We start from the raw sequence: 72,089 nt of genomic DNA on the forward strand, positions 1-72,089 counted from the left end.
CTTGTCTTTATTACCAGAAAAGAACAGGTCCAGGATAGATAACTCCCTTTCATCCTCCATGGTGAAGACTGATGCAGCCCCTAATGATCAAGAAAACCCACCATTTTTTTTTTTTCAGTAAATGACGGCTAAAGAATGAACTGTCTATCTAGTTAGTACATTGGGGCCACAGTTTTCTTATGTAGCTTCTTTTAAATCCCTATTTAGGCTGCTAAATAAAAATGGCCTACTTTTCAGAGGTGCTGATCACCCACAGTTTCCATTGAAGTCATTGGGAACTGCCAGTGTTCAGCACTTCTGAAAATCAGTGCACTTTTCTTCAGGAACCAAAATTGAGATTTGGGCATCTAATATGCACCCAAGTTTGAAACGTTTGGCTTCTTGATCGTGACCATTTACTTTCTCAGTATTAAAAAGATTCTTCCCATGGTATTAAAAGAACCACACACACCATGCTGCAGAGAGTTTTTAAAGAAATGCACAGACCAAAACATGTAAAAGACTATTCTTCCTTTGATGCACGTTTACAGTTTTCATTGTCTCCACCTGCTTCCCTCATGCCCACTGAGGTATACCATATACTTTTATACATATACCATATACATTCCTTGGTATACCATACACTTTATATGGCTTCACTATGCTTTTCCTAATTTGGCTTCCTGTGTGTGTGAAATATTTTAAATCAGATTTCAACATGCTCTCCTTCCATTCTTTAGTAGTACACACCGGTTTTTTCATGCAGTTGAAAAACACATACTGTTATACTAAATGCAGGACGTTTTAAAATCCATGTTTACCACTAACTGAATTATACATGGGTGGCATAGCACATGTTTGGTTTTTCATCCTTATCTGTTACTTGATCATTCCTTTCAATCTGCGGTTAAAAAATGTGACTAACATGTTGTGTAGTATAAATAGACACTGCAGGTTCAGATCATTTATGCATGGTTTGAATTTTGATGAAATTTTATACTGCCCTCTGGGCTAAACACTTAACCTAAGTGATTGTCCCAATAATTTCATTGAATCAAACCTTTTGAGATGGAAGTTTTACCTTTCATTATCTCCTAAATTGTTTACTATAAAGCTTTCCAGGAATGTTAGGAAGCAAATAAAAAGTATACAGTTGCTGTTTATCAGTGGTTCTGTGAATCATTATCTTGTCATTATAAATGAACTGAAATAGAAATATAAAGTACTTTAGGTTAAAAGATTGTGCTTTCAATATATTGAAGTCCAACTTCATTTTTGTTTGCTTTTTGCCATGATAGTTGGAATTATATTAAATGCAAAGATATATTCCACTGCACAATATTTATGCTCTGGCAATACTAATAAAATTCTATTTAAAGATTCTATGCAGGATCAAGAAATGACAGGACTTCACACGGTTTTTCTCTTTGATGAATTTTTATGAGCAATAGGTTATCTTAATTTTCTAGTCAGCTGGGTTTTAGCTGGCCTAGTTTCATAGGATGTGTATTGCACCTGGTATTTTAGTTCCAAGTTCTGATTAAATTTAAAATTCAAGCAATACTAAAATTAATTAAATATATTTTGGGCCAAATTTTCAACCAGCCTCTAAATTTGCATGGGCAGAATTTGCACTCTCAACCATTTTGGCATGCAGATTGGACAGTTACATATGCATCTACCAATTTTGCATACGCAAATACAAATTTACACACATGTATGGATGTACATGCAATTTTGTGAACTCAGAATTAGTGGCCACTTCTGAATTTTCTTGTGGTATGTAAATATAGTCACTTCATTTAATTAACTGGTTACGTATCTGCTTCAATAAAGACATTTAAAAAAAAAAAACACCTTAGACTATATGCCAGGAACAATGTTTGAGACATTGTAAATATAAGCAATTAGCTAATTATGGTTTGTTTAAAAGAAAAAGTTTCTTGACCAAGCATTCACTGTTCCCTCTAAGCTGTGCGCATGTCCGTGCCTACACAGATCCTAAACCCCGTGCACATGGCGAAACACAAAAATTTGCACAGAAGCACAATAGTTTGCACGGAAGAAATTTTTTGTATGCAAGGCCTGTCAAAAACTTTCACAGAAGAAATTTTTTGCACACACGGCCTGTAAAAAATTAGAGGGAACATTGCAAGCATTCTGAAGAAGTCATGGAGCCAGATTGTTGATACATTAAATAAAGTGACACGCTTTTGCAGGGTGGAAACAGTTATATGATAGTTCATTACGATTAGCATGTTTTACAGCATATCATGCAAGATTTCATGGCAGGTGCAAAATCTACTGATGATGTCATTGCCATAAACACTATAATTAGGGCAGGTTTATAGACTGCAGCCATTGTGTGTCTAGTTTTTTCCATTCAAATACACTGTATTGGTCAAATTTCCCACTTGTGTAAGTGGGTATAACTATTTTGATTTATATGGAATTTATTTTTTACTGCCTTTAAAAACATCCTCGATAGGTAGCTTTATTGTTTTTGACACTTAAGAGCATAGAAAGTGTGGTTATGACCTGAATGCACTGACATTTTAAGTCTGACAGTAATCCAAGTAATTATCACTCATTTAGTTAATGGAAGGTATCTTTGCTTCCTGAGTGAGAGAACTAATTATAATAGTGTTGTTATCTTTTAACTGCAAAAGTGTTTGCTTTTTGTTTTCGTTTTGGTATTCTTTAAAGATTTTAATCATTCATAGCTGTGACAGGTTGTTAATCAAACTCCATCCACCACTTACTCTACCCTTTTTAAAGCCAAATTAAGTGTACAGATTAGAGATGGTTGGGAATGGTTTATTTTTTCACAGACATTTTTGACTTTTTGGCAAAAATTTGAAAACCAAATCTTTTGGCCAAAACTCAAAATGTTTTGATTATGAAATACCGCTACAATTCCTTGCATTCTGATTCTCCTCTGGTCAGACTATGTCTCCTGCGATACACTCTGAGCTCCCCTCTTGGTGAAGGGAGACAATTGCATCACAAGAGTCCCTGATCATGGTGCATCCTGAGGTATGTAGTCCAGCTGGCAAGCCCAGCACGTAGAGTAGACTGGGAACAAGGGGAAATTGAATTGCTGCAGACTGGGAACAAGAGGAAACTGAATTACAGCATCATAATTTCTGAATTTTTTTTTTCAGTTTTCAGATATTCATTTTTTGTTGCTGTTTTTTTCACAGAGAAGAACTTTTTGTTGCAAAAATTTTGTTTAGTCGAAAACCCAATTTTCCATTGAAAAGCTAGTTTTGATGAAAAAATGTATGGCCAGCCATAATGCAAATCTTTCAGAGGTGCTGAGCACCCACAATACCTATTTATTTAAATAAAACCATCATCTGAACACTCTACCGTTCACTCTTCAGGCAGGATTGCTCCAATTACCTGAACTTTGAGAATACATTTCCTTCTTGTGATATCCTTGGAGGCGTTGGGCAGTCTGGGACTCCACACACACTTTCCTAGAGACTTATGAGCTACTCCAAGTTCTTCCCACACAAAATAATTCCACCAACATGATTGAGATGCAATGTTACTTAACCCAAGCATTCAAAAAACATCACAAGTCAGGCCCCAAACAATCAGGAGATGGGCTTAAAAACTATGAGGTGGGCAAACGAAAATACAGTTTGGGTCCTTATTATTTGCCTTCTGGTTTCCAAGGCTTTGGTGTGCACTCCTTTCAGTCCTTTTTCTGGAGCCAAGAGGGCCAGAAACTTGCCTTTTCTAAAATAAAATAATGAATAAATAAATAAAATTGAGATTCTCATAAAATAATACGACATATCTGCTGGGGCTTAAGAGAAAACATCAAAGATCTCAATCCTTGCAATAAATTCACAAGAATTGGCAACTCTATTGGTGGAAAATCACCTCTCAGTTCAAGACCAATCTCCAACTAAACTCCATTCATTAGATAAGTTGTAAAAGATGCATTTGGAAGTTGGGGGCATGGTTGCTAGTCTGTTGCTGTAATGTGAAAAGCGCTATATATAAATGCAAGGTATTATTACTAATGTTCCTCAGCACACAGATAAAATTCCAAGCTCCAGAATAGCTTCCTTTTTCTTAAATTTTTACAGGGCTCATTCAAATATATACAATACCCCTTGTAAACCCATTTAATTGCCTCTTCCTCTGTCTGCCTGCCATGTAGCTGTTTCATCCACACCCTTTAATATATGATTAAAACTGTACATCCTTTACTATGCATTTGAAAACAAAATACTTTTATTAACATTTGGATTAAGTCCTGTAGAACACAAGCCTTCCATGGCAGGGAGACTCATAGACTCAGAAACTTTAAGACCAGCAGGGACCATCATGATCATCTAGTCACAGGCAACGGAACCTCACCCATCCGCTCCTGCAATAGGCCCATAACCTCTGGCTGAGTTCCTGAAGTCCTCAACTCTTGATTTAAAGATTTCAAGTAACAGAGAACCCCCCATTTACTCTAGTTCAAACCAGCAAATGACCTGTACCCCCCACTGCAGAGGAAGGCAAAATAAATAAATAAATAAAATAAAAAATCCAAACCTAGGGTTTCTGCCAATCTGAGGAAGAAATTCCTTCTTCACCCCAAATATGGCAATCAGATAACTCTCATCATGTGGATGAGACCCACCAGCCAGGGAGATGGACCCAATATGTCTTTTTTATGTCTAATTTCTATGATATTGTTACTTTAGTAGAAACAGGCCTAAGGCAAGGGATTTGGATCCGGTTTACTCCCCCCCCCCCGCAAAAAAAAAATCATTCAGGAGTATTCAGTTTCAGAGTTTGGGTTCATCCTGTTCTAAGGGAGGAACCAGGCATGAAGTTCAGATCCAGATCTGGGCCTGAATTCTGTGAGAGGACAAACTTCCCTTCTGGATCTGAAGCGGACCCTGGGAGTGTCCCCAAATATCTTCTAGTGTTTTTAAACAGTTGATCTAGATGCATCCATGAGTGCTCTTCAAGCAGGTTTGCTCATCTGGCCTTCTGGCTCATCTGGCCTCTCTTCTTTTGCCTTCTTGTGGTATTCTAGGAATATTTGTGCAGCTTGGGCCTCCACAACTTCTTCTTTCCTCGAAGCTTATTAGGTATTCCATTTTCTTCCCTCCGAAAATCCTTCACCACCATGACCAAGTTTGAGTACAGCATCTCAGCTTGAGGCCATTCCCCAAATGAACTTTTGGGCATCCTTGTAAAAGATACCTTTGGAACTTACATTACTCATTTGTAGCATGACTGCATTTTCCCCACTCAGTTTCCCCTACTCCTTGTCTAAAACTCCACATTTTATCAACAGGTAGTCTTAATCTTAGCAAATGCCTGTCTCCTTAACATGTAGATGGCTGAAAAGATAATACAGTGGAATAATAAAATGCAACCTAAGCCATCTATTGCTGTTCTACAAAGAGAAAAGGAAAGCAGCTGACTAGTCACGAAAAAGTAAAAATGATACTCTGCAACTAGATATTTTGAAGAGTCTGTTGCACATCTCAGATCTTTACATGTTCCCATGCAGCACATGATAAATAATATATTTGCTTCTAGACTTCTTTCTGAATTAACTCATCCAAGCCTCCCACATTCTTTCAGCTATAAAGGCTTGTGCTCTATCCAGGTCTGATTTAGTAGTTAAAGAAAGAATTAGACAGTGAGGAGACTTTACTTCTGTTCCCCACCCTGCCACTGGCTTACTTTGTGAACGTGGACAATTGCCTCAATTGCTCAGTGCCTCAGTCTCCTTATCTGTGAAATGGGGATAACAACACATTACTCACCCACCTTAGTAAAATGCCTTGAGATTCTTGGGTTAAAAGTACCATTATTGTTAGTTTTTCAAAGAAAACCAATGTAGCAAGTAAGGAGAGAAATACTTCTAACAAATACAGTAGATGCAACTCCTTTCATACATTAAAGTATGACATGGCAACAATTAGAACTATATTCTCCATTGCAGTGGTCGAAATTTCAACAAGAGCCTTTCACTTTACAGTCCTTTAATATACCTTTCTTCACCTTCCATGTTCCATGAGGGCATTTGCTCCCATATCAGGTTGCTCAGTCTTAGCATCAAAACCCACAGAAGGATTCTGGAATAGCAAGAGGCATTTCTTCAGCTTCTGCTGTCAGTAATGTGAAACAAGACGACTGAAAACAAGAAAGAATATTAGTAATTTGATTTAAGACAATTGGCACACCCGGGGTTAGAGGATATAATAAAACCACTATTGGGCATTATGGGTTAACTTTCCCGTGCATCCATGAGTGAAATGACTGAGCCATGTGGCTTAAGTTAATGTAATAAAGAAGTTTGTGTCCTAATTTCCTCATACCATGCTGAAAATGTGCACCTCCCTTTTGACAAATGAGCTTGTCAATGGATTAATTTGGATTATTGACAATAATTGCATGAATGACCCTAATCTTTCTGATCAAAGGACATTTATAGTAATTTTGTTTAATGTCAAATTATTAATGCCACATTATGAGAAAAAAGCATAAGAATTCAACATTTTCCATAACATCAGCTTTTTCTACCATTCTAAACTTGTTCTCGCACAATATCTGTGCATGTCCTCAAGATTATACAATTCCAGTTGCCTCAGATTCGACCTGGTGCCCAAAAAGAAGGACAAAACAAAACAAAAATGTAGGGCATGGTCTTTCTTCTGCCATGGGAACTCTGAAATCAGTTGACCTTCATTAAGTGCCTTTAACAACTCTTGTATGTAGTGATCTGAAGAAGAGCTCTGTGTGGCTTGAAACTTGTCTCACCAACAGAAGTTGGTCCAATAAAAGATATTATCTCACCCACTTTGCATCTTTTAACAGCTCTTGACATGTACAGTAAAAAGTTTCAAGATTCACAAACAGAAAGCCACCTAAATCACGGAGTGATTGTACTCCTCTTTTGTGTCTCAGCACTCAGTGTTGGAATTTACTGAGTGCCTCAAAATATGAGAAGAAAGTGCACAGCCCTTAGACAACTGTCTGTGTAAACTTTGCCTTCATACTTCAAACCCTTCAAGTGAAAACTATCAGAGTGTACCGAGGACAAGGAAAAAATATTAAAACTTTTATATACGATACATTTTACCATGATTCTTAACAGCCAGGCATTTAGCTAAAAGAAACTTGCCAAAATAATCTATATACAATTATTAACTATGAATTGCCTTCTTTGTATGATAAAAAGTGTATTAAAAGTAACAAAATGTGTTAATGCAAAGCCTGCACAGTTGAAAATCACAAAGAAGTCAGAACCTGTGAAAATTACGGTTTCCACAGCAATGTGAGGTCAGATGTTTTATATATTTTGTAAGTTTTATGCTATATATTTTAGGAGATAAAGAGAGACCTAAAAGCTATGTGTTGAACAAGAAAGACAGGAATAGAAAATACCACATGCCTGTGAGTTAACAGTGCTGTTGGAGCCTTGGTAGAGATTTTCAAAGTGGTCTAGGTGATTCATCCACACAACTCCTCTTAATTTTAATTGCAGTTGTGTTTCTAAATCCCCATAACTTCTTTGAAAAACCTCAGCCCTTCACTCTTGCATTGCCTCACTTTTTGTGTCTTTTGTCCTTAAAACATGCTCCCCCTGAACTCAGTACCAAGCTCCTATTGACTTCAGTGGGAATAGGATCAAGCTATTTAGCTATGCAACTTTTAACACTTCATTAACATGTTTAATGCTTTAGGTATCATTAAAAAAATAATAATCCAGGTAAATATTGAGCACAAACAGTGCAAAATCAGGGTCTGCTGGTCAAATATGCAAACTGAACAAAACTGTAACAATGTATCAATCTACCATTAAAACAAAGTGTGTGTCAATGTGAGCCTGTAAGGCCATAAAAAAATGAAATGTGAAACAATCAAGAGTGGTAAGGAAGCCTGATCCTAATGCCCATTGAAATGAACAGGAGCCTTTCTGTAGACATCGATGGGCTTTGGAGCAGGCTCAGAGAGAGGTGCAGTTGTGGAAGCCATGAGGAGAATTCCAGTAACATTGATATCAGAGCTAGGAGGTGGCTGAGAAAATGTAGTAGCATTCTTGAAGAGGCATGAGCTGAGGAGCGGTCCTAGTAGGGACCTGTGCAATGACATGGGTTGCTGAAGAGGAGGGAGCAGTTTCAGATTCACTATTGCTGTAGCAATGGTGTATTGGAGCCTGACAGGACTAGGGATAAGGATTCCACCCTCCCTTCACAACCCGATGTCCAGGTCAGGTGAGGTGAGTACAGCTATCCCCATTTGAAGGAGCATCTTAGGAGGGGGAGAAACTCCTTGGCCATTGATCTTTCTTGGTCTCTGAAATGGGAAAGTCACTTAACCTCATCCATGCCTTAGTTTCTCCAACTGTGTAGTGTCCTGCTGCCTCCTGCCCCCTCAGGAAAAGACTCCCTCATAAAGAAAAGGCTCTGGAAGAGGGGGGAGGCAGTGGGGAAAGGCTGAGCTAGAAAAGGCTTTCCTTGCAGTAGGAAAAGACTCCAGCAGCAGGAAAAGACTCTGCCAGCTCCCTATTGCTGGAGCATTTATGTTGCAAGGGGAAAGGCTCTGGCAGCAGGGAGGGAGTGGGGAGAGGCTCAGTGCTTCTTAGCTCTTTCCCAGCTACCTCCCCTCCGCCAGAGCCTTTCACTGACACGTGTAGCTATCCATCACAGTGTGGCCACAGCCTCCTTTTCGCTACGGCTACAGTACAGCCCCCAGCCAGCAGTGTGTATTGTAGATGTAGCCTTAGTCTCAAAATAGCAGAAATGGCCACTGCTACCTTGGGTGAAATCCTGGCTCCCGTCAGGTCAATGGCAAAAATCCCATAGATCTGGGTAGTATCTTCCCCAGCCCTGAGGAGGAGCTCTGTGTAGCTCAAAAGCTTGTGTGTCTCTCACCAACAGAAGTTGGTCCAATACAAGATATTACCTCACCCCCTTCTCTCTCTAATATCCTGGGACCAACATGGCTACATTTAAAAAAAAAAGTCACTTGGGTTTACAGTTGCTAGAGCTGGTCAGGAAAATGGTCAATTTTTCTGCTGAAAATTGTGATCTTGCAGAAAAAAATCAGTTCCCCAAAATTTTGATTCAGCTATGCCTCTGTGGCACGTCATGGAAGTTGTAGTTCAAGTGTCTAGTATTTGCTCATATACACACACAAAGAAAAAGTGAAAAAAAAAAAGTTTGCAGGATGAATGAAATAAACACCACCACAGTTTCTCAGATACGGTAGGGCAACAAAAAGCTTTTTGCTTTGCCCAGCTGCAGTTATTCAGTTTTCCAATGAACCTTCCACTTCAGAGGCTTCAGCCAAGGGATGTATGTTTGTTTGTTTGTTTGTTTATTTCTATATGGATGTACACATGACGCACACTCAGGATTGAATCTGCATGGGATGTTCCCTCTTTAGATGCAAACTTTTTTACAGATGGGTAGTTTAGCCAATCTCTTTCTCAGAATTACAGGAGCTAGTTAAATGACGTTTACCAATATTCCAAACTCCTTGTTTACCCTTGAGCAAAATTTTCTTTTAGCCAGAGTTGGCAAATGTAAAGTTCAGTAGCTATATTTAAGTATTTTGTGACATACAAGTGCTTTACTTCAGTTCCTGTTCCTGTTATTTCTGAGTCACATGCAGATTCCTAAAATCCTGCATGAGGAGCCTGATACAAAACCAATTGAAACCAATAAATTCTCATTAATTTCAATGGGCTATGAATCAGATAATAAAACTTGAGAGTATATTTGCATTTTTAAGTAATCTGTCCTTTCTATGCACCACCTTTCCACACCTGTAAGGTTGTCCCTTCATTAACCTTGCCATCTTTGACTGACAATTCCTAGCCCTTAATACTAATAACCATAGCAGGAACTTTATTAAACCTAGCTTCTTTGTATCTCTTGAGTTATGCTGTCTCTTTTCTGGAGGGGGCCAGGATGTCTCACTATCTAACTCTTCACAGTCAGGAAAGGCACAATCATTAGGGCTAGCTAAACCAGTCTTGCAAAAATGAGATCCAGCTTAAACCTTTGCCCAACTCTGAACCCTTACGATGTTTGCATACTTTCAGAAAAGGGATACTTTTATCACTGAGTGCAAACATGAATGTGGTTCACCCTTTTCCTTTCAGTGACCTGTCAGTGGGCCTCTGTCTCCTTTTCCTACTGCAAACCCTCCAATAAGCCGCAGCTGCTGCTCTGTCCCGTGAGCTTTCTGTACATGTCTTTTCCATCTTGATGTTGTTTTTCACTTCTGCTCTGCTAAAAAGGAATTTAAGCACAACTCATATTTAGGACATGCTTTAAGGATGCCACCCAATGTGACTTCCATGTCAAGTGTTAATATGAACTCTGTGTGGAAAGAGAAGAAGAGGATGACCTAAAGAAACATTACATAGAACAATAAAGAAGCCAAATCCATCAACATGACACTCAGTAGCCAGAACAGACCAGCACAAGACTGAAATAAATAGCAGAAACTGGTGGATGCCCTCTGCACCTGAAAGTGTGGGAGGAAAAAGAAGGGGAAACCAATATTTTTTCATATATATGAGGAAATACCCCCAAAGCACTACATAAACACAGCGCACAATTTTCTCTAGAACACATTAAACACATTCAACAGGTTTCGCTTTTTACATTTTCACTGTCACAAAATAATGTTTCCACAAGGAAGATGATGATGCATGCCTCACTTGAGCTTGTTTTCTGACATTGCTAGTGAGTTGGATATTACCTTCCAATGCTGTGCTGTAATAAGCAGCAGGTTTCAGGATCTTGTCACACTATACAAAGAGATTTGCTTTTCATTGTGAGCGTCCCCTTTGGGAGGGAAATATGAGATGAAGGAACATGTCACCAGATCAATACCTGACACCAACAAAAAGAGAAGCTTGCACTAGTCTTGCCGGGCCACAGATGCAATTATAGGCACTAGAGGAAAGAAGATGAATATTATAGAGAGATTGCATATAAATCTCCAATCCCCTATGCAGCCAGTGATCAGATATTTATTTCAGAGGTAATAGCTGTAGTAATTTTTAAATTTCTATTTAATACAGTGGAAGCAGAAGACTAAAACCATGTCTTTCTGTTGAGAGAAAATGTGAAAAGCCACATTCCAAAGGCAGCCAAGCAGCCTATTATAATACTGTTTGAACACCTTAACCACAGTTGGTATCCATTATGACATGTAATATAACAAGCAAACAAAGAGAACGCTGCACAAGGACTTACACATTTTTTTAAATAGAGGAGACCTGATTTCTGTAAACAACCCCCTAAAGGTACTCTCTACCAATAGCAGTCCACTGAAAAATAGATAAGGTTCTCATTATGTATCCTCCATGTCTTGATCATAATTTCTATCATGGTTGACATTCTGGTCCAGTTATATCAGGTACATTCTGTGTAAGTCCTTTAGAAGACTGGGATAAAGCTGTGCCTGAATATGGGATCATTTTGCCTTGGGGAGAGAGTTAGTTAAAGTGCACATAGTTCAAGGTGGATTTCAAGTCAGATTCTGCAGTGCTGGGACATTTTAAAAGAAATAGTTTTGAATGAAAGAGCGCTCAAAAGGAATTAAATTAGTTCTTTTATGTCTGGATTTTTTTCCAGAACCAGCAACACAAATTACATTCTAAAACAGATGGCTAAATATAACAACACAGTATTACATTGAAAAGCAATCAATCAATAAAATTAATACTATTATGTAATGCATTTTGTGTTGCTAAATTATAAGGATTTTTCCCCCCACAGTTTTAGTGACGTTTATAAGGAGGTGTTGGTTTTTGTAAGGATTTTGGTTGAACAATTTCTGAAGCTCTATTTGCCATGATTTCGTTGCATTTTAAATGTTTGTACAGTACCTGATAAGATGCCTCTTCTTGATAATTGTTTAAAGCTATTTTAAATATAATAGTATCCTTGTGTGTTATATTCTGAGCAGCTCTTTGTGTAAGACACAGAGAAATTCACAATTTTTTAAGGTGTTGCAAAAATTTACTTTCTTTGTCCTAAAATATGTTTATATCCTTTCTTCAGATAATTGATTATCATGAGCAAAGAAATAAGTTTATTTACACAATATTGTGAGTTAGCACATAACTAACAGTGTCAAACCTTGGGATGGTCTCCTCTTCATCGGAAATGGGAGAAAGAGCTCCCAAAAAGCTTGGGTACAACTAGAGTTGGTCAAATTATCCATGAATAAATTTTCCAAAGAATTTAGCTCTTATTCCATTTGTGAATTGTTGATTTTTACAAGCGTATTCACTAATCACCATGGTTTCATGAACAGTTTTGCTATGAACAACTTTCAGCCTCGAGGGTTATTTTTAAGCTTTTCACTTTGTCTACTTGCAATTTAATATTAGTGGCATTTGACTAGTTAAATTAGTCACATGGTAGTTTTTTTCTTGTTTCCTGATTGGACAACTAAAACTCTAGTTTGGTTTGTTTTTATTTTTAGAAAAGGAAGATAATGTATGACAAATATTGAATAATCGATTGCAAATAACCAACATCTGTTCATACCCTTGTGCACATGCAAATATGTACATTCATATGAAGAAAATTAATGAATAGGCAAGGACAATTAATAAAAATAATAGGCAAAATGAAATGGCCAAGGTATTACCTTGATCACACTGTTTATTTGTTGTATTGGTCTCCCACACTCTGTTTTGTCTACTTAGGCCTGGTCATGGTGGGTGGGAAAGGGTGTTTTTATTGGATAGGTCACAGAACCCATCAGTGAGATGGTTATGAAAGGACAGTGTTGTCTTGTGGCAGGTGCTAGGGTTTGTAGAACCCAGATCTACGTTATTATTTATAACACTGCGAACAATAGATGGAGAAATAAGAGGATGTGCGAATGGGGGTTACAAAGAGTGACCCTCCAAAGAAACTTGCCAGTTTTGGTAGGGTGGAGTGATTGTTTTCACTATGAATGAACTCTGCAGGGTTCATTTAGCATCTAATCAGAAACTTCTGCATGCACATCCTATAATATTTAACTGGGATGAAACCAAGGAAACTAGGAACAGCAGTTAGGGACTTATATCTCACTTTTGGCCTGTTGGTGCCAGAGTCACATAGGATTGAAAATAGGAAATGAGGGATGGTGTTTTGGTGTGTGCACATGGGGTGAAATTCATCACTGAGCAGTCAGCACAAGACCTGTGGGTGTTATGTGTCCCTTGCTTTGCCCAATTTACAGCTGTCACTAGTGTTGTAACTAGAGAAATTATTTTGGCATTTGGCATATTTGTTGGAAAATGTAGTTTTGGTCAATGCAAAATCATTCACAAATTCATGTCAGGTTCTCTGAAGAGTTTCAAATGGACCAAATATATCAAAATGTTTTGGAAATGCCCAAAATAAATGTTTCATTTTGACTCAACTCAAAATTTTGTATTTTGATTCTGAGCAATTTGACAAAACCAAAGGAGGATTAGAGTCAGAAAACAGAGGAGTGGGCACAGAGGATGACAACTCCTCCCTTATAACTTTTAGCCCAGTGGTTAGGGAATTCACCCAGGATGTGGGAGAACTCCCAGTTCAATTCCCCTCTCTGCTTGACAAGGGGATGGGTTTTTGACTTGGGGCTCCCACATTACAGGAGAATGCCCTAGTCACTGGGCCCATGGGAAATTCTGTAGGGGTCTTTCACAGTCTCTCCTGCAGAAGCTGTTCCACCTTTTATAAAGAGTCATTGGAGCAGGGACTTGAATTTGGGTCTCCAACATCTTGCCTTCCTACTAGGGCTCTAGATTCATTTTCATGCCCTTTCCCTAGCCCAGTGACTATTTCTATTTGACCAGAAACTACATTTTGATTTTGATTTTTCAGAATTGGCATTGAACCAAAAAATCCATTATTTGCCCAGCTCTAGCTGTCACATCTGCACCCCATCCCATTTAAGCTCTGAGACTGGGCTAAGTAGTGCATGGGCCATCTTCAGGCTCTTGCCACAGAGATGAGATTCATTCAAGGTGCAGTGCTCTTTATGGCTGCATAGGACAAGGCTGCCTCCTCCTGGGGTGCTACATTGCTATCTACTGCAATGTTCCCCACAGAGTTAACCTATTTGCTTGGTGTTGAGTGTTGACTAGTGCTGGGAGAGTCATTTTAATTTAATGAGAATAACCAGTTCCAGAGTCTCCCTTCCCAATGCCCTGTTAGTTCAAATTGGTGTATTACCGCTGAATGCACTGCTCACAGATGGTGTTTAAGTGCTTAATGGCTTTCAGAAGATAGAGACATGTTGAGTCTGGAGGAAGATTACAGTTTTCCTCCAGATAAAGCAAATGTCCTTAGGGATATTTTCTGTGCAAAGGTGGAAACAGGTTCAAATACAGGGGGCTCTTGCAGTAGAACCAAGACTCAATATAGTACATTGTCACTATTAGCTTTAATGAAAATGGTTTTCATTTTGTTTCTTCAGAACTTCTCTAGATGTTTTAGAGTGGTTTTCTCTCCTAAGACATTTCTCTTTCGCTCGCTCCTTTTTTCCCCCTCCTTGGCTCAGATGGGGTTGAAAATGAATTTACTCTGTCTACGCTGTAAGATTCTTCTGTGGTATCTAACCCTTCACTTTTATTTCTCATACAATATGTTTAGTATTGGTAGAGGCAAAAAAATAAATAAAAAAAAAGCTCTGAGCAGTTCTGTAGGTTGTGCCTCTGGGTGTGGCCACAATTTATCCTGTAGCTTCACCCTCCTAAATCTATTGTACTCTTTTCATGTTCTTTCATTGTCTTGTTTGTTTGTTTTTTTCAAACCATTAGAGGGCAGGGAGGATGGGCGGAGCTAATTTCATTTTCTTACTTCTTTACTCACCCAGCTGTGTCCTTGGGTCCAGATAAATGCCCCAGCCCTTTGTTCATTTCTAGAATGAAATTTAAATTAGTACTACTTAAAAGTTCTGAAATTTGCAGTAAAGTTTCTCCATTTTTTCGTTCGTTCTCCTCCAGAGCTAGAACCCGATATGCTGAAATATTTTACAAGTATTTGTTCTTGTAAGATTTCCAGCCTGCTTTTTCAGATCCAGAGGTAAAGAAAATTCAGCTAGTCTTTGGATAAGCAACATTTTAGTTACCTACGCAAGCTCCAGAGATGCCTATAGCCAAACATTATTTTTGCATTGTCAGTGTCAGATGTAGTTCAAAGGTGATGCTCCAGATAATTGTTTCTCAGATACCTGCCTGGAGGGTCTTGCCCACATGAATAAACTGAGTGCCATATTTGGAGTTGGGAAGGAGTTTTTCCCTTGGTCAGATTGGCAGAGACCTTGGGGTTTTTTTTTTTGTCTTCCTCTGCAGCATGGGGCACGGGTCACTTGCAGGTTTAAACAAGAGTAAATGGTGGATTCTCTGTAGCTTGAAGTCTTTAAACCATGAGTTGAGGACTTCAGTAACTCAGCCAGAGGTTAGGGATCTATTTCAGGAGTGGGTGACGTCCTGTCGCCTGCAGTATGCAGGAGGTCAGTCTAGATGATCACAATGGTTCCTCCTGACCTTAAAGTCTATGAGTCTATGTTAAAAGTCCTCCTGATGTTCTAGGTCCAGCAAGTCCCCAATAACAAAGTTAGGATGATGTGTTTTATTTTGGCTCATGGCCAGGCACAGGATGCAGCCAGACCTGTGTTATTGCAATTTCAGTCTCTGCTGCCTTCTAGCTCTGTTCATGTGGTCTGACAGAATATTGAACCTTTAGGAAACCTGCCCTTTGTAGCAATTCTGCTGAGGTTTCTAGTAAGTTTCAGTAGTTTGGCAGAGTGGGTGGTGCCAGGTGCACTCACGTACTATTGTGAGGTGCATTTCTATGAACCAAAACAAATCTGGTAGGTGTAGTGGTTTTATCTTCTTTTTCTAGGGTTTTGGGTTTGGCATTGTTTTGGCAGTTTTTTACCACTGCAGGCACAACTGAATATAAACCTGCTGTCATTTCCAGCATTTCTTCCATACTGTGATTCCTACTTTTTCAACAATTTGGAGCATAAATTCCCCACTTCTGCAGGCATTTTCATTTAACGGAAATATTTAATGCCCCTTTCTCTCTTCTGCCATCTATCTCTAAATGCAGCCATAGATCAAGCTTCAATCACTCCTTGCCTCCCAATAATCCATGTTCAGATTATAACAACATCATGAATGATGAAGGCGCATTATGAACATAGACTTTGATTTTAGCTGCTTAGTCGATGCTCACAAAGTCCAGAATTTTAAATGTCGCTGTACTCTGAAAAGCAACTGTGTAAAAATGATGACTTCTTCAGCATATTGTCTCCCGATTTGTATTCAGAGCCTTCTCTGCTTAATATAAAGTCAGACATAAAAGTAATATTTTACCTGGGACCCTAGCAGATAGAGCACCAATCTGGGAGTCTGGAGATGTGGGCATTCTTCTCAGCTCTGCCACTGGCCTGCTGGCACCCTTGGGCAAGTCACTTCATCTTGCTGTGTCTCTAATTCCCTCTTTTACAGACTGAGATAATGACACTTCCTTTTAAAGCATTATATAGAATGAATAATATTTGATTTGTTAGTGTCGTACATAGAAAAATGAACCAGATTCCATTCCAGCTCACACATAATCAACAGATATATTAATTATTTTCCATTTGAAGGATGACTTGTACCAACCACATTGTCTTCTGCTATGCCGTCCATTATACCTTGGAAATTCCACTCAAGGTAATAGGATTGCACAGGTATAAATGAGGGCATCATTTGTCCTGAAGAATCTTTATTACTGTTTGTGATGTACGGGCCATCATCAGATTCCATGATAAATGTACACGACTGGCATATAGAGAAAAACATATTTTTACTTGTATACTGAATAAATGTATTGTGCAAATCATTGGGATACAATAAATGTGGAGCCTTATGATACCATTTTTATAAAGTCACTTTTCAATGTATTTCTGCACTTTACAGAGTAGTAGGTTTTGTTAATCTGTATCCATAAAAAGAAAAGGAGTACTTGTGGCACCTTAGAGACTAACAAATTTGTTAGTCTCTAAGGTGCCACAAGTACTTCTTTTCTTTCTGCACTTTATATCTCCTCTATGGCGTCATAGGGTGAATTACTGCATTTATTTGGTTTACTTTACATTGTGTGTGTGTGTAATAGACACATTTAGGGCCAGATCCTCAGCTGACGTAAGCTGGTGTAGCTCTATGAAAGTCAATGAAGCTATGATGATTTATATCAGCTTGTGAAGCTAGCCCTTAGCTTCAGAATGCAAACTAAGCCAACCAGCGCATTGCTCAAACGTTCACTACAGTTTCAGCAACATAGTTCTAGCTTACCCCAAACTACACAAAGTGCCTTAGATCAGTCATTACTTTTTTAAAAATCGTAGAGTAGCTTGAGAGTCTTTGCATTGTTTCTTTTCTTATTGTCCATTTTATTGAAACCATTGACCTGTTTTTGTTGCAATACCATCTCTGCTACTTGTTACTCTAGTGTTTTACAAACAAAAATGTAAAATTAATGTCCTAGAACAGAAGCATTCAGCCAAATTACTTACCAGTAAATCCAAGGAATAATGGGTTAATAATGGACACATTGCTCACGTGGCTTCTCATTTGGAGCTTTATTCACTTTCCACCCCCTGGTTGAAGGGTTTTTTAGGGTGGTGGTTTGTTTTTCAAAGGTAACCCTCATGCTCTTTTCCCTAGAGCAAACTTTATATAAATCTCCTTGAAGTTGTATCTGCCAGCACTGTCACTTCACTTGCAAGCTTTCACTAGTAACATCAGCTAAAATATTTTGGATGCCTGTTTGCACTTGCTTCACACACTTCACTTCATGCTTTCCCCCATAAGATATTGAATGAAAAACCATGTTTAAGAACTATACCTCAACTTTCAAAGCACCAGCAAAGGAAAAAAATACACCAAGATTAATGAGTGTTCAAGGATAGTTAGTCTTAATTTAAAGGTCAGTTTAGAACTAATTCAGCTTCTGTTAAAGTCAATGTAAAGGCTCCCTTTGACCTTAATGCAAGCTGGTCTGGGCACTTTATTCCTAAAGCCTTTATCTTATATAACTCTTCACCCTCCCTGGTATTTAATCTTTTGATATATTCATAGAAGCAGTTGAGTCCCCTCTCAACCTTCTTTTGCGAGGCTAAACTAGTCTAGCTCTTCCAGTCTCTTCTCCTAAGTGCCTAATTTGTAATGAAGGAGGTGCTGGGGCTCAAGCAACTTTTTTACTTTCATAACAGAAGTGACAATCCCAGAGGTGCTGGGGCAAATTAAACAAACAAATTAAGCACTGGATAGGCCCTCAACTCCCCTGATCATCCTCATATCTCTTCTCTGCACCTGTTCCAGTTTGAATTCATTTTTCTTGAACATAAGTGACTGGAATTGTACACACTGTTCCAAATGATGTCTTATCATTGCCTTGCTTAATGGCATTAATACTTCTCTCTCTCTACTGAAAATGCCTTGCCTGATACATTCAAGGACTACATTTGCCTTTTTTTACAGCCTCATCACACGGATGGCTCCATAGTTATCCTGTGGTAGACCAACACACACAGGTTTCTCTCCTCTTCTATCACTTCCAACTGATGAGTGCTCAGCTTGTAGCAGAGATTCTTATTATTAGACCTTAACTGCATGTTAACTGCATTAATATAACTTTGTACTATTGAATTTCATCCTACTGGTGTTACTCCAGTCTTCAAGGTCATCCAGATCGTCCTGAATAATATTCTGGTCCGCCTCAGTATTGGCAATGCCTCCCAACTTTGTATCATCAGCAAATTTCTTTATCCCACTCCTGCTTTTTGTCCTAAGGTTAATAAAAATATTGAATAAGTTTGGCATGAAATTTCTTTGCTAGCCCTGAATGGACCTCTCTTTCAATCCTCATAAGTTTCAGTGTCTTCTGATGCCGATGCTGAATAAGTCTTTGACATTGGTCATTGTGAATGAACTAAGCCTAAGTTCTTTTGATAAGTTTCAGGAAACCATATAGATATTTTTGTGTTTCACAGAATGGGAGCCAAGTCTTGTTTTCTTAAAATAAAAATTAAACCAAAGAACACTGGCAGTTTGATTTTTTTGAATCATACATCTTTACAAAGTAATGGTATGGGGGTTAACTGCCTTGAGACATTTTTTTAAAGGGAGTATGGAACATTGGATCTCTAGACTGGCTGGTTCAAACGTAGCCTAGCTTGATAAAATGCCCTAAAGTGGTCGTTACTATCTGATGACTCTTTGGTGGTTTATTTGACATGAACTGGTGGTCTCAATTCACTTTTCAGTGGAAAATACACACTTGCTGCTGGCACTTACTGTATCGCTCAGCAAAGAGGTTAAGAACAGCATGGATATGAAGATTGCATATTCCCCCCTAGAGGTGATCCTTCCGGGACATGGATTTGTGACATTGGTAGGGCAGGACTGGAAGCTTGAAATGCTTCTGATTATTCAGTGGAAGATCAGAAAATTACTTTGAACTGAGCTGTCAATATATCATTTTTCACAAACAGTAAATTGCATCTCTCTTTCTCGCTCTATCTGTAAAAACCATGGGAGAGATTCTGCACCCTTGTTCTCCTTAAGGAGTACCTTATTCCTTGATTTCAATGGGACTACTCAAGTTGTAAAGGGCTGCCTGAAGTAAGTGTGGTATAATATAGCCTTCAGATTTTAGAGCACATAAAATATAATGTTTTTTTAATATAATTTCAAAGTCAATCATGTGTCTGATCTAACTGACATAATTGTGACTTGTTTCTTTCTTTCTCACTGAGAGCTAGATTGTGAATCCTTTACTTATACTGACAAGTACTTATTCACATGAATAGGTCTGTAAGCTATTTGTGTGAGTAAGTGGTCAGCAGTATGAGGTAGGGGTTCATAATTTAACTTCAGTTAGTGGTGTGGTAAATACAGATCTGTAGCATAGAATGTTGTGCAGATTTTGAGAGTGGTCTGCACTTGTGCATACTAAATGGCCAAAACCTTTTGAAGCTCTGGTAGGTCAAACTAGCAGCCATGTAGGAATTGCATGTGTGACCCTAACAGCTACCCTTTGTGTCTCTGTGAATTTTTAGTGATGTGTTTGCATTATAGCTTTCCTTATAACCCATACATTATTTCTGTGGTATGTATTACTTTGGGCAGTGTCAGAGGCCACTTTTTGTCTTTGGATGGTCATGCCATTCATATATAACCAAGCAAGAGAATAGAAGAAAGCTGAAATGGTGCTGATGAAACTGTACAATGCTGAAACAATTTAAAATGTTCTTTTAAATGTGAGCAAGAGAAGGATTATGCAACTGAGAGGTGAAGGCCATGTCAATTTAGGGAATTAAGTTTCAGGAAGAGGAAACTCTCCTGTGAAATATGACTATTGCTCCTCAAGGTTTGATTTGGATTTTATTTAGGGATGGGTGAACCACTAGTGCAAAAAATATAGAAAATACTCCCAATCCTCAACCCTCAGCCCATTTCTGGAGCCAAATCTGAGCTGAACCTTTTTGGAAATGTTGGCCATTATTTTATACTTCTGTTTCCAAACAGGCTTACCATGCCAGAATTGCAATTGCAGTATTTCCTGCCTGATCAGAAACAGGAGGAACCAAAATCTCATGAGATAATCTGTTTTCATAAGATTATTTACAATACTTTGCAGACTCAGGATGCCTGGGTAGGTGTGGAAGAGTATCGACAGTTTAGGTGCCTATTCGAATCAAAACGAAATTCAAAATCTTTTGAGATTTTCCCATTTCTAGTTGTAATTGTAGTCCATATGGAGAAGAGGGCACGTAAAATAAAATAACAGTAAAAAACTTTAAAGGGAAGATAAAAGTGCACAGTGCAACTATTGCTGTTACTTGTCCTCCAGTCATATGACAGATGTAAAAAAAGCCCAGCATATTTTATTCCACAAAAAGGTCTCTATGTTTTTGAACTTTTGAAGGACTACATCAATACAATTGATGGTAAGAGCATAATGACCTCATACTTGGTTCTGGAGCTGTGCATCCGAGCTGCTTAGTCATTTAAATCAATGGAGATAAGCATAGCAGTTAGAAGTTTCAAAAGGTCAAAGAAGCAACTGTCTTTTCAGTTTTGAATCAGCTGAGATTTTCCAGTTTCTCTCAAACGTAATGCCAAGCCTGCATCTATGCTTCTGATTTCTTTCTTTTTTTCCTTTGAAGAGTCATAGTAATTAACTAAAGGGCAGATCACACCACATTAACTAGTAGAGTATTATATAGTGTAACTTCCTTTCTGTTTTCTCTTTCACATGACAGCTAGTTTCAAAAAGACTTTTAGTCCATTAAATGTATTGAAATTTTTAGACTGAAGCACCAGCCAGCACTTTCTTACCCGAAACACTTAACTTCACTTATTAACTTGAAATAAATATGTATGGCAGTTCTGGTATCAATTTGTCAGAAAGGAAATTATTGATAATTAATACTTGGAGAGTGATTAGTAAGCGAATAAAAGAAAAGCAAAAGCAAAAAGCTTGAGAAAATTGTTTTTTTTTGTTGTTGTTAAAAAACCCTGGTCATACGATTTTAAATGCATAACATCAATCCCATTATGTAGATTGAAAAGGAGTACTTGTGGCACCTTAGAGACTAACCAGTTTATTTGAGCATGAGCTTTCGTGAGCTACAGCTCACTTCATCGGATGCATAGCATATCGTGGAAACTGCAGAAGACAGACTGCAGTTTCCACGATATGCTATGCATCCGATGAAGTGAGCTGTAGCTCACGAAAGCTCATGCTCAAATAAACTGGTTAGTCTCTAAGGTGCCACAAGTACTCCTTTTCTTTTTACGAATACAGACTAACACGGCTGTTACTCTGAAACCTGTCATTATGTAGATTACATCTGAACTTTAATTATGTGAAATGAACTTCTAATTAAGAAAAACTTTCCAAGGTCTCTGTCTGTTAAATGAACTTTGGCCCCTATTGCCACATTTGTAAGTGTGTTTGCTTTTACAGTTGACCTGAATTTCTGGAACTCTGATCTGTTTACTAAAATGCCTGCTTCTGCAGCAAAATTATGAGGAATAAAAAATAAAATCAAAATACAGGCTTGATTAAAGCTGGTGTGACAGTTTAATATCTGATCCATTATCTCTCTGAGGGAATATATCTTGCATTTCCAAGGGATGGAGCAGATAACATAACATTTTTTTTCCCATCTGTGACCTCTCTGAGCATTTGTTTCCCTGTTGTGTGGCTAAGAGAAAGGAACAGACAAAATTCACAGTGTGAATATACAACACAGAGTAAAATTTTCCCTTTGTTTTTTGTATATCTGTATATCCGATATGGCAAGTGCATTATTTTATGGATCTAGATGTAGTGATCAGTCAAAAGTAATGATAAAAGTGTGGTTGCCCAAATTTATCCATACAGCAGGTTTCCACTGTATCTACCTTTCATGAACAGTTATTCATTATGCATCCCAGAATGACTCCGGTTTGTTTTGCTTCTGTGCATTTCCAGTTGCCATTCTGCCGTTGAAGTGAGAGTGTCCAGAAGAATCATTGAGTATTTCCATTTCGGGGTGTATGGAATCTTTTCAGAACTGGGATTGGCGCATTGGCGTTCTTGGGACTTCTGGTTCATTATGCTGCTGGTAGTTTTACTCTGGTTTGTGCGGCTTTATCTGCATTATTGTAGTCAATGGCTCGTTCTTCAAGCCATCTCAGTTCCTGTTGCAAAGTGAGTTCCATTTCCTTCCCTTACTGTTAGATATTTATACCCGCAACTAAATGCATGAGATTTAAACAAGGAACTCCCTTCACATTCAGATGAGAATTGGCAGATAAAACCTGTGCTGCAAAGTTTGGATCCAAATCCAGCTCTGAACGTACAAGAAGTTCAGGAGGGTGAGGCTATGAGGTCTATTTGGGTGAATCTCTAATGAGATCATGCCCTAATAGTGCATGTGACTCTGAAAGGAAAGACAAAATTATTGGGGCTTTATAAATATTGTACATTGTGTGTGTGCTTGTGTATATATATTCCCCTTCCACCCACTATATATTTTATTGTAAGAAACATTTATCATTTTGGATAAGAAAAACACAAAAGAAAAAATTGAGAAATATTGTATTCACAATTTGATTTTATTAAAGTACCTTATGCATACAATATTTTTCAAGTAATCTAAATTTGTTTCAGCCCCTTTACTGAGAGGAGCAAAGAATGCTTCTTCTGCAAAATGAATGAATTTGAAGAATCGAACCTAACTTTAAAAAGGTAGTCTTCTATGCCACTATCATTTGGAAAAACATGAGCTTGGTAAAAGTGATTCCGCTGAAGCTGTAGGTAGATAGAGAGATAAATATATTTTAAAAAAATAATTTTACAGAATGTGGATTATGAGCATATGAGTATATAAGTATATGAGTAGGGAGGTCAGTTAAAGAGGATCCAAATGACATTCAGTCTGTCCCAGGTAGAATTTCCATTGTTTTTGATAAATTAAGTACAAATATAAACACAGATGTGAAAATATTATCCAATTGATGTGTTTAATTTTAAGTACAGTAAATAAAACATTCTTCAGAGATTTGTTTCTTTCCAGAAAATTTTGGGGGAACAACTCCGCACTGACATGGGATAGACTAGATGACAGCAGCAGTGCTCATGCATGTTCCCTGAACATTATTGATTCCTGTGGGTGGAAAATGAGGCCTCCATGTTTGCTGTGGGTCTACCCAGATCAACTGTCTAGGGGGTTGGGAAGTAATTTTCCTACAGGGCAAGACTGTATTGAGGATTTTTCTTCTTCCTCATAGCACCATGGAGGCCTGGTGTGATGAGCTAGGAGACAGTAATGTGGCCAGTTCCTGGAATAAATCTGATCATGGGACCGAGGAGGGTTCTGGCCAACATTTGGTATTGCTGGGGTGGTGGTGCAGGTCTGTTACAGATCAAGGTTCCCTTTGTCTCTATCCTCACTTCCTCACTCAAGATCGGGGAGATTTCAATAGCTGCTTGGATGAAATGGTGACGTAGGGAGGCCAGGTAGCAGATCTGTAGTCAGTAGTGCTGCTCACATACCAGCTGAAGGTCCTGGTCAATAAGACAAAGGAGGAAACAGAAATTGACAGCCGGTTGTATGGGCCGGTCACAACTGTACAAACAATATCACAACTATATCAGTCAGCCACCCAGATTAATGGCAAAACTTTAAAACCAGGGTGCCCAAAGTTAGGCCCCTAAAGCCATATTTAGGAACCTGAATACAAGAGGCTATATTTCAGAAGAGCTGAGGACCCACTTATCCCTCTGAAGTCAGTGGTAACCACAGGGGCTCAGCTCCTTTTTTATGTGCCTAGTTTGGATGCAGGAGCATAACATTAGGCACCCTAGTTTGAAAATGTTGGCTTGAATCTCAGCACACTTACATAATCAACAATACATAAGAGATTGTCAGGGTGTGTCTTCTGCAGTGAGCAAGATTGTGTCTGCTCATTGCCTTTAACAGAGGTGTGGGCTTCTCAAAACACTATTGAGCATGGTGGGTAGTAGGACACTTCTAGCTGGGACCTCTGTACTGGTTCAGGAAGCTGTGGGTTTTGTGACATCCCATACCTGTCTGTTTGGGGGACTGCCTATGTTTTTCTAAGAGAGCTCTGGGTCTGTGGATTGTGCTCATAGTGGTCCATCTGACTGGTAGTGTGTATGGGGGCGGGGGAGGGAGGAGGACTGGCTGCAGTAGCTAATCTATCCCCTCAGCCTGTCCCAACCACTTCCAAAGACCTGTACACCTCATCTTGCCTGAAAGTGAATTGGGAATATGGGATATGGAGAAATATTACTTTCTTGGGTAGCTTCACCACACTGTGTGGTCAGATAGTCCATTTTCTTTGCATATGGTATGGGGTTTGGGCCAAGTTAGGAATTTAACCTAAGGACACTCAAGCAGTGAGTGCTACTATTACCACACACTGGATCATGATTATTCTGGGGACTGAATAGTTAAATGGGCAATTATTATGCAAATTAATTATTTTTTAATGTTTAGCATGGTATATCCAGCAATACAGATCATCTCACCAATGCATTTTTGCTTTGCTTATTTCCAGGTTCCAGCTCTTCCCTCACACTGTGGAACTCTGCTACCAGAATTCTTTGCTGCTTACGAGAGAAGAGTTGGCCATGGTTGTGGTGGGACCTCTAACCTTGAACATAGTGATGCTTCTTATGGTTCTGATCAGATGGGGCTGTCAGCAACTGTTTGGCTCATTCCCTTCCTTCTTGTCAAAGTTTATCATGGCTATGGGACTCTGGACAGTGCTAGACCCCTCGGCAGTGTTTGTAGTGGATGCATTCCTGGGGGTAAGTCACTTAAAATAACTTGGACATGAGTCCTTGACGTAGAAGATGGTTTTTTTCAGTGAATGATGTGAAATTCCACCCCTGGCAACTGCATATGAAAGTTAAAAATAAATGCAATATTGTTACGTATTACTTTTTTAGTAACAGCATTCTCATCTGATGGATACCCTCTGTTGTTTCTGTGTAAAATTAAGAGTACTGTACTAACAAATATATGGATAAAATCAAGAGTCTAGTGCTAGAATGATTGCATCTGCTTTGGAAAGGATTGCTGCAGTTATAAATGATATTTGATAATGAGTGGTCCTGATTACTAATATTTCATATTTTTCTAAGCAATGAAACAGATATTAAATTCTAATGAAAATAGCATTCTGTTCTCCTTTTCACATGAAAGTCTAACATTTAAAATAATTCCGGTGGCCTCTCTTGAGGATTTCAAAGTGCTTTAAAAAGGTCCAATTTAGATGGGGGCATTGAGGCTTAAATTCCTTTTCCCAGGTTATTCAGCAATCCACTATGAGGGAATGGAACTAAGTCTCCTGACTTCTACCACCCTAAATTTCTAATCACTAGACGATGCTGCCTCTTGAAAACATCCTATTAAAATGTTCCTTTCCCTTGTAGTACTGTCTATGAAAATGCTAGTTTGTGAGAAGTTTAATTTGGGCTATCATGGAGATGGTTTAGCTAATAAGTTGTATTTTAGTATGTAGCAATGTCCTGGAGTTACACCGAGATGTCTCTGTCTTTTTGGGAATGGTATAAAATATGGACAGAGCTCAGTTCTAATTGTAATTACCCTGATGTGGCAGTTCTTCACTGGGAAGGAAGGGGATGCTGTCAAGGTTCCTTCCCCACTCTGAACTCTAGGGTACAGATGTGGGGACCTGCATGAAAGCTTATTCTTACCAGCTTACGTTAAAAACTTCCTCAAGGTACAAACTTTGCCTTATCCTTGAACCTTATGCTGCCACCACCAGTGTGTTAAACAAAGAACAGGGAAAGAGCCCACTTGGAGACGTCTTCCCCCCCAAAATATCCCCCCAAGCCCTACACCCCCTTTTCTGGGGAAGGCTTGATAAAAATCCTCACAATTTGTACAGGTCAACACAGACCCAAACCCTTGGATCTTAAGAATAATGAAAAAGCAATCAGGTTCTTAAAAGAAGACTTTTAATTAAAGAAAAGGTAAAAGAATCACCTCTGTAAAATCAGGATGGTAAATACCTTACAGGGTAATCAGATTCAAAACATAGAGAATCCCTCTAGGCAAAACCTTAAGTTACAAAAAGACACAAAAACAGGAATATACATTTCATTCAGCACAGCTATTTTACCAGCCATTAAACAAAAGAAATCTAACGCATTTCTAGCTAGATTGCTTACTAATTTTTTACAGGAGTTCTGAAGACCATTCCTAATCTGTTCCCGGCAAAAGCATCACACAGACAGACAGACCCTTTGTTCCCTGCCCCCTCCAGCTTTGAAAATAACTTGTCTCCTCATTGGTCATTTTGGTCAGGTGCCAGCGAGGTTATCCTAGCTTCTTAACACTTTACAGGTGAAAGGGTTTTTCCTCTGGCCAGGAGGAATTTTATAGTTCTGTATACATAAAGGTGGTTACCCTTCCCTTTATATTTATGACAGATGCTTTCTCAATTTCTGAATTAGCAATACTTCAAAGAAGGCTTTTTTTTCTATACCGAATGTACACAAAAAATTTAGAATGACAGCTTAAGTCTGCCTTGTTGTACTCAGGCTTGTACTAAGGAAAAGTTGTAAGGGGAATTTCTTTCCCTCCCCTAGCATATGTATTTAGGAGCCAGGTAAACTAATGCTTTTAGTACAACCTGAGAACAAGGGAAGGATGGCTAGCCTTATGGTGAGAGGCTATCCTCAGACATAGGCCCAAATTTTCAAAATTTCATCCTAAAAATTAACCTCCAAAAGAAAAAAGTGGCCTGATTTTCAGAGATGGTGCACATCTGTGACTCCCACTGGCTCAAGTTACTTTTTGTGGCGACAATTCAGCAAAACCTTTAAGCGCATGCTTCCCATGGAAATTAGGCACTCAGCAAACGTTAAGCATATACTTAAGTGTTTTGTTGAATAGGAACAGACTTTTGAATCAGGGTCTATAATATTAATAATAACGTTAATTTCGCATTTTCCTTTTTTGTATAGCCATAGCCAGCCTTTCTTCCTTAAAAGGGCCTGATATTCCTCCTCTAGTAGCCAATGGGAGTTTTGCTATTGACTTCAGTGGAGCAGCTTTGGTCCTAGCCAGACTGGATTAGTTAACAATAGATGTCAACCAAAACACCAGGGCTCCTGCTGCTGGTTAGAGAGAAACGTGAAATAGGGATAATGTAATTAAGTTTTTCATTACAATATAGATCAGACTCCAAGTGAGAAGTTCTGAATGCACATTTGTCTCTGTACTTCATACAAAAAAGTTGGCAATATTATCTACCAGGATTATCTTCATGAGGAACCCATACATTTTTATTCCCTCTGGCACTATTTCACATTTACTTGCCAATCAATTTATCTCAGATCAAGCATTTTCAAAATGTTATATTGTGGTAATGTAACCTGAGTTGCTTTAATGTTATAGTATCTTTTAATATTCTAAATAGACTTAGTGCTTATGAAAGTTGATAGCCCTGGAGATGAGGGTTTCTTGTTTACTAATATATTTGTTTATTATTATTATTATTATTATTTTATTATTATTATATTATTATTATTAAATGAAAATGCCACAATAGTTGACAGTATAAGAATTTAGGTTATTTTTTAAAAAGCCACAGTTATGAGAGGATGTTAGATGTGCAATTAAACCCTGATTCCGCAACCATATGTTACTGGGCAGTGCGGATAGATGTTCCAGTAGTTAGGGCCCTAGCCAGGGCTTCAGAGAACTAGATTCAAGTTCTTACTCTACCACAGGCTTCCTGTGTGACCTTGGACAAGTCATTTAGCTACTTGGTGCTTTAGTTCACCATCTGTAAGAAGAGGACAAAAGCTCTTCTCTACCTCACAGGGGAGTCATGAGGATAAATATATTAAAGACTGGTGAGGAGCTCAGATAGTATAGTGATCAGGGACCAGGCCATATGAGTACTATGCCATGTGTGACAAAGCGCTGCCCTTGTCTCAGTGGGTCCCGCACTTCCTGGCGGATTTCGCTAGCCTCAGAGGCTCACTGTGACCCTCCACATAGCCCTTCTCTCTCTAGAGGCAAGGGTCACAGCCTACTGAGCCATTTTCATCATAAGCCATCAAGAGAGGTGAGGAGAAGCAATCCCCCCTTGTACAGTCTCTGTTGTTTCCCAGTCTCAGTGATTAGTCGGGGAGGGGAGTGGGGGAGCCCAGGCCTGACCTCTACTCTGGGCTCCAGCCCAGAGACCCTAATAGTAGCAACTATGGTAGCTGACATTTTGGAAATAGGACATTTGGAAATAGGACATAATTCCCTGGGCCACTTCCCCACAGCAGCCCCCACTTCCTCAATATCTACTTCACCGTTACCTCAGGGCCTCCTTCCTTGAGCCTGATATGGTTTTTACTGCTTAATTCCTCCAACAGCACAGCTTCCTCCTACAGCTCCTGAGACGTGCGCCCAACTGACTAACTTGGAGGCTTTTAACTAGTTTCAGCCAGCCCCTAATTGGCTTCAGGTGTCCCAATCAACCTAGCTATCTTCCCTGCCTTCTGGAAAGGTCTTAATTTGCCACAGGTGTCTTAATTGACCTGGAACAGCTGCCATTTACTTATCCTGGTAACAGGGATTTGTTTAGCCTGGGGCTATATATTTGTCTCCCACTTCTTTTCTATAGCCATCTGGCCTTGCCCTGTCACATAGCCCCCCACCCCCACTCAACACCATATTGTTGGGCAACTTGAGACGCCAGACAGTGTGCTCGTGATAGACCATCAGTGTTGCTGTGGTGGCATCTAGCCCTGTGCCGTATGCAGAACTGGAATGGTTGGAGGGATAAGAACCAACTGGTGACCCTTGCATTCTTTTACTTATTCTGCTGCATCCACTGGCGGGGTGCATCGTCCATCACAAAAATAAATCGCTGGCCCAAGAAGTAATAACGCACGGTCTCCATGGCCCATTTGACAGCAAGGCATTCTCTCGACTACTGTGTATTTCTGTTCTCTTGGGAGAAGTTTTCTGCTTATGTAGAGGATTGGGTGTCCCTCTTCTCCCATATTTGCGACAGAACTCCCCCCCCTCCCCCCAACCCCACCTCGGAAGTGTCTGTTTGTAAAATAAATTCCTTGTTAAAGTCTGGGGCTATGAGTATGGGGTCACTACAGAGGGCCGTCCAAAGGTCTGTGAACGCCCCCTCTGCTCCGTCGGTCCACTTTACCATGTCTGGACCTCGGGTCTTCACCAGGTCCATTGGGGACTTGCCCTAGTGGCGAAGTGGGGAATAAAATGTCGGTAGTATCCTACCACACCTAGGAACGCGTGGACCTGCTTCTTTCAGGTCAGCCAGAGCCAGTTTTGAATTGCCTCTAGCTTATTCATTTGTGGCTTCACTATGCCCCTTCCTACAATATATCCCAGGTACCTAGCCTCTGCTAGCCCTATGGCGCATTTAGTGGGATTAGCAGTGAGGCCAGCCCGCCTTAAGGTGCGCAGTACTGCCTCAACTTTCTCCAAGTGGGTTCCCCAGTCTGGCGTATGGATGATGACATCATCTAGGTATGCAGCTGCATAACTAGTATGGGAGCACAGCAGCTTGTCCATGAGGCACTGGAATGTGGCTGGGGCCCCATGTAGTCCAAAAGGGAGGACGGTGTACTGGAATAGCCCGTCTGGGGTGGAGAATGCTGTCTTTTCTTTAGGTTTCTTTGGTCAGAAGAATCTGCCAATACCCTTTTGTCAGATCCAGTGTAGTCAAGAATCGGGCACTACCCAGTCGGTCAACCAGTTTGTCTATGCGTGGTATGGGGTATGCATCCAATTGGGATACTTCATTCAGTTGGCAAAATTCATTACAGAATCTCATGGTACCGTCAGGTTTAGGCACTAGAACGATTGGACGGGACCACTGACTGTAAGATTCTTCAATAACCCCTAATTCTAACATTTTCTTTACTTTGGCCTTGATTTCTTCTCTTTTGCCTGCTGGGATTCGGTAGGATCTCAGTGTTGCCTTGGCTCCAGGGATCGTGCAGATATGGTGATAGGTCTCAGTCGTCCGTGCTGGTTTTGTAGAGAATACATCTCGGTTGCAATTAATCATGTCAGCTGCCTCGATCTTTTGGATCGGCGTCAAGTCGGGTGATATCCTCACTTGCTCGTGTAAATTATCCTCCTGGGAAAGGGTCTCCTGGATGACTAAGCATGCCTCTTGATCGTGCCAAGGTTTTAGAAGATTGATGTGGTAAATTTGCCCTGGTTTCCAGCGGCCTGGCTGCCACACCTTATAGTTCACCCCTCCCACGGCTTCGATCACTCCATAGGGTCCCTGCCACTGGGCCAACAGTTTACTTTCTGCTGTGGGCACCAGTACCATCACCCGATCCCCTGGTTAGAACCTTCGAAGCTTTGTTTGGTGGTTATAATGGGTTCGTTGGGTCTCCTGTGCTCTCTCCAACTGTTCCCATACAATGGGCATAACTCAGGCTATCCGATCTCTCATCTGCAGTACATGCTCGACTATGTTCCTTCCAGGATTTGGCTCCTCTTCCCAGGCTTCTTTGGCTATATCCAATATGCCCTGGGGGTGGCGCCTGTATAGTAGTTCGAATGGAGAGAAACCCGTGGAGGCTTGCAGAACCTCCCGGATGGCGAACATGAGGTAAGGCAATAGGGTATCCCAATCTTTCCCATCCTGGCTCACCACTTTCCTGATCATGTCCTTGAGGGTCCTATTGAAGCTTTCCACAAGGTCATCTGTTTGCGGGTGGTATACAGAGGTCCGTAGGGCTTGTATGTGGAGCAATGAACAGAGATCTTTCATCAACTTGGACACAAAAGATGTCCCTTGATCAGTCAATATCTTCTTGGGCAGCCCAACCTGGGCAAAGATCTGTACTAGCTCCTTAGCTATTGTCTTGGAAGCCGTGTTGCATAGGGGAATGGCTTCTGGGTACTGGGTTGCATAGTCCAGTACAACAAGCACATGTTGGTGGCCTCGAGCTGTCTTCTCTAGGGGCCCTACCAGATCCATGGTTATGCATTCAAAAGGAACCTCTATTATTGGAAGAGGTATCAAAGGAGCCTGCAAGTGCGGGCAAGGGCTGTGTAACTGACACTCTGGACAAGAGGTGCAGTGTCGCCGGACATCTTCGTGTATTCCTGGCCATAAGAACCTCTGCAGGATCCATGCCTGGGTTTTCTCTACCCCTAGGTGTCCTCCAAACAGGGGACTGTGGGCGAGACTCAATATGGCTTTTTGATGTTTTCGTGGCATCAAAAGTTGTTGTATTTCTTGCTACTGCATTTGCATCACGTGGTACAGGAGATCTTTCTTCACTATAAAGTAAGGTCTAGGCCCCTGGACCTTCCCATTCACGGGTATCCCATCGATCTCGGCCACCTCTTTCCTTGCTTTATGATATCTGGGGTCCATCGTCTGGTCCCACCCAAAAGTCTCTCTCCTGGGACTAACCTACTTGAGCTCCCAAGGGCTGGCTTCTGCTTCTTCCAACAGCTCGCTGCTGTCACAGCTGGGGGCAGCCTCCGGCTCACCTTCTGGGGTGGAAATTTCTCTGTTGGCTGCTCGTGTCCATCTGCCTACTAGGGCAGTCTTCCCAAGGCCTTTGCGGCCTTCCTCTTTTTTTTTTTGTCTTCCAGGTCTTTTGGGGGGCTGAGAACAGATCCTGAGAGACTTCAGCCAACATCGGGGGTTGATATTTCCCCGGTGATGAGTCACTGTCCTCAGGGTCCCCACCTCCCTCCAGCCTCTCCAAGGGGAGTAAATTATCAAACCCCGGATAGTCCCTCCCAATGACTACAGGATATGGGAGTTTAGGAACTCAATGGGCTTCCCCTGAACTTCTATCTACACCGGGATAGTGTTGTAATGGCTCACAGCCCCATGCACGCATGTCACTGCTACACGTTTGGCTTGCAGCAGCTGACTACTTTTTTACCAGCTTACCCAATATAAGGGTGATAGCACTCCCAGAGTCCACAAGCGCTGTAGTCTCTGCTCCATTTATCCTCACTGGCCTGGTGTAATTATGCAGAGCTAATGCGACCCCCACGAGGTGGATAAGGGAGCACAGGACCTTCCAATCCCCCAAGTTACATTGTGTAGGCTCCTTGGTGTCCCCACATGCATAACATCTATAATTGCTTCTAATCACTCCCCTATCATGGGTGTTAGGGGGTTTAGTCCCAGGATTCCCCCCACTCAGGTCAATCCCTTCCTTCTTGTGTCCCCACTGGTTTTTGCCCACACCATTCCACCTAGGACTCCCTGGGGGTTTGGCTGCCCAACCTTCCATGATTGGGATTGGGTGCTTGCTTCAAAAGGGGCCTTCCTTAGGTAGTCGGATCAATTCCCTGGCTGTCATCCATCTTTCTACCAGCGTGATCATCTCATTGTAGGTGGACAGATCGTTCTGGCCTACCCATTTATGGAGAGCTGGTGGCAGTCCCCATATGTAATGGTCCACGAGCAGGGTCTCCAAAATCTCCTCTGGCTGCAATCACTTTCATGCAAGGTATATGAGGTCAAATAGCTGAGACCTTGAGAGTTTGTTCTCCTGGTATTTCCACCCATGGAACCTCTGGGCCCGTACCACTGCTGTGACCCCTGATCATGCTAGGATCTCTGCCTTCAGCCAGGTATAGTTAATGGCATCCGTGACAGGCAAGTCAAAGTAGGCCTTCTGGGCCTCTCCACACAAAAAAGGGGAAAGAATGCTGGCCCACTGGTCCTGGGGCCATGCCTCACGCTGATCAGTCCTTTCGAATGAGAGGAGGTATGCCTCCATGTCATCTCCCGATGTCCTCTTTGGCAGACAACCAGTGGCCCTCAGGGTTCATGTCCCATCGGACCCCTGGGCCTGGGTGGTGAGGATCTTCAGCTGGTCCACTACTTCTCGCAAGAGGGCACAATCTTGGGTCACCTGGCCCATTAATAATTGATTGGTTTCCTTCTGTAGCCACATAGACTCCCGTTGTGCCATTGCCTGAACCCAGGTGGCCTCCTGCTGGGCTGCCGTGGCTTGTACCAGAGCTCTTACCACCTCCTCCATTGTGGTACAAAACAAACAAACAAAAACAAAAAACCCAAAAACCCAATGCACTTTTTTTTAACCTCTTTCTTCTGCCACGCTGTGAACAATGATCCCACTGCTAACACCAGTTGTGACAAAGCTCTGTCCTTGTCTCAGTGGGTCCCGCACTTCCTGGCAAATTTTGCTAGCCTCAGAGGCTCACTGTGACCCTCCACATAGCCCTTCTCTCTCTAGAGGCAAGGGTCACAGCCTACTGAGCCATTTTCATCATAAGCCATCAAGAGAGGTGAGGAGAAGCAATCCCCCCTCGTACAGTCTCTGTTGTTTCCCAGTCTCAGTGATTAGTCGGGGAGGGGAGTGGGGGAGCCGAGGCCTGCCCTGTACTCTGGGCTCCAGCCCAGGGACCCTAATAGTAGCAGCTATGGTAGCTGACTTTTTGGAAATAGGACGTGTATAATTCCCTGGGCCACTTCCCCACAGCAGCCCCCACTTCCTCAATATCTACTTCACCGTTACCTCAGGGCCTCCTTCTTTGCACCTGATATGGTTTGTACTGCTTAGTTCCTCCAACAGCACAGCTTCCTCCAACAGTTCCTGAGACGCGTGCCCAACTGACTAACTGGGAGGCTTTTAACTAATTTCAGCCAGTCCCTAACTGGCTTCAGGTGTCCCAATCAACCTAGCTATCTTCCCTGCCTTCTGGAAGGATCTTAATTTGCCACAGGTGTCTTAATTGACCTGGAGCAGCTGCCATTTACTTATCCTGGTAACAGGGATTTGTTTAGCCTGGGGCTAATATATCTGTCTTCCACTAGGTTTCTATAGCCATCTGGCCTTGCCCTGTCACACTAGATATAGTGCTTACTACCATGACTACTACCATTGAAAACTATAACAAGTACTGGTCAGTAGTAAGAGTTTCTTGGATCAGGTCATTCAAGAATTCAGTAGATCTGAGATAATGCAGTTCGTGATTTGGTATGGGGAGAGAACAGGGGAAAAGTGCAAGGAGCCTATTCTTTGTATGGTCCATGCAGGTCTTGATGTAATGGCAGAGAACCCCCAGGGTGTGCATGCACAGGCAAAGGCAGTAAGGAGGAGAGGTGGGAGTATGGTTCTAACTAGCTTTTTCGTCAACCCACAGAGCAGGCCACTTGTCTCAGGGGGAGCAGGCTGTTGCATCCTAAAGGTAACAAAGTAACATTATTGGAAGGTAAAGGAAATGTAAATGCCATACTTGTTATTGGAAGCTGTTCCAAGTGTCCTTTTGACAGGCATTAATATGATTTAACATGCCCATCTAGCACACATCAAAGAACTGATGGAAAGGAGGATTTCCTTTAGCTGTAGCAATATAAGGCCTATGATTCGCAGTTGAGCAGATCTGATTCTATCCAGCAGATGGCAGTAGTACATCAATACCTTAGTATGTTCATTACAATTAGAGACAGTTGAAAAACAGGCAAAAAATTCACTAAGGGTTTTGGAAATTTCCCCTTTTTTATCGAAAGTATAATGTAACATATTGCTACAAAACATCTTTGTGAATTGTCACTGAAGTGTGCAAATCAGCTTAATCCCAATAAAACGACAAATTTTAATCTATGCAAATATGATCCCATTTGCATCTCCTTCCATATGCTAAAGATTTTGGTACCTTTTACTGTCAACTGAATGATCATGGCTTCACGTCCTTATCAAGTTTCAGAGTAGTAGCCGTGTTAGTCTGTATCCGCAAAAAGAAAAGGAGTACTTGTGGCACCTTAGAGACTAACAAATGAAGTGAGCTGTAGCTCATGAAAGCTTATGCTCAAATAAATTTGTTAGTCTCTAAGGTGCCGCAAGTACTCCTTTTCGTTTTGTCCTTATCAAGGTTTAGTTTTTTACAAACGAGTTAAATTTTCATTACTGTTAATAATATAATACAGTGTAAAAAGAAAAGGAGTACTTGTGACACCTTAGAGAGTAACCAATTTATTTGAGCATAAGCTTTCTTGAGCTACAGCTCACTTCATCGGATGCAGCCGATGAAGCTGTAGCTCACGAAAGCTTATGCTCAAATAAATTGGTTAGTCGCTAAGGTGCCACAAGTACTCCTTTTCTTTTTGCAAATACAGACTAACACGGCTGTTACTCTGAAACCTGTCATAATACAGTGTAATAGTCAGATAGCTTTCGTATATCTTTGCTTTTCATGAACAACTAGTAATGGCAGTTATCAATGTATACAGTTATGAGGTGTTCTCAGGTACTACAGTCTTGGGAGACATATAAGTGCCAGGATAGCCAAAGCTATTAGGTGTTTTTGGTTTCACAGTTTCTGAATCTCTTCCCTCAAAGATATTACTAAATAAGGGGTCATGGCATAAAATAAGTTGCCTGTTTGTCAGTTCTGCAATTAAAGACCGACTGTCATGGTTTCCCAAATTCTGTTTTTTGGATATTGGAAATATGGGTAGCTTCCATTTTCTAGCTAAGGGATTTCATGCAGACATAGTAATGCATGTACATAATTTCACATACTGCTTCATAAGGGGGATCTTAGGAATTTGTCTATTTGGACTGAATAGGGTCAATCCCTTTGGGCAAAAAGCTTTGCAAGCCCCTGCTGGCGACTGCTGTTGATCTAATTGTAGTTGCTTCCTCTGTTTTCCCCACCTCATTGGGTCTCAGTGAAGCTCTGTGAATCTACCTCCCTCTTTGACTGATGGTATTGTTTAGAGAAGCTGTGCTAGGTGACAGCTAGCAAGACGTGCACATTCTGATACTTCAGTCTGGCACTTTGTACAATTTACCTTTGTTTTCGAAACGTAGCAACCAATGATGACGTGATTTGAAAATGAGACTGGAGGCAAGCCAGTCTCAAAAGTGTGCACTCTCAAAATGATATACAGACTACCTGCTGTATCTTGTAGGGACCAGTGCTTTTTCTTGTAATATAGGTCATTATTAGACTCACCTCTTTGGAATCATGCCCTGTCACAAGGGTCTTATGCCCATTCAGTATTCTTGAAAAGTTACTGCATAAGTTTTTTAATATTATTCATTGCAGAAATTAAACTCATGTTATATCTTGAAAATAAGGTGGATCTCCTCCATACTCATCTTAATTTTTTTCCTGCAATGTGTTCATTAAATCCACATCTAGTATTTTACAAATACAGCATGGGTTTTTCTCCATGAATTACCTGTAGAAGGCTAGATTTTTGGCTGCATTAAAACAAGCAAAGAAATAGAGAATACAAGTTAGCCAACCATGTAATTATTTTTTAATTCTACATAAGAGATTTCAAAAATTGAAAATTAAATTAAAATCCTTATTTTAAAGATGTGTTCATTCTTCTGCATGTGGGGGTTTATATGAATGAGTCATACGCATGGACTCATTGAGTTTTCCATTTTCTTCATTTGATTCTTTCTCTTTTTACACGTCAGCGACTTACCTACAGAGCAGAGAAGCCCATTGCTGATGCTGCAAAGCTCTACTGGCTCTTTTCAAGAACAGAACAATCGGGAATTCCTGGTGCATTGATTACGGTGATGCTTTACACAGTTCTGTTCATTATTTCATCTACAGTATTGTCCCTCTACTTTCTAAGGTACGCCCGTCTTACTTTTACCAATGTCATTTCTATTCTCAAGTCTTCATGTCCCACTGGTATCTCATCCTATAAGATGTTAGGTGATGTCAGACCAGGCATATAAATAGTATGTTATCGTGTGTAGAGGTTCCACCCAGTCACAGACAATCAGGGGTTGACTCCAGCACAACTTCCATAGCACAGGTGCTCAAAGGAAGACAATGAGACAGAGAACAATATTTGAAGCCAAGTGCGTTCCTCAGCAGGGAGACATTAAGTAACTTATGATATAAAGTTAATTGATTTGGGGTAAAATTTTCTAAAGCATCTAAGTCAAGCGTAAATTGCCTTGACTTTCTAAGTCCAATTGCGTTGCTCTTGAAGAGTTTACCTTTGGACTTCCAGGTAGGGAGTGTGTCCGAGATGGAGCAAGCCAAGAAAGCAAGGGATAGGGCAGAGTACACAGTGTTCTCTCTGATTCTTGGCAGGTGCAGCAGTCCTTTCGTCTGCTATATGTTTTGCCTAGGGTTATTGCAGCCCCAGGTCAGCACAAGATCCTGAAATCAGTACACCTGAGGATCTGGCCCATTGCCTGGATCATCTTGCGAGTCTGGTCGTGGTTTTGTGCATTATTCATGTAAATGGTCTCCACTCATCTCAGCATGATTGTTCTTCAGCCACTCTTCCTGCCATCTTTCTGGCAGGTATCATTAGCTGTACAAGCATCAATGATGTGGACACAGCAGGAAAATGAGGACAGACACATGAATTAAGCGGTAGGCAGCAACTTTTATTAAACTTTAACACAGAGGAGAGGGCACTACCTGCCCATCACCCATACTTTCCTACACCCGGCGTTTACCTGGTTCCAGTGCAGAGGTTACAGGGCTCCTTACCATATAACCTGTAACTAGCGCAAGGGTTACAGGGTTTCTTACCATATAGTCCATAACGCAAAGTAGGCTCTCCACAGCCTACCCGCCAGGGGGACAGAGGATGCAGAAGGGTGGGGACCTCATCCCACGGGGGCCACAAGTTCTGAACTTGGCCTGCAAGTTTATGCCATGAGCCCAAGGCCCATCACCAAAATCCCCAGTCTCTTACCTCTGGGAACCTCTCATTTTATTCTCTTAACAGCACGGGAAACCAGATGCAAGTTGCAACAAATAAACCACTCCACCCAGTACCTCCATTAGGTTTGAAATACATTCCAACTTAACCCACTGTAGTTTGAAGGTGCTGCAAGGAAGGCAAAAAACCTCCCTGCTCCTCCACCTATTGGCCCAAGTGAGAAAAAAAAATTCTTCCCAACCTCTAAATGGATGATTGACTAGACCTGCAGAATGTGTCAGGCCGAGTTCCCTTTCCTAATTAAGGTGGATAGGATGGGTGGCTGGAATGGATCTAAAAGAGGATCCACACAGCCCCCACGCCAGATTAAATCCTAGGAGCTGGGAAATGCTGGCCAATCAGCACCCCCTCCTCCAATGGGTGCCAGAGACTCATAGGGAGAGGAGCTTCCTATGATCCCTTAGTGAGTTTCTCCCTCCCTTGCTGCTGGGACTGTCCCCCTTTCACCACTGGCCCCCTTTCATCACTGGCCCTACTTCAAAGGAGGTAGGTTTTGGTTTACTTGTTGGGCTGAATGATTTTCTTTTTTGTTTCTGAGTATGGGAGGCAGGTGAACCCCCCTTTGGGAAGGCTAGCCTGCCCCCCGGGGCCTTGAGTCTCCCCCCTATGGCTGGAGGAGCCCCAGCCTGTCCAACACATCTGGCCCCTCCGAGCACTGGGCTGGCCCCAGTGTCAGACAGAGCCATCAGCCCCCCAAGTGTCGGCCAGCTGGCCTAACCACACCCCCCCCCCCCACTGGTTGGCCCCAGCATTGCCCTGGGCCGCTGGCAGGCCTGAGCTCAGGGCTTCTGGCTGGAGCTAATTCCCCAGCATCCTACTGGCTTCAGGTAGAGAGGGAGGGCGGGGCCTCAGGGCGCAAGATGGGCAGGGACACAGCCTGGGTCAGGAGAAGTTTAGCCTGCCCTGGCCTATGATACCTGCTGCCCGTGTTTCTGAGCAACTCTTTCTCTGTAGCAATAAAAATTGTCAGTGATATACATCGGATGATGACACATACACATAAATGCTGTGGATGAAGGCATGAAATCCTAGCAGTTTTAAGAATCAGAATGATCAGTATACTGTTTGCGTCTGACCTAGCCATCCCTCTGTCTACCTCTTTCCAGAAACTCCATTGTAGCAGACAGAACAAGATAAATGGCAATCTAAATTTCTGCAAAGTATTTCAAAGCTTCTACATTCCTGGAAGCTGTACACAACTCCAATGTCCTGGTAGTCTAGTTAATTAGTTTTTGAGATGTTAATGCCTTCTTAATCATTGACTTAATAGTTTTGAATAGCTTCATAAGTTTTAGCTGCTGTCGTTTATTACTCAGGAAAATTAATTTAAATTAAAACATTTGTAAGGCAGGTTTTTATGAGAATATTATGAACGTTTTCATTGTCTGGGGAACAGGTGCAAGATCATCAAAGATTCTTTCCCTTCTGGATCCATCTTCCCATAATGTTTTCTAATAAACGGGAGGGGAAAACTTAACTGGAAAGAAAAAGCTTCTTTGGATAACATATTTTTAAAATTGTTCATAACACAATAATAAAGCAAAGGAAGGATAATAAAACTTGTTATGCTGCATATGATCTTCAGAGTGTTTTCCTCAATGGCAAAACCATGGTACACAGAACATACATGAATTTTAACAGAACTGTTTAAACAGTGTAAGTATTGGAAGTACTGGAAGTCCTGGCACAGTCAAGGAATTATGATGTGATTGGAATAACAGAGACTTGGTGGGATAACTCACATGACTGAAGTACTGTCATGGATGGATATAAACTGTTCAGGAAGGACAGGCAGGGCAGAAAAGGTGGGGGAGTTGCACTGTATGTAAGGGAGCAGTATGACTGCTCAGAGCTCAAGTACGAAACTGCAGAAAAACCTGAGTGTCTCTGGATTAAGTTTAGAAGCGTGAGCAACAAGGGTGATGTCGTGGTGGGAGTCTGCTATAGACCACCGGACCAGGGGGATGAGGTGGACGAGGCTTTCTTCCGGCAACTAACGGAAGTTACTAGATCACAGGCCCTGGTTCTCATGGGAGACTTCAATCACCCTGATATCTGCTGGGAGAGCAATACAGCGGTGCACAGACAATCCAGGAAGTTTTTGGAAAGTGTAGGGGACAATTTCCTGGTGCAAGTGCTGGAGGAACCAACTAGGGGCAGAGCTCTTTTTGACCTGCTGCTCACAAACTGGGAAGAATTAGTAGGGGAAGCTAAAGTGGATGGGAACCTGGGAGGCAGTAACCATGAGATGGTCGAGTTCAGGATTCTGACACAGGGAAGAAAGGAGAGCAGCAGAATACGGACCCTGGACTTCAGAAAAGCAGACTTTGACTCCCTCAGAGAACTGATGGGAAGGATCCCCTGGGAGAATAACATGAGGGGGAAAGGAGTCCAGGAGAGCTGGCTGTATTTTAAAGAATCCTTATTGAGGTTACAGGGACAAACCATCCCGATGTGTAGAAAGAATAGTAAATATGGCAGGCGACCAGCTTGGCTTAACAGTGAAATCCTTGCTGATCTTAAACACAAAAAAGCAGCTTACAAGAAGTAGAAGGTTGGACAAATGACCAGGGAAGAGAATAAAAATATTGATCGGGCATGCAGGAGTGAAATCAGGAAGACCAAATCACACCTGGAGTTGCAGCTAGCAAGAGATGTTAAGAGTAACAAGAAGGGTTTCTTCAGGTATGTTAGCAACAAGAAGAAAGTCAAGGAAAGCGTGGGCCCCTTACTGAATGACGGAGGCAACCTAGTGACAGAGGATGTGGAAAAAGCTAATGTACTCAATGCTTTTTTTTGCCTCTGTCTTCACGAACGAGGTCAGCTCCGAGACTACTGCACTGGGCAGCACAGCATGGGGAGGAGGTGACCAGCCCTCTGTGGAGAAAGAAGTGGTTTGGGACTATTTAGAAAAGCTGGACGAGCACAAGTCCATGGGGCCAGATGCGCTGCATCCAAGAGTGCTAAGGGAGTTGGCGGATGTGATTGCAGAGCCATTGGCCATTATCTTTGAAAACTCATGGCAATCAGGGGAAGTCCCGGACGACTGGAAAAAGGCTAATGTAGTGCCCATCTTTATAAAAGGGAAGAAGGAGGATCTTGGGAACTACAGGCCAGTCAGCCTCACCTCAGTCCCTGGAAAAATCATGGAGCAGGTCCTCAAGGAATCAATTCTGAAGCACTTAGAGGAGAGGAAAGTGATCAGGAACAGTCAGCATGGATTCACCAAGGGCAAGTCATGCATGACTAATCTAATTGCCTTCTATGACGAGATAACTGGCTCTGTGGATGAGGGGAAAGCAGTGGACGTATTGTTCCTTGACTTTAGCAAAGCTTTTGACACGGTCTCCCACAGTATTCTTGCCAGCAAGTTAAAGAAGTATGGGCTGGATGAATGGACTATAAGGTGGATAGAAAGTTGGCTAGATTGTCGGGCTCAACGGGTGGTGATCAATGGCTCCATGTCTAGTTGGCAGCCGGTATCAAGTGGAGTTCCCCAAGGGTCGGTCCTTGGGCCGGTTTTGTTTATATCTTTATAAATGATTTATATTTATATCTTCATAAATGATCTGGAGGATGGTGTGGATTGCACCCACAGCAAGTTTGCAGATGACACTAAACTGGGAGGAGAGGTAGATACGCTGGAGGGTAGGGATAGGATACAGAGGGCCCTAGACAAATTAGAGGATTGGGCCAAAAGAAATCTGATGAGGTTCAACAAGGACAAGTGCAGAGTCCTGCACTTAGGACGGAAGAATCCCATGCACCGCTACAGACTAGGGACCAAATGGCTCGGCAGCAGTTCTGCAGAAAAGGACCTAGGGGTTACAGTGGACGAGAAGCTGGATATGAGTCAACAGTGTGCTCTTGTTGCCAAGAAGGCCAATGGCATTTTGGGATGTATATGTAGGGGCATTGCCAGCAGATCGAGGGATGTGATCATTCCCCTCTATTTGACATTGGTGAGGCCTCATCTGGAGTACTGTGTCCAGTTTTGGACCCCACACCACAAGAAGGAAGTGGAAAAATTGGAAAGAGTCCAGCGGAGGGCAACAAAAATTATTAGGGGACTGGAACATATGACTTATGAGGAGAGGCTGAGGGAACTGGGATTGTTTAGTCTGCGGAAGAGAAGAATGAGGGGGGATTTGATAGCTGCTTTCAGCTACCTGAAAGGGGGTTCCAAAGAGGATGGATCTAGACTGTTCTCAGTGGTAGGTGATGACAGAACAAGGAGTAGTGGTCTCAAGTTGCAGTGGGGGAGGTTTAGGTTGGATATTAGGAAAAACTTTTTCACTAAGAGGGTGGTGAAACACTGGAATGCGTTACCTAGGGAGGTGGTAGAATCTCCTTCCTTTGATATTTTTAAGGTCAGGCTTGACAAAGACCTGACTGGGATGTTTTAGTTGGGGATTGGTCCTGCTTTGAGCAGGGGGTTGGACTAGATGACCTCCTGAGGTCCCTTCCAACCCTGATATTCTATGATTCCATGATTCTATGATTCTATGAACTTGATGGAACTAAGACCATTTTGAATTCCTCTGAGGAAAATATATCTGAGCTAATATGTTAATTGAGTTTACAGAATATAAATATAATGGCATGCATTTGCAAAAGAGAATACAATGGGTAAGCCACCAAAATTCCACATTTCTTCATTTAAATAAGGTAATTGTGACTTAAATATCCCTTGGTGTATTGCAGGTTCCCGAGTGGCCTGTACAAATGCCTATTTGTGCATTCAAATATGGGTCTGTTGGGCTCAGTGGGTGAACATTCATTTTTACAAGGGCACTCATTGCACCTTTCTTTTAAAATGTGGGCCAATACAGACACTTAGGGACAAATCCTGCTCTCTAATATGTTGGTGCAACCTATTCAAAGGCCAGAATTTGGCCCTTTAGAAAATAGAATTGATTGCATTGGTCAGTTTCGGTTAGAATTCACCTTCATGTTACCATTAAAAAGAGTCCTTTAAGTTACAATTTAACTAAGGGTATGAAGGTGTGAGGCCAGTGTATCCAACAGTATTCAGAATCACAATTAAATCTCCCATGTAGGAGGAACACAGGAGCCCCAGTTGCCACTTATAGCTAATGAGCTTTAGAAGCAGCTTCAGATAAACAGATATGAAGCAAGCTGTGAGGGCATGAGGCATGGGTAGAAAGCATTATTACTATTAGAACTATTATTTGTATTGTGGTAGTGCCTAGCAGCCCCAGTCAGGGACCAGAACCCTATTGTGCTAGGCACTGTACAAACACAGAATCAAAAGGACAGTTCCTGCCACAAAAATCTCCCAATCTAAATAATCTAACAAACTTGTTGATTGTCATAGGAGTCTGTGGCATAGCGTGCACATCTTTTCATTATCTTCAGGAGAGCTTTTTGTGTACTCGCACGTTGACTGGCTTTAACTCTTTCATTTTAATAGTACTAAAAATATATTGTGACAATGATCTCAGTATTTACTGACTCAGATGTAGTTCACCTCCCTCTCTTGATATTACACTGTCCTTGCCAGTTTGAATTTAAAGTGGCCTGTCAGAAAAACTAACTTTAATATATTATGAGCTTTCTATTAAAAAAGAAATTAGCTCGTGAGGTTTTCTACTGTATTACTTCATTTCATCTCATTTCTTTAAGTAACCTCTTCAGATTTTCTCACCTCGCCCTCTCGTCCTTCCCCCATTAGCATTAGGAAGAGATTTTGCTATTGCCACGTTTACAGAAGCTGTGTTAAAATATGAGGGAGACCTGTTTTAGTAATTTTTCTTTCACACAAAAGAGAGGAAAATACAGCATGTGATTGGAGAAGGCAGAGCACTTTTGGGCAAAAGAAAAAGAAACTAGAAGAGAGAGGCTTAATGATTCCTAATTAATTAAAAGTCAATTATATAGCTGATAATCTTGTGCTTAAAATCTTCATATAGAAAATGTTTATGGCAGAAAAATGACAGTAATTTAACTGCATTAAATTTCACATAATTTTGAAAAAGAATGTTACATTAAACAAGCTGAAGTGAATAGCAGTGTCTAGTTCTTGTTTAGCAAGATAAGTGGCAAATCATCTAAATCACTGACCTGGACTTTCAAAGAATAGCTATATACAGAGGAGATTCATAGGTTCCAAGGCCAGAAGGGACTATTGTTATCATCTAGTCTGACCTATATAACACAGGTCCCAGGATTTCCCAAAAATAATTATAGAACAGATCTTTTAGAAAAAATATCCAATCTTGATTTTAAAATGTTCAGTAATGGAGAATATACCACAACCTTTGATAAATTGTTCCAGTGGTTAATTACTCTCACTGTTAAAAATGTACACCTTATTTCCCATCTGAATTTGTGTAGTTTCAACTTTCAGCCAGTGGATCATGTTGTTCTTTTCTGTACAAGACTGAAGAGTCCATTATTAAATATTTGTTCCCCATGTTGACACTTATAAACTGTAATCAAGTCACCGCTTAACCTTCTCTTTGTTAAGATAAATAGACTGAGCTCTTTGAATCCATCATTATAAGGCATGTTTTCTAATCCTTTAATAATTCGTGTGGCTTGTTAGGATATAGATATTCAGGCCTGTCTGTAAAGGCCTATACTCTAAGAATTTAGGTGTATTCTTATCACTTAGCTAGTTATAGAGGTATAAAAGAAAGAATCAAAATCACTGTCTGCCGGTGTAAGGGCCTTCTCTTACCGTGACAGTCAGAGGCCCTGTTCTTAGGCTAAGGCCTTTGGCTAAGCAGCAAAGGCAGCCATAAGCTGGGAAGCGAATGGTCACATCCTTACATTCCAAACTAGTCACATTGAAATAAGGTGCTATTGGGCTGTTAGGAATACAACCCTGTCCTGATAAGGCCTGTCGCCTCCAGAGAAAGGGAAGTGCCTAGAAGATGCAAAAGGAAATTTAGTTTGATAGCATCCTGTCTGGCAAGAACTCACTTATCAATAGCTGGGATGTGAAATCCTCATTTCTGTGTTTGTTCTATCACTGTAGTCCCATTTCCCTATTGTTTGTCTGCATAATCTCTGTCTGGTTCTGTGATTGTTCCTGTCTGCTGAATAATTAATTTTGCTGGGTGTAAACTAATTAAGGTGGTGGGATATAATAGGTTAAATAATCATGTTACAATATGTTAGGATTGGTTAGTTAAATTTCAGTAAAATGATTGGTTAAGGTATAGCTAAGCAGAACTCAGGTTTTACTATATAGTCTGCAGTCAGTCAGGAAGTGAGTGGGGGGATGGGGGTGGAAAATGGGAACAGGGAATGGGGGTGGGGAAATTGGAATCATGTGTAGCTAAGGGCAAGAATGGGAACAAGGACACAGATAAGGCTCTGTGGTGTCAGAGCTGGGAAGAGGGACACTAAGGAAGGAAACTGGAATCATGCTTGCTGGAAGTTCACCCCAATAAATATCGAATTGTTTGCACCTTTGGACTTCGGGTATTGTTGCTCTCTGTTCATGCGAGAAGGACCAGGGAAGTAAGTGGGTGAAGGAATAAGCCCCCTAACATGGCTCTTCTCTGAACTCTCTCCAATTTATCAACATCCTTTTTGAATTGTGGACAACAGAACTGGACACAGTATTCCAGCAGCGGTCATACAAATGCCACAAATAGAGGTAAAATAACCTCTCTGCTCCCATTAGAGATTCCCCTTTTTATACATCTCAGGATCACATTAGCTCTTGTGGCCACGGTGTCACACTGGAAGCTCATGTTTAGCTGATTATCCACCATTATGCCAAATCTTTTTTCGGAGTCATGGATTCCCAAGATAGAGTCCCCCATCCTGTAAGTATGGCCTACATTCTTTGTTCCCAAATGTATGTATTTGCATTTAGCAATATTAAAATGTATATTGTTTGCCTGCACCCAGTTTACTATGTCACCTGTCCTTTTCATTGTTTACCACTCCCAATTTTTGCATCATCTGCAAACTTTATCAGTGATAATTTTATGTTTTGTTCCAACTCATTAATAAAAATGTTAAATAACATAGGACCAAGAACTGATCCCTGTGGGACCCCACTGGAAACACACCTGCTTGATGAAGATTTCTCCTTACAATTAAATTTTGAGGCCTATCAATTACGCAATTTTTAACCCATTTAATGTGTGCCATTAGTTCTTGTTTTTTAATCAAAATGTCATGCGGTATCATGTCAAATGCCTTACAGAAGTCTAAGTAGATTATGTCAACACTATTACTTTTATCAACCAAAGTTGTAATCTCATAAAAAAAAAAGATATCAAGTTAGTATGACATGATCTATTTTCCATAAACCCATGATGACTGGCATTAATTACATTTCCCTCCTTTAATTCTTTATTAATCGAGTCCCGTATCAGCTGCTCCATTATCTTGCCTGGGATCGATGTTCAGATGACAGTCCTATAGTTACCCAGGTCATCCTGTTTACCCTTTTTCAAATTGGTACAACATTGGCTGTCTTCCTGTCTTCTAGAACTTCCCCAATACTCCAAGACTTATTGAAAATCAACATTAATATTCCAGCAAGCTCCTCAGGCAGCTCTTTTAAAGCTCTCGAATGCAAGTTATCTGAAACTGATTTATAAATATCAAACTTTAGTAGCTTCTGTTTAATATTCTCCAGAATACAGAACAGAAATATTTATTGAACATTTCTGCCTTTTCTGTGTTATTATTGATAATTCTACCATTTCCATCTAGTAATGGACCAATACATTGTAAGGACTCATTTTGTTCCTAATATATTTTAAAAACCGCTGCTTATTTTCCTTAACTAAGGTGGCCACAGAGTTCTCCTTGTGTCATTTTGTTTCTCTTATCAATTTTCTACAATTCCTAACTTCTGATTTATATTCATTACTATCAATTTACCCTTTCTTCCACTTGTTGTATATTATTTTTTAAATCATTTATAGCTGCCTTCACTTCCCCTCTAAACCAGGTAATTTTTTAATCAGTACGGCCTTCTTTCTTGATTATGGATTTTTGTGCATCTAGTAAGGTGTTCTTAAATGATTCCCAATTATCATTCACATTTTTCTGAGTAAATCCTTCCTCCCGTCTGATTTGGCTCATAAGGAAGCATTCATTCTCTTTTCTAGTGTGATTTGGTGGTCTGCAGTAGACACCAACTAATTCTCCATCTTGAGCTTTATCTGTTAGCTATAAGTTTTCAATATCATTTTCTTCTAAGTTATCAATGACTTGGAAATTGGTAATGCTATTTTTGACAGAGTTCCACTCCCCTGCCCCTTTTGCCCACTTGATCCTTCCTAAATAGATTATAACTAGGGCCCTACCAAATTCACGGCCACGAAAAACGCATCACAGACCATCAAATGTGGTCTTCCCCCGTGAGATCTGGTCTTTTGAGTGCTTTCACCCTATACTACACAGATTTCATGGGGGAGACCAGCATTTGTCAAATTGGGGGTCCTGACCCAAAAGGGAGTTGCAGGGGGGTCGCAAGGTTATTGTAGTGGGGTCGCAATATTGCCACCCTTACTTCTGTACTGCTGTAGGCGGCGGCGCTGCCTTCAGAGCTGGGCGGCCAGAGAGCAGTGGTTGTTGGCCAGGTGCCCAGCTCTGAAAGCAGCGCCTCGCCAGCAGCATCGCAGAAGTAAGGGTGGCAATACCATACCATGCCATCCTTACTTCTGCGCTGCTGCTGACAGCAGCTCTGCCTTCAGAGCTGGGCTTCTGGCCAGCAGCTGCCACTCTCCAGCTGCCCAGCTCTGAAGGCAGTGCCGCCGCCAGCAGCAGTGCAGAAGTAAGGGTAGCAGCCCCCCCTACAATAACCTTGTGATCCCCCCTCACCCAAACTCCTTTTTGCGTCAGGACCCCTAGAATTACAAGACTGTGAAATTTCAGATTTAAATAGCTGAAATCATGAAATTTATGATTTTTAAAATCCTATGACCGTGAAATTGACCAAAGTGGACAGTGAATTTGGTAGGGCCCTAGTTATAACGATTGATTTTAGCATTCCAGTCATGTTGCTCATCCCACCAGCTTGAGTAATACCAACGAGATCGAATTTGTGCTCATAAATGATCATAACATTTCCTCTTGTTTGTTATCCAGGTTCCTGGCACTGGTGTATAGACAATTCAATAACTTTGTCTCTTCATGTCCCTTTGGTTCCTTAATTAACTTTGTTCTCAACACTCGATTTTGTGCTGAGTGCTCATATTTTCCCTTTTCTTACCTTCCCTTTTTGACATGAGATTAATGCCATCCTGACTAGCCCAGCCAGCCTGTCCCTGAGGAGATTGGTTCCCTTCTACTGAGATGGAGGCCATCTCCCTCTTTCCACAGAAGGTGGGTCAATGTTTCACAAAACCAAAACCCTTCACCCTCCACCAGTTACCTAGCCAGTGGTTCTCTTTCTAGTGTTTCAGGATGAAGAAAAGCAATGAGGCCCATTGCTTGGCTTGCTTGGCTAGTATTTTTTTTCATCTGAGTGCAATATAATATACGTAAGAGTTACAAGGCAGTCCATAGTGTATGTCAGACCTTTGCACAAAATTTCCATTGTTGTCAGTGAAACATCTGATCTAGCCACAAGAATCAATTATGAAATTATTCTGTTTTGAATATGTTCATTTGAATAAATTGTACCACTTGGGAATCCATTTGACATAGTGTATTAATTATTTTCTGCTTACAGAAATGTATTTTGAAGTACCTTAACATTCCATTGTTTCTTAGCACCAATTATACCCCTTGTTTTTGAGCCTAGTCCAATATTCCATGTAGCCAATTTGTCTATATTCCTTAACATTAAATACATCTCACTCACATCAACCCTTAATCTCTTCTTTTGACCAGGGGATCACCAAAAAGATATCTCACAAGCTAGATGCAATTCATGGTGGCAACTTTATTAAATAAACAGACAAAAAATGAAATCAAAATGAGAGAGCAGTGACCATAGTCTCTCCATCAAAGGCTGGCTGTAGCTGCCTGGCCTGACCCCCAAGAAATGTTTTTATACAGACTGGCAGATTCCAACAGCAAAACAGCTACTCTATCAGAGGGACTGTCCATTCCACCTGCGTCTGGACATTAACTTGGACCACAAGCCACATGGTCCCCCCATCCCTGATAGAGAGGGTTAAAAACACTGTTATGATAGACTCTAGTGGCAGCCTGTACTGATGAGTCCCTCTGAATCCCACTGTAGTGGGAGAGAGATACTGCTCCCTACCTGCTGTCCCAGCCCAAACAACCAAATACATGTAGTTCCCCTAAAAACACTACATCCATCTCAACATTGAGAGAAAACACAATGGAGCATGTGGAAACCTGAATGTGATTCTGATTTGGCTGAATAGAAAAGAAACCACAATGGCTAGTCATTATAACAACAGATATAATAAGCAATTATACGCCAATAAAATATCCCTATTTTAGGAATCAGCCATTTGTCCTAACCACTAGCACCATTTTACAGTGGGATGGGCGAGAAAGCCTTGCTGAAGCAAAATGAGAGGCTGAATGGCCTTTTGCTCCTCTCCCATCTTAAAAGGGCAGTGCCAGGAGGGAAGCTGCCTCTCTCCTCACCCATAAGAGGGTGCCTTAGAGCCAGAGGAATGACCAATGGCACAGCCTCATGCAAAGCTGGGCTTTTATTGGTCGGGAGGAGAGTGTAACGTAGAGAAAGCTGCAGCAAACCCAATCTAGCTGGCCACTGCCCCACATCTTTGTGACAATGTAAGGAAGGTGGGAAGGCTGGAATGGGCAGCTGGACTGAATTCTAATAAACTTAATTGAAGCCCATTAACTTTCAGAAGCATGTAAAGGGGGAGAATATCAATTCAAGAATCCAAGACTAGGGTCCAGTTACTATACATTGTCTTATCTATTGTGGCATTCTGGTTTTGAAATGAATTTGGGATTAGCAGGAACCAAATTTCAGTTTGGATTAAACAGCCATGTTTTGAAGTTTGGTTGTACAAATAAGGCAGAGAAGTTACATCTGGCTTTCTCAAAATATTTATAATATTTGTTGGTTTCACCTATATAAGAAATACCATTACAGTAGCCGTTTCTATGGTATGGTATTTTACTGTCCCATCCTTCTTCTGATCCCGACCATCACACACAAGACATGGAAAAGTGAACAAAAACAAACAACCAAATTAATTTTTTAAAACATCAGAGAAAGCTTGGGTTGTGTAGGTTTTCTGTTGGGCGGGGGGGGAATTGGTTCATCTCTTGTTTTAAATTATGCGATTTGGCCATTATTGGATTCTGGTGATACACAGACTTCTGCCCTGCATGAAATCAGTGGGACTATTCACAGTGTGTAAAATTAAGCTTGTGTAGAAATCTTTGCAGGATAGGGGCTTTATTTGGGATCCCATGTCCATGGGTAATTAAATGGAATGAATCTATATTTAAGAATATGTGATATGTTTTGGATGTTACACCATTTTCAGAAGATTTCTTATGGATGAGTGTTAAAGAATATGCTCATGATATTCTGGGAAACAAGCTGGCTACTGGGTTGGTAGAAACTAGAGAAATGGAGGGAAGACCAAACGTTAGACACGGGAAGAATATAAAAAAAGCAAATCTTATTTATTTCCATTAACAACCACTTCAAACAGCACTGAATGTTTTTGTCTCCTTAGGCTGCACAATGAAGGTTGGTTATTAGATGTATTTAAACGCACTCATGGTGATGAAGCCACATTCTTCGTTCCATTAGACCTAGAAATCTCTAATCAGGAATTGAGCTACATCATGAAAAAGGCTGAACAATGGAGAGGCATCAATGGTGAAAGACGAAAGGTGAGTAGCAGTGAGAATCTGTGAAAAGAGCTTGTAATGTGTTAACCCAAAATAATGCTTTGTTTGCATGAGTGCAACCAGTAGGAAGACAGAGTCACATAAAATGATTCTTAGAGAGCTTCTGGCAGAACAAACTTTACCAGTTCTATGCTCAGAATTTTAAAACCAAAGATGCCAATGAGCATCTTTCCAAGATCTGAATTCACCACATTCGGAGAGACAAAACTAGAAAAGCCATTTGCACTCATGCCATCTGCAGACTCCCAGTAATGTTACAAAGCCCTGCACTTTTGTAGCTTATAAGAAAAGTTGTTTCCCAGTTCAGCAACGTGATGAGCTAAATGTGAGAGACGCTCCAAGAGCACTACTGCAAGTGGGGTCACAAGGACTCTAGTGGAAGTGACCTTGCATCTCAGTGAGTCACTGCCAGTGACAGCCAAACTTCTGTTTCCCCCCTGTCCTTCCCAGGATTCCACAGAAGCCCATGTCAGAAGCCATGTGAAGGGAGGGGGACAGGGATTAGGTGGGCTGAGCTTGAAGCTACCCTACTTTGGGTGACGAAACTGGAGGGTTCATATTGGCCTTCTGCTCCCAACCCCCCAACCTGTTATGTCTTGTTTTATACTTAGATTGTAAGTTATTTGGGTCAGGAACCATCTTTTTGTTCTGTGTCGTACAGCACCTAGCACAATGGTCTATGACTGGGGCTCTTAGGCACTACCACAATGCAAATAAATAACAACAAGAACATCAGTGTACCAGTATGTATCCATGTCTTCCTCTCTCACTCCCAAGCATTAAGCTGTCATCATTGACTTTCTAAGCTATTATTTACAGTACAGTTAATGAGTGATTCTTAAAGTGCAGATTAACCAGGGACAAATATACAAATTCATGAACCCCTCTATGCCCATAGTTGGAAACGATCGATAACTCTTTGTGCAGTATCTTTTTTGTTGCAGCAGATATAACTAGTCAGTTACAGATATGAAATAAATTAGTCACTTACATCTGTACACTCAGAAATGGGTGCGGAGTCTCCTTTGATTTTTATTATTTTTAAAATATACTGAAACTGGAGATTTTAAACTGGGGTCTGCAAGTATTGCAAGTCTCTCTAGCTGCCGCTGAGAGATCAGCAGTTTATATCAATATATAGCTTCGGTTGTCGCTGCTATAAACATGTGGCACAGCTGTCATTATTTTACAGTTTCTTTTCTGATGACAGTTTGGACCCTGAAAGGGGAAATAAAAAAGTAAATGTGCTGATTGAATGAAAAAAAACCCAGATACTCAGTAAGTTTAGCTTTTCCTGAAGGGCAGAGTATTTAACTTTATTTGTGGGGAGGGGAGAAGGGGGAGAGTTTAAAGTATAAAACTGCAAACCACCGAAATCTGACTAAGACATTCCTATATTTTATCCTGATAACATTAGTTTCCTGTTAGTGTGAAAAAGCAAGTTTAATTTTTGAAATAACTCACACTGGGTCAAAGCAAAATAAACTGTTCTTTGTTTTCAGTTCCATCTGGTACATAAAAATGAGGCCAAACAAACTAATCTCATAAGCCCGGGCAACCACTACTCTAAGGAAAAATATGGTAGACTAGGCAACTGCAAACAGCCTTTTTCTTTTTAAGGGCTTACTACTCTATAATTATATGATTCAGCATACTGTTGTTTGCAATAGCATGGAAAGGGCTCAGAGAGAAAAGGAAGGGAAATAGAGGAGAGAATAAAATGATTAGGGAGCTGGAGCAAATGATTTATGGGGAGAGGCTGAGGGAACTGGGGATGTTTAGTCTGCAAAAGAGAAGAATGAGGGGGGATTTGATAGCTGCTTTCAACTACCTGAAAGGGGGTTCCAAAGAGGATGGATCTAGACTGTTCTCAGTGGTACCAGTTGAGAGAACAAGGAGTAATGGTCAAAAGTTGCAGTGGGGGAGGTTTAGGTTGGATATTAGGAAAAAACTTTTTCACTAGGAGGGTGGTGAAGCACTGGAATGGGTTACCTAGGGAGGTGGTTGAATCTCCTTCCTTAGTGGATTTTAAGGTGAGGCTTGACAAAGCCCTGGCTGGATGATTTAGTTGGGGATTGGACTAGATGACCTCCTGAGGTCCCTTCCAACCCTGATATTCTATGATTCTATGAATAGAAAAAGATAAATAGACCAAAGGGAAAAAAATACTTGTACAGTTACAAGTGGTTTGATATTGGGTCGAAGAAATCTTGCAATATAAGTGGCAGGTGTTAAATGTAATACTTTTTATATGATAAAACTATGGAAAGAAATCAGACACTTAGAAATATTTTTAAAATATTTCATAGAAGTTTTCCTCATGTAGAATTTTGCATGTTCACCATGCCAGTATTGCAGTATACAGCCCTGATCCTTTAATGTTTCAGAGCCCTGCACTTTTAAAAAATGAATGTGCCTTATAAGAAAAGTTGTTTCCCAGTTCAGCAAGTAAGTCCTTTGTGGTAGCTGCTGGGTTGGTTTTAAGATGGGAGTTTCTTTATCCAGGCAGATGTAGCACTCATCAGCAGTTAATTTGCAGGGATATTCTCGTATGCAAATCATGTCACAATGCTAAAATGCAACCATGTAATGAGTGGAAAATGTTATACCAGAAATTATACTACCACAATCATCAAAATTTCCACTTTAGCATCCACTGGCGGGTGCCCTTGCACCTGCGTGGAGTCCCAGTGTTTCCCCTCCCACCATGCATAGTCCCAGAGTCCCCGCTGCTTGCACAGCACCAACGTCCACCTTCCTGATCTTCTTAAAACGGGAAGATTTTGTATGGGATCTGCTAGTATAGATCCATGTGCCTTGCAGAGTCCCATTGAATTCAGTGACACCTATAAGAAACCAGCCAGCTGATATGGACAAATAGGGATAATGGGGAAATAGGTGGGACGGTGATTGGGGAAAAGTGATGGGCCTGTGGGCACAGTGCCTAATTCTGCACCAACAAAATGAACAAAAGCTCTAGCATTGATTTCAGAGGGCTCAGGATCAAGCTCATCATGAGTAAGATCCGAGAGCAGAATAGTACCACTTCTTTCCTGAACCCAAACTCCTAAGCTATATATGCAACATATTAATACTATCGAGTAAGTGATACCCTTTAGAGACCTGTGTTTTCTTCTGTTTGTTAATTATATTAGTTTTATTGTTATTTGTAATGATGCAAAGGTTTTGTTTAATGGCTAGATCTTGGGCAAATCTAGTGTTTATAATGTAGGTGTCTGGAAGCTCTAGAAATACACAGTTAATTCCCTGAAGTCAGGCTCCACATGGTCACGCAGACCTGCCTGAATGCATTTCACTGCAGGATCAGGGCCTATGTTTGCAATTTTCATCTGATCCTTGGCTTTGCAGATCTTGAAGTGCCTTTGCTGCTGTGAATTTGCATAAGATATTTATCTTGTCCCATTCTTTTCATTCTATTTAATTGTTCAAAGTAATCAGTATGGAAGACACACTACCAGGCCTTATAGCGTACAATATTAATGTGTTCATTTTTAAATGAGATACCAAGTTAACTGTGAGCAGTTTTGCAAATGATAGTGCAAGAATGCCAAATCATATATCTATATCTATATAAATATATAGCTACATTAAATAGAAGCAGTTCAAGTAAATATTCAGTCAAACCTTTTAAAGAAAATTAGGTCTAGGCCTTTGCAGTATTTCCTGACTTTTAACCATGTGCTTCTCATTTTTATCCTCTGGATTAAAAATTGCCCCATAAATGGATATTTTATAATATGCTTAATTTCCTTTTATTAAATTGATAAATGCAGCAGTAGAGGACACATTTACAGTATGATGAGAATTTAAGGTTATTGCATTTTATAATTTTTATATTGTTCAGACAAGCCATTTGTCATTTCTGGAAAGACAGTCATGCCATCATTTCAAAGTATTTTTAGCCATTCTTTTGATAGGAAAAAGGTCACTTTCTGTAGTCAGAGAAGACATCATTCTATTAAACTAATTTGCCTACATGCAAATTTTGTCATTTTTACCTCATTAACTATTTATCATAGAGTAAAAAATATATATATTCATGAAGGGGCAGCTAGCAGCCTGATGGAGCTGGAACTAATATTTTGCAACTCTAATGATTTTTTGCATCCTTAATTAGATAGCATAAGGTTGATATGATTAGGTCAGGATGTAGTGTTTTTCATTAAAATACATTTTAGAAGCTGTATTCATAATCTGCCCTTGCAATTAAAAATGAGCCTATGAGTTTAATATTATCAACCCAATTATTATCCCATAGAAAGGTATACCTTTAATAAATTTGTGCCGTAGGACCTTCATTAACAACAAAAAGAAATAATATTTCCAGGTATACAGATTACATGTTCACATTCACATTTATGTAACAGTTTGGAACGTAGTGGGGGTGGGGAAAGCCTTCAAGACTCAGGTAGTTGATTTCAGAAATTTACTTTATTATTTTTGGTGAGCTAATTTATATTGCATTTAATGAGGCAAGCTGTAGAAAAGTAAAAATACCGCCTTAAAGAGCCATACAAAAGCATGTGTGGTGGTGGTAGAGTAAGAACTGCGTTAATAAGAACCTTAGGCCCTGATCCGGCAATCTGATCTATGCAGGCAGACCCCTTATATCTGCATGGAGACCCATTTAGGCTAACTGAGCTTGGCATGGTTGCAGGGGTCTTCTGGGCATATAATATTGCAGGATCAGAGCCATAGTTAAGGTTGAATACAGAAAAATATAACATTGATTCAGTGCTAATAAAATCAATTAAATAGGGGGGTCAGAATTATGGATTTAGCCTAGGCTTTTTCTTTTGGTGGATGAGTCACCTTAAGTATTGGAGATCAGGTAAAACTCTATCATCAAATTCCCAGGATAAGTTAGATAACAATTCAGAGCTGTGTGTCAGCTGGTATTTTCTCCTTCCTAGTCAGAGACAATCAGGATTTAGGAAAGCATTTAAGCATGCACTTAACTTCATCCCTATTTAGGAGAGCACTTAAACACATAGTTTATTTACTTTAAGCATGTGCTGAACAGTGATGATTTTCTGAATTGGAGTTATAGTGACCAGATCCCTAATAGGCCTGGCAATGTAGCCTAGTGACTAGAGCACTGGACTGGGACTCAGGAGATGTGTGTCCTATTCTCAGCTTAGCCACTGGCCTGCTGAATGACCTTTGGCAAGTCATTTCACCTCCCTGTGCTTCAATTTCCCCATCTATAAAATGCAGATAATGGTACTGGCCTCCTTTATAAAGTACTTTGAGTTCTACTGGTGAAAAACACTACAAAGACGGAGGTAATATTATTATTTAGTCATGCAAGGCCCAATTGTACCACCTTGAGTTATGTTGAAACTGAAACCCGTGGAACTATTTGTGGAGTAAGGTACTGCTCAGCATGAGTAAAGGGGATAGAATCTGGCCCTCGGTGGTTTTACCATGCTTGGTCCTTATCCATTGAAGTTAAGATGTGGACGCTATCCACAGGTTAACTTTAATCACAAAAATCCTACAAGGAAGGCATGAAGATGAAATAAAGTATGTATGGCCAATGTGAACCCAAAATGTCTGCACACCATGAGAGTTTCTGGAACAAAGCAAGCCCTATATCCAAAAAGATAATGTGAAGCTCATACTTGAAATAAATCCTGATGCACTGCAGAATTTATTTTAATTAGACTAGGGCTAATTGTCTAATTCTAAAATGATATTACAGTAAACCATAAAAAATTACCCAGCCGTAGGTTTTTGAAAGAAAATATATTTGTAATTATCCTGAACATACAAAATTACTGGAGGGCCTATTATCAACACAATTTTTGGGAGCACTTTACACTAATTTGCATTTATTACTCTCAGGCCAACTATTAATATGTTAATAAATAGTCATTAATACTTGTTATTTAATTGCTATCTATTTATTCCTGTTCAATAATGCATTAATTACTTGTTAATAGTTAGGGGCAAAATCCTGCCCTTGCTGCTGGAGCCTGCTTTGTGGCGGAAAGGAAAGGAATGTTGGCCATGTTTTAACTATAGGAGCCATGCTTCTGACACAGGGTGGAATGGCTAACGGAGCTACATTATGTGACTATTTGAACACTGCTTATCCTTTGCAAAGAAGTAGCATGAGTCTCCCACTAGTGCATGTTGCAATATACACATCAGAACCATTGAAAGGCCATTGAAGTCGGTGGACATGTGGCAACTGAGGACCTACAGAACGGACTGTACTTGCTTGGATCTGTGTAATCAGTCACTAATGCCCCTTCCTGTGCTCTTGTGCTTTCTTCAGGATTAATTTAGAAATCTGCTCTGCAGTGGATGGGGTAAGAGAAGAAGTTAGATGGGGGAGAAGCCAGGGGGAAAGACTATTAAGGGCAGAGAAAGAAACCATCTAAGCATTTGCCAAGCACACCTCAAGATCTGGCACTTGCAACATAGTGGGAAACTGAATGAATCTCATATAAAGGTTCAATACATTTTCTTGCACCCTTGACATTTGAAACTAAGAAAATGCAAATGTTTATTTAAACGTTTTATTTAAACATGTTTATTTAAATAAAACATTTTATTTAAACATGTTCTATTTAAACATGTTTATTTAAAGAGCTTACTTCACACTTTTTTCCAGCTCTCTTATGATATATCTAAGCAGAGTACAAATTCTGAAGTCTGGATCTTTAGGAAATGGAAAAATCACTGTATCTGACTATACTCCAAATAGTCAGATACAGTGATTTTTCCATTTCCTAAAGATCCAGACTTCAGAATTTGTGCTCTGCTTAGATATATCATAAGAGAGCTGGAAAAAAGTGTGAAGTAACCTTTTTGTACAATTGAGACACTATAACTGGTAAATTTCCTCTTTGAAGTTTTGGTGCCACCCCAAATGTGACCATTTGACTATAAATGGGTGATGCTGACAGTTGGGCATGGAGATTAAGACTGGACAAGCTGTTGAACAAAAATGTCAGCCTGAGCGCAAAGCTCAAATGGATCTGAATATTCCAAATGGAGTCATTGAGTGAAATCCTAGCCCCATTGATGGAGATTTGCCATTAATTTCAATGGAGCCAGAATTTCACTCAATGGTTCTTCAGAAAGACAGAAGAAATCTAGCTTGGGTAAAAGTGAGGGTGGGGAAAGGGGGCAGTGTAGGGGATTGGGTTGTTAACCTGCAAGGTACCTGAGTGCCTTCTGAGAGATGCTGAGCATCCGCAATGCCTACTAAGTTACGCAGGAATTGAGGGCAGTTGGCACTTTGCAATACCAGGTCCTTTGAGAGGGAAAGAAAACCAGATGATATGGGCAGAGAGATGGAGAGAGAGAGAGAGAGGTGACAGCGAAGGAGAAGGTGATCATGAGAAAACAAACTGAAAAGGTAGTCAGGTAAGAATGGAAAGAGAAATACAAGAGAAACTAATAGAAAGAAATTAGATGAGGAGGCAGCTTGAAAAAAAATACAGAAAAATCTCAGTCTGTCACAAAGAGTTACTCTTGATATGCATGAAAGAGGGTTCTGCATCAAGAACTGCTGATTTAGACATCACTTGACTTCAGGCAAAGAAACTAAAAACCACGAAGCAAAAGACAGAAAGAAGGGGGTCGATTTGTTTGTATGGTGCAGAATTTCCTTTCTGCAGAGTACACCAGGACTTGAGTATAACTTTTCTCTGCATTAGGTTTTAAGACATTTGCTAGGAATGGGATTCTCAGACAATACCAAGCCCTGTACAGTGGTTCTATCTATGTCTTTTGTATAATTTTTAAGTTGGCCTTTTGCCTGTTTCTGATCCAGGCCTCTAGGTTTCAGCTTACATACTAGCACAGGGTTAGTTTCTTGTTAAACTGTCTTCCTGATCTTGATGCAATGACATTCTGAGTCCCTGTGGTTGTGAGACGTTTGTTACTAGTTGTCTACTTTGAAGTAAAGTTGTCCACATTTTTTGTGTGTCGCCCACACACAAAGCCTCGTCTTCTGGGCAAAATGGCAATACTTGGAGGACAACATAGAATATAATGCTTTTCACTATTGCTGACCTGTCTACCTTACTGATATAAATGTTCCTAGGAATCATACCTTTACATTTTCAATGCCCCTATATTTCAAATATCTACTCTACCTTAAAATTTATATTTCTTCAGTGCTGCTTTTTTAATGGAGTAATGACAATGATTCTATAGTTAATAGCCTAAGGACCTTAAAAGGCTTAGGGCCTGATCAGGAAAGATGCTGAATGCCTTTAACTCTTAGTGAGAGTTCTGCTCAGGTGGTGCAGAGGGGAGAAAACTGGGGCTGAGAATCTGACCCTATATTTTTGTTTTATCATCTCTTTTGTTAATCTAGTTCTGGTGACCATTCAGAATCCTAGCAACTGCAAGTGAACCCAGTGGCATGTTCCTTTCCCCCCAAGCTCTTTCAAGTATCTCAATTAGTGCTGGCCAATATATTTTGGATGAATAGTTTATTCACTGAAAAATGCAGTTTCAGCTTAACTGAAACCATTCACAAATTCAGGTCACATTCAGTGTATAGTTTGAGCTGAAAAGAAAAAGAAAGAAAAATCTGACTTGAAACTAACATTCTTTAATTTATTTTTCTATTTGACCACCAATCCAAAAAATCAATTATTCACTCAGCCCTAGTCTCAATACATTTTCTGTTAAGAGTTACTGGGACCAAGATGAAGCTTTCTGTAAGAGCTGCATAGGAGTCTAGTAGGGAACAACAATGCAAACATTGCCAGAAAAATAAGAAGTAAAAACTAATTTCTCATACCATTACCAACAAACCACCAGGTTAATCCAGGACAGTCTGATTGAGAGTGTTGGGTTGGTGCTAGGCAATCAGAAATTGTTATTTTTCTACTGCAGAAATTCTAGAGATGAAATCCTGATCCATTTGACCCCTACTGACTTGAGTGGGGCCAAGATTTCACCATAGAAATATAACAAAGGAGGAGGGAGGAAATAGAGTCATGTCCCCATGAACTTTTAAGAGCTCTGTTTATTGAAGGGCCAGATTCTCAGATGATGTAAGGCATGAGCCGGTATTGGGATATGAGAGAGGATTGGGCAAAATGGCATTTAAGGTTCAGAAAAAGAATGAAACCTTTTTTTTGGAATTTAGCCATTCATGACCTCCCAACCTTAAAAAACAAAACAACAACAAAACACTACATGAAGGAACAACAACTTGAATTGTGTGAGATCAAATTTGCCAGATGTCCTGGAACATTTAACTCACTATAGTTTTAGGATATTTAATCCCCAGGGAATAGGGGTTAGACAAAGAGAGAGAGATGTGTGGGTGGTGGCAAGCATCTGGAATAACCAACTAATCTGACAGTATCCATGAATACCATTAAAATTCACAACCTTTGGTTAGAAACTCTGTGTGTGTGTGTGTGTGTGTGTGTGTGTGCGAGAGAGAGAGAGAGAGAGAGAGAGAGAGAGAACAGGCAAATGGAACCTGAGCAAAATTAAGGCTTCCTTTGCCCATAGAGCAGGTCTACAAGTGGAAATATTTGAACAGATGTGCACACAAAAAGAAGCCTCATAATAAAATTATAATAATGAAAGAATGGATGTGATCAGCCAGTAGACTAATGAAAACAGTATTATAAATTGAGGCTGTAGTTCTAATAACACTGCACAGTCCTATGGTGGTAGCACATTATTTCCCTTTCTTGAGGAATAAAGACCCGGAATAAAGCAACTGTATAAAAAGTCTATGTTAAGCTACTTGAAGCCAAGGAGCCTTTGATCTGAAGCTTGTGTGGCAATATATTAATATAAATAAATAAATAAAATTAAATAAAAGAGATTGTGAGGAGGAAAGACTCATGAGCTGGACATGTCCTCCTTTTTTTGCCACATGATGTCTCATATGATTCTCGGTTGTTCCGCACTGTGGAGCCATGCAAAATGAAATGATATGGTGAAATTTCATGGGATTTATTTGGAGAAAGCGTTTCTGAACACAATGCTGATTTTAGAGACTAACCAGTTTATTTGAGCATGAGCTTTCGTGAGCTACAGCTCACTTCATCGGATGCATAGCATATCGTGGAAACATCCATGCATCCGATGAAGTGAGCTGTAGCTCACGAAAGCTCATGCTCAAATAAACTGGTTAGTCTCTAAGGTGCCACAAGTACTCCTTTTCTTTTTACGAATACAGACTAACACGGCTGTTACTCTGAATGCTGATTTTATAACACATTCATTTTATTCACCACAACTTCTTGTTAATGAGAATCATTTGATAGAATTCTACCTAAAAATATTCAGGCCTATAGTTCAGGATATATAATGTAATATAGTTTCAGAGTAAACACAAAAAAGCATTTAAAACCTGTAATGAACATATTAATTATGTAAAGGCAGCAGTGCAGATGGACTTAATTAATTGTCTGCTGTCATCCTTCTGATTGCTATACCTGGAAGGGAGGTGTTAATTTCTATAATACTTAAGCAGATATGCAAACTGTTTTGTCAAAGTGCTTGGACAGTGATGGAGGGGGTACTACACTTACTGTAATTTTTGAAGTAATTCATGAGATGATCCACTGACATGTGCTAATGGCACTTGATTGCCCTCAAGATTATTTTCACAACAGAACTCTGCAAGTGCCAGGTCAAGATTTGCTCATTCAAATAGTTTTTTCTCCCTGTATCAAGATAATTTGTGACCACAGGCACACTTTTGAAAATCCAAGGTGATTTTCAACAATTCTTTGGGGTAAATCAGTCGTCAGTTGGCTGGTACAGATTGGTGCACTAATGAAGAGCAAGCACACTGGATTGGGTTTTTTTGTCATTCCCGAGCAAGCAATCCATTTCATTTCTCCTCAGTGGCAGGGCATGTTGTACACCTCATTCCATATAATCTGACTTGCATTATAATTTGATTCATACACATCCTTTCCACAGAGATTAATTAGTAGCAGGTTTGAAGTTTGCAAGTGAAAATATGATAATTAGTTTTCGCAGAACGTTAACATTTCAACACTTCAGCTTCACTATCTTTGCATTCGATGAAGCTGCAGTAAATGAGTGCTATTTTTCTTTTAAATCAGGCTCTTGTAAGGTATGAAATACAGACATTTTCATCACACTGGATAATTTCCCTAGAAAATGTACTAGCTCGTGAAATACTGCAAGAGTAATTCATACAATGCTTCACTTCCCCACTCTGTACTGTGAAGTATAATGTGAGCAATTCTGCAATCCTACAAGACTAGCCACTCATTTAACAAGTGAGTCTTACAACTTTGGAACAAAAACTAGCTGTCTCCTTATTTTTATGCAATATGAAATTAACCTGGGGAACTCATTGGCACAAGACATCATTGAACTTTGCAGGATTCAAATAAAAATAAGATATTTATATGAATAATGAGCACAAGTTACAATTATGAATACAAATATTATAAGAGAGATAAACCTTAAGAGTTGGGGGTTAAGAGGAAACTTGTATTATAGAAAAATTATTGCATAATTGTCCAATATGGGCATAGATGGTGGAAAAATTGATTAATATTTTGTGATTTATTTTTCTCCTTCAAAATCCAAATTGTGTTGAATTTTTTCATCATAATTTGACTTTTGAAAATTTTCAACCAGCTCTAAATATAGGAATTCTTTCACCATCCTTTGAAATATTTGGCACTGGCCATCATCTGAGAGATAAGGTAATAGACTAGATAGACCACCGAGTCATCTGCTACAGCAATTTGAATGCTTCTATTAATGTTTTGGAACTTAGGCATGAGAAGGTTGAGAGTTTTGTAGATGTCCATTAAGTCATTTGATTGGTCCGGTGTCATATTTTCGTATGCAATCATGTTATGTGCACAGGCAACCTACACATGCTATTGCATGCACATTTTTGTCTGCATGCCCAGGATTTCTGCCTTTTAGAAAATCAGATCACCAGTGAATTGCTGATGGTCACCCAGAGGGACAGTTATCAAGGTGCAAATTATTTTGGGAGTTAGATAGCATTAAAGAATACTTACATGGTATTGCATGACTGAGTGACTAAAGCACAATAGCTGTCCATTGGCTTTCTTGTTCTATTTTGGATTTTATATTTTACATATCTGTTTAGTCTTGTGTGCACAGGCTTGTTTTTCCTTAAGAGTGAAATTCCTCTACCAACATAAGGGGCCATTCAAGACACCCCATCCCTCAACCCCCATTCAATACAGCAGCATCTCTTTGATTACACTGCACAGAGGAAAGCAGCTGCAGAATGGGGGCATATGTGACTCTGCACACCCTGCACAGGTATGGCAGCGTGATGGAGGGGAAGAAGCAAGGCCAGAAGGGGCCTGCCACCCCTACACTGGTGAAAAATCTGAAGTAGCAGCCATCGAGTAGCTGTATGGATCTGTGTGAGTGAATAGACTTCCTTTCCTCAGCCCTGCGTTCTTCCTCTATACAGAGCCCATTTACCTAGCTATGTGCAGGGGCCATGAATTTCACCCTAAATAGGTTACTCAGTATAGAGAGACATTTTAGGTTCCTGGCTTTTCCACTTTGCAATATATTTGTCTTAGCAACCACTGAAGGTTTCTAAGTAATATCCATTTCCTGGCTACATTTGAAATCCAGTACAAGTGTCTAAAAAGCAGGCCAACTAGGCTCTGTTATTGTATATGTTCTTGGTTTCTAATGCATGGCAAAAGGGAAAAGGAAGCTATGCCCTAGGTAGGTAAGAGTGTAAGGAATCCCTACCAACAGCAAAAAGAAAAGGAGGAAAATTGTCTGTTTTATCAGGAACATGATCTGTAGTGTTGCATCTGGAGTGGGGATTGTTGCATATTGACGAATATCGGTATCATAGCACAAGAGTGCTGAAATTTGTTAGTCTCTAAGGTGCCACAAGTACTCCTTTTCTTTTCCCTGAGCAAGTTGCTCTCCTGATTCTCCTACAGGGACCTGCGAGGAGAAAGAGATCCTGCCCCTGCCATCCCCCCCACTTACCTGGAAAATGTGGTGTCCTCCCTCAGACTTTACCCATATTTTTAAACCTGTTCTTGTCAAGCTGCTAAATATTTAAGTGGGAGCTACACGTACATGGATCTGTGTATTCATAGTAGTGTGTGTCTGACAGACCATGTAGTCATAACAATATAATCATGTGATTTAGGTGGACCAGGAGTCAAGCAGGGTAGGAACTGCATTATCTTTTCCACAGGAAATGTCCCAATTTCCATTTTTTTCCAGTCTGGAAAAAAGCCTGAACTATTTTGTGAAATGACATTAAAAAGAATCAAAATTGAAACATTTTGTTTTGATACAATCTAAATGTTTTGTTCTGATTGACTTTTAAAAAAAAATTATATTGTGTGTATATATAGTATATACTTTTTAAAAAAATTAAAATTCACTTCCGACCACCTCTAGTCATGAGGCTGGCGACTGAGCGCCTTTACCACATAAGAACTGCCTATACTTTATTATAGCCACATGATCTATGTAATGGTCCCTCTCATACAAATGAATGGCTTCAGAATGTCAGTTTTATATGCAAATTATGCCAAATATCTAATAAGTCATTAGTTGCAATTAAAAACAAAGAAAAATCCAGGAATAAGGTCAGCCTTGTATGACAGGATCAAAGAGTTTTCATTGTATTTTTTTTTCTGTGATAATTAAGGTAGAACTATGCTGTGTCATCACACTGAGCACTCAATAGCTTGCTGTTATTCCACATATTCATGAAAAAGTAGTTTGTCAGAGGGAAGAAAAAGACAAAAATTAAATAATTGTCGTGTTTTCCTTATTTCTATGTTGAACCTTCAATGTCGCAAACAGGAGAATCAAAATTCTGTTGTTTATAATAAATACATTTTGTCTTAAACATATTCTTCCCCCACTTAAATTTTAATTATTAAAATTTTTAAATGACTCTAACCCCGCATCCCCCAAGCTGTGTGAGTCTGGGGGGGCACGGGGAGTCTCTACTATAGTGGAGGCAAAACAAGATCTCTCTTGTTCTGTATTAGAGAATGATGATGATTAGGAAGTTAAGAAGCTAATAGGTGACCCCCAAGGAGTATTCCAGTGTGAGGAACTTCTCTTTGCTGGGGTGTAGGTTTGATATTTCAAAGTTGGAGAAATAGTCTTGGGGCTACATTGTTCTTTGATCTGTGCACCCATGCAGGGGCATAAAAGAGGAAATAAGACAACGCAGCCCCATAAACTCCTGTGTGGGCCACCCAGATCTTGAGTCTACTCCCTGCCAAGCAAGTGGAAAGGGGAGGGTCAGGGAGTGGTCAGAACCGGATATTCACCCCCTCCCCCAGTGCACCAGCCGGTGCAGATGTGGCAGTGTGCAAGGTGTTATAATTTGCTGCTGCTATAAGCAGTGGCAAATTACTAACCCCTGAAGCAGGAGAGGGAGCAGAGAAGGCACAGTTCTTTCCCTATGACAACCCATATATAGTGCCCGTGGGAACATCTTAGTCTATCCATTTGTGTATGAGGGCATGATTTTCTCAAGTTTTGGGAAAAGTATCTTTTGATGTTGGGAGGCCTCCGTGTCTCAAACAGAGGGAACAATTTTCCAGTGGCCCTCCCCAAGTGACCAATTGACCTGATGGACCTAAGCTGGTGGGGAGATTTCTGGGTAAAGCCAGGCACCTTCCCACAGAACCTCAGAAGAGCTCATGACAGCGATGACCCAACCACGGCTCGCAAGCAGCATGCAGCTCTTTTAGTGTTAAAATGCGGCTCAGGGAGCTGCCCACGCCCACCCCCCCGCATTCTCAGCCTACTAGACCGGAGGGATGGGGAGCACAGGTCTTCTGCCCTGTGGCAGAGTGATGGGGTTAGGGGCTTCTGCCAGAGATGACTGATGCCTGCTGAGAGTGGGGGGGCCTGAAGCTCTCCTGCAGGGCTGAAGCCCTGTGACCCTGCCCCCACCGCCTTAGTCCCACTACCTTGCCAAGAGACTGAAGCCCCAAGACACCCCCGCTCCCCACAGGGCTGAAGCCCCAAGCCCCGGTAGGAGCACCCCGGCTCTTGAGCTTCTGAAGACTGTAGTATGCGGCTTCGAGCGTCAGTAAGTTTGGCCACTCCTGGCATATGACCTCAAGTCTAGCTCATTCTAAAATTGTTATAACAGCTGCAATATTGTACAGCTGTTGCTTTTAGTTCACTGCTCTGTCACAGAAAAACTCTTGTGACAAATAGCCTGTTTATGTAATACCTACCACATTTAATACTGTAGTGCCGCAGAGACAGCCAAAGAAACATAACTCCCCAACCCCTTTTTCCAATTTGCTACTGATGCCATGAATTAAGGCCTGACAGTTCAGACCTTACTCAGCAAAACTCTTGCTGTGTACAGGAATCTTGCCTGAGGGGGGAGTGGGGGAAGAATCACAATCTGAGGATTGGCCCCTTAGTTCATTAATAACAATCAGGGAAGAAGCCCAAACTAGCTTTGTGAATTTTGGCTTTACTGAAAACAATTGGGGTTTGTACTCTGGAAAATAACAGAATAAAGAAAAAAAAAGTATTTCAGTTAGCAGTTAGTTAAATTTATTAAAAAAAAAACGCACTTGACAGTATCCCTTTTAGAATTTTTAGCCCTACTGTACTTGTTTTTCCTGTTTATTTTCTCTTTTTTTAATTTTGATGGGCTATAAATAGATTAGAGACTTGTGAATCTGGGAGCCTAGAAACTCCTGCTGTTAAGCCAGGGTTTATAGTAGGGCTGTCAAGCGATTAAAAAATTTTTTTTTCTAATTAAACAATGTTAAACAATAATAGAATACCATTTATTTAAATATTTTTGGATGTTGTCTACATTTGCAAATATATTGATTTCAGTTACAACACAGAATACAAAGTGTACAGTGCTGACTTTATATTTATTTTTGATTAAAAGTATTTACACTGTAAAAACCAAAGAAATAGTATTCACCTAATACAAATACTGTAGTGCATCTCGTTATCATGAAAGTGCAATTTACAAATGTAGAATTATGTAGAAAAACCCTTTCATTCAAAAAATAAAACGATGTAAAATTTTAGAGCCTCCAAGTCCACTCAGTCCTCCTCCTTGTTCAGCCAATCGCTCAGACAAACATGTTTGTTTACATTTGCAGGAGATAATGCTTCCCTCTTCTTATTTACAATGTCACCAGAAAGTGAGTATAGGCATTTGCATTGCACTTTTGTAGTTGGCATTGCAAGGTCTTTACGTGCCAGATATGCTAAACATTCGTATGTCCTTTCATGCTTCGGCCACCATTCCAGAGGACATGCTTCCATGCTGATGACGCTAGTTAAAAAAATAAAGTGTTAATTAAATTTCTGACTAAACTCCTTGGGAGAAAATTATACGTCCCCAGCTCTGTTTTACTTGCATTCTGCCATATATTTCATGTTATAGCAGTCTCGGATGATGACCCAGCACATGTTGTTCATTTTAAGAACACTTTCACTACAGATTTCACAAAACGCAAAGAAGGTACCAAAGTGAGATTCCTAAAGATAGCTATAGCACTCAACCCAAGGTTTAAAAATCTGAAGTGCCTTCCAAAATCTGAGAAGGCTGAGGTGTGGAGCATGCTTTCAGAAATCTTAAAAGAGCAACACTCTGATGCAGAAACTACACCAAATTACCAAAAAAGAAAATCAATCTTCTGCTGGTGGCATCTGACTCAGATGATGAAAATGAACATGCATCAGTCTACACTGCTTTGGATTGTTATTGAGCGAAACCCATCATCAGCATGGACGCATGTCCCCTAACGGTTGAAGCATGAAGGGACATATGAATCTTAAATGCATCTAGTACATAAATATCTAGCAATGTTGGCTACAACAGTGCAATGAGAACACCTGTTCTCACTTTCAGGTGGCATTGTAAACAAGAAGCGGACAGCATTATCTCCTGCAAATGTAAACAAACTTGTTTGTGTTAGTGATTGGCTGAACAAGAAGTAGGACTGAGTGGACTTGTAGGCTCTGAAGTTTTATATTGTTTTGTTTTTGAGTGCAGTTATGTAACCAAAAAAAAAAAATCTATGTTTGTAAGTTGCATTTTCATGACAAGGAGATTGCACTACAGTATTTGAATCAGGTGAATTGAAAATTACTATTTCTTTTATTCATCATTTTTACAGAGCAAATATTTGTAGTCAAAAATAATATACACTTTGATTTCAATTACAATACAGAATACAATATATGAAAATGTAGAAAAACATCCAAAATATTTATTAATTTCAATTAGTATTCCATTGTTTAACAGTGTGTTTAAAACTGCAATTAATCAGGATTAATTTTTTTAAGTTAATTATGATTAATCAACAGCCCTAGTTTATAGATAGTTTCTTTTATTACTGCTTTATAAATGGCATTGTTAGAAGGAGTGCATACTGTATGTCGCTTGAACAACTCCTCTGAGGAGGTCAGTCACTTTGCCATTTGGAAACCAATGTCTTTCTAGTATGTTTTCAGTTTCAAAAGCTGTTCTTAATTTTTATGTCTGGAATGTATTTCAAATAGGTAGGAAATACTTTCAGCACTCACAAATAGCTCATGCGGTCTAACTTCCCAAAGCAACTAGACCCGCCACTAGTAAGTGGGTGAAACCAGAATCAGTGCAGGCTCAGCTTAAGATAATGAGCTGGCTGGGAGGATCAGAACCCACTTTAGCCCCTAACCTACAGCTAATAGGATGCAGGCAGACTACTAAGCCTGTGTGGAGCCCCATTGACTTCCAGGGGGTTTCACATGGGTGCAGCAGTTCTCTCATGTGTAAGGTGACCAGATGTTCCGATTTTATAGGGACAGTTCCAATTTTAGGGTCTTTTTTTTCCATATAGGCTCCTATTACCCCCCACCCCCGGTCCTGATTTTTCACATTTGCTGTCTGGTCACCCTACTCATGTGCTACACATGGCAGGATCAAGACCTTAGACTATGAGGTAAGCCTATGGTGGGGGAAATCTACAATACCCATTGACATTTTTGTTCTCCATTTTGACACATATGTCTGTGTGAGGCCTGCAAAGTCCAGACATCTATCACTAATCTTTTCTTTTGTTTGACGGTGAACAATATTTTTGGAACAAGGACAAGGCCATCATGCCAGCATTTTAAAAATGTATCCTGCTTTTTCACCACACCCCTAATTTTCTCCTCCTTCAGAAATAAATCGACTGTAGGTGTCTCCAGAATTCACACATACTCTTTGTTTTGGTCTCCTTCTCTCTTCTCATAGTTTCCTTGTGCTCCCCCTGTTTGTCTTTGTATCTATTTGCAGTCTCTTGTTTTATATTTAGATTGTAAGCAATGTGGGGCAGGAACCATCTTTTTGTTCCATGTTTGTACACATGGGGTCCTGGCCCATGACTGGGGATCCTTGTTGCTACTGCAGTACAAATAATGATAATGTATTCCATGTTTATTCATCCTTGCATAAATAAATTGTCTGATTTGCACCCTTCCTCCTATTCCATGCACTACTTCATTGATTGTCTTCTCATCTTTGAGCAGTAGCAGTTTTGTACAGTTCTCTTTCTAATCACTGATGTGTAACTGCCCTTTTGCCAATGAGAAAAACATCAACTTCCTTAATCTTTCCCCGATTGATATTCTTTAGGACTGGGGTCATCTATGTTACCCTATTCTACATATTCCCTTTGCTCCAGTCCCACTTAAAAACACGCATAGAAAACAAAATTTAATTAAAAACCCAGGTGAGTTCTGAACTGCAGTGGTTGGCATCAACCTCGGGTTGCCAACCCTCCATGATTGGCCTGAAGTTTTTAATTTTTAAATTAAAGATTATGTTATGTGATGAAATCTTCAGGAATACATCCAACCAAAACTGGCAACCCTACCAACCTACTTCTGGACGACAGAACCAGCCTAGGCAGGGGTAGTCAATAGGCGGACCCTGGGCCAAATCTGGACCACCAGTCACTTTTCAACAGACCCTGAAATCTTTTTATTTTATTATTTATTTATTATTATTTATTTATTTATTTTCTCTGGAGTTTGGACCTTGATTATACGTTGACCAAGAAATTTGGAGCGTGACAAAAAATAATTAATTACCCTGAGCCAGGGTTTGGACCTGACAGGAAGATGTGATAGGAAAATATGTAGAAGCCAAAGATCCGCACAGAACTTCAGCCATCTGGCTATGGATTTCTGACCAGCCACACACAGAATCTCTACTCCACACTTCTTCCAGCCTCTCCCACCCCATGTTTTAGCAACAGCAGCATTGCCAAGGGGGTGCGCAGGCATTTAAATTTGACCGCTTTTGGAGGGGCACGTTCTGTACCCCTGCCACAGCCCTGGGGTCAGAGGAGCTTTGTGATTCTGCCATTTATTGGAGGGCCTGTGCCCCTGCTTTCCCACCCTTGTGTATGCCCCCTGAGTACAACCATCTCTAACTCCTGCTTTTTTTCCAGCCAGGGCAAGGAGAACAGGCTTGGGCCAGCCCTGCACAGGGAGGGGGCTCAGATAAGCCACAATGCCAGCTCTGCCTGGGTTGGGGAACTCAGGCAAGCAGCGACACCAGCCCTGTGTGGGGGGAGCGGTTCGGTGAGAGGCTTGGGTCAGCCCTGTGGGGGCTGAGGGGGCGCTTGGGCTAGCCTTATGTGGTGTCCCATTTTCCCTTTGGGAAATATGTTCATCCTAAGCAGGAACTAATTCCCAAATTTTGCATGGATTGTAAACTCAGCAGGTGAAATTCTGGCCCTATTAAAATCAACAAAGGCTGTACCTATTGTGGAACCAGGATTTTACTCTAAAGGTGAAACAAAGTTTCACCGTAAAAGTGAAAGTCTATGGACGTGCTTGGTAGCAATTTAAAGCTGCCACTCCTTGCCATACTGAGGCAAATCCTGTTTTGACCCATTGTGATTCTCTCTGAGTCTCCCTTGCCTTAGATACAGACCACACTCATTGCAAGCCACCATCACTGTGCTTTATTATACTGTTCTACCAGGCCATTGCCTGTAATACTACTGACATATTTACAAGTCCTACTCAACTTTCCCTCTTACTCCGGCGGTTGGGAGAGCTGCACTATCAGCAGCCAGCTCTGCCTTCCTTCAGGCTCTCCCCTTTTCAGAGCTAGCTTCCTTCCTCTCCGCTGATCTGCTCCCAACTGCTGGGCTTGCTTTCCCCCTCTAACAAGCCCTGCAGCTGCTGCTTCATTTGTTAATTGGGCCTCCATTTAGATCCCAATTAACCTATATTAGTGAGGATGTGTGCAATAGGGGGTACTGAGTCAGCTCTTGACTCAGCACCCATCACACCCATGATGAGCAGAAGGTCCTCTGGCAGCATTACCAGGGTGCTTCAGCTGCAGAAGGGGTGTCAGTTTTGGGTGCGAATGTACACTCTCTGTCATGCCTGGAGCCCAGCATGGAAGGGGACCCTTGCAAGGTAGCTTGTAGCAGGGGGTTTATTTAAGGCCCGAAGAAAAGCAGAGCAGGCCGGAGGAATATTAAGACATTTAAAATCTTTTGTTGTCCTCTTTTTGCTCAAGAAATAGCACTATGAACATACCTGGATTTCTCAGGGAGTGAGTGGGAAAGATGAGACAGCAGATTTTGACTGCTTTGGAGGTTTTTACATATGGCTTTCTCTTGGATCAGATTAGAAGATTCTTGTAATTTGTGGCTGTGAAATCACTCCTATGAATTATATTTAGCATTGCTGACATCCTACCTAAGAATTAGAAGAGGTATTTTTGCCTTGATTGCAGTCTGTTATAGTTGCTAACCCATAGGTTACTGCAGTGTTTAAAAAAACATTTTATTAAGGCGATGCACCAACTGCATTTTGGAGGGGTGGTTGGGCCAAACCAGAGTGGTACTGTGACCCTGTACACCAGGTCACACTGCACGGACTAAGAACATAAGAATGGCCATACTGGGTCAGACCAAAGGTCCATCCAGTGCAGTATCCTGTCTACCGACAGTGG

At 40.6% G+C, this 72,089-nt stretch overlaps 1 long non-coding RNA gene across 1 annotated transcript; it reads left to right on the forward strand.

Annotated features, from left to right (window-relative positions):
* Positions 1 to 24,035: 24,035 nt before the first annotated feature.
* On the forward strand, positions 24,036 to 47,779 carry LOC122464279. The gene is made up of 3 exons (XR_006288224.1): positions 24,036 to 24,046; positions 31,618 to 31,623; positions 47,565 to 47,779. It is a non-coding gene; the product is annotated as an uncharacterized LOC122464279 (long non-coding RNA).
* The last annotated feature ends 24,310 nt before the right edge of the window (positions 47,780 to 72,089 follow it).

This window comes from Chelonia mydas, chromosome 2, assembly GCF_015237465.2.
Source record: "Chelonia mydas isolate rCheMyd1 chromosome 2, rCheMyd1.pri.v2, whole genome shotgun sequence".
NCBI lineage: Eukaryota > Metazoa > Chordata > Testudines > Cheloniidae > Chelonia > Chelonia mydas.